We start from the raw sequence: 60,210 nt of genomic DNA, 5'->3' as shown, positions 1-60,210 counted from the left end.
AAATATTTACATATTCATCTGTGTGTGTGTATATATGTGTGTGTATATATATATGTGTGTGTGTGTTACGCAATTATAGTTTGACGAGGAATAATTTGGTCGGTTACCCTAAAATTTTGGATATATCCAGACCATCTCATCGTTTGTCATCGTTTATCAGTTTGCTGACCTATTTGAGCAGCCATAGTTGTAGAGTATGTTTGCCGATTTACAATGATCACGCATTGCACAATAATTTGGAGAATCAAAATTGACTGCTACAGACATCATCTCAATTACGTATGGGCTATAAATTGAACATTTTGAATATTGAGTTGCACTATCCTTAATAGCCCTAGAATTTGATGGCTGTGTTCTACCTTGGACGCTTAAACTGTAGACACACTTTCATTTTAGTCCTCAAATTTTAATTTTTGGCACTTTGCCCTTTAAAGTGTGAAATTTATCCCAATTTAGTTCATAAACTTCAATTTTGGATACTTTAATTACCCCCTAAAGAATAAAATTCGTCCTAAGAGATTGTCAAAATTAACGGAATGATAGGCAAGTGATACTCAAAGTTTAAACACTAAAGTGTGATGGATTTCATACTTTAGTGCTAAAGTGTTTAAAATGAAAGTTTAAGGATTAAAGTTTGATGGGTTTCATAATTTACGAGGTAAAATGTCCGAAACTGGAGATTAAGGATTGAAGTTGGAGTGTGTTTATAGTAAGGATCTAAAGTGGAATTTATCCTATTTTCAGTATTGATTAATGTTTATCTTATATACTATCATGAAAGATCTACTTGAACAGGTTAATAAAAAATGGCAGAACAATGATCACTCATGCTCAACCAAAGAAAGTAAAAAAAAAACAAAAAACAAAACAAAAAAAAAAAAAACAAAGCCGCGCCGTCAAATTTGAACCCACAAAATCGGCCTCACGCTTTTGCAAAGCCACGCCGTCATTCTTGCCAATGAGGACAGCCCAGCTCAGCTAAAATGATCAATATGCCTTTACCAAGACTACCAAGCATACAGCACCCACAAGGGCAAAAAGGTCATAAAGGGGCATTTCCAGCAGATGGATGATAAAAGTAGGATAAGGGGTCTCTCCAATTGAGATTTTGTCCTGTTCTGTTCTGTCCTGATATTTAAACTGACACAATTTTTGTGTAAATTAATATATTTTTTGTGTAATAGTTAGTTTTATACTAGTCTAGTTATAATTCACGTTTATACCAAAATTGTGCCTATTTACATCGAAATTATGTCATTTTATACAATTGGAAATTATGTCATTTCCATAAAAGTAGGTGTAAATCCCCATTCATATGTCCAGGATTTATAATTATTACGTCTTTGCGGTTAAGTGTTGTGCTATTATTAAATGCCTTAACAGATATCATTATCACTTTATCCCCTTAACTTCGATGTAACTATCAATTTTCCCCTTAACGTTATCTTTTAATCCAATGTTTTAAAAACCAGACCGTTAATTGAACCGATGAAGTGAAAGGGTTGAGGTTCAATTGGTCGGACCGGTTCAACCTCGATTCAATGAATTTTTTTAAAAAATAATTTATATAAATATATATATGCACAAAATAAGACATGAAATGAACTAATTTAATACTTTACATAATGAAAAGTTTACTATTTTTGAATAACTTGGATTTTTAAAATAAATTTTTTGAATTATAAGTTAAAACAAATAAATTTCATCTCAATTTCAATTATATCTACCAAAAAATCTTAAATCCAACCAAAAAATATCACAATATTTTGAAATTATACAAAATTCACGTCTATGAGAATTTAGACATTGTGGACTTAAATTTTAATTTACATTTTGGGATTTAGAGATTGCAATTCAAAAAGAAAGTTTGGAGTTCGAAAGAAGTCAAGAGAATCGAAAATAGAAATGCAAATTTGATAAGAAACAAAAAATGAGATAAAATTAAGTGGTTGTGACATTAAATAATTTGGGTTAATGGACAAAAATAAAATTTAAAGATGAAGAAAACATCAATAAATTAAATAAAATTTAAAGATGAAGAAAACATCAATAAATTAAAAATAAAGATGTTTGATTAAAAAGGGAGTGACAAAAGAAAAGAGGAGAGAGAGAGAGAGAGAGAGAGTTGAAGATTAAAAAGAAAGAGCCATGAGAGAACGAGATTTTGTAAGAAAAATGGGAAAAAAAAATATGAGTGTTTGTTTTATATAAATAAGTTATAAAAAAAACTAATAAGATGTGATTATGCAACGGTTACTATATTGATCTTCTATTACAAAGGTTATAAGTTTGAATTTTGAAAGCTACAATTTGTTAAAAAAAAAAAAAAGAGGAAAACTAGAAAACCGGAAAAAACCGATTCAATCCGGTTTCACGGTTGGACCGATTTTTGATCGATTTTCTAGCATGGTCAACTCTAACATAGAACCGGACCGGTGCCATGGCCGGTTCGCGGTTCAACAGGTCGAACCGGTTGATCCGGTTCGGTTTTCAAAACACTGTTTTAGTCACTTTACCCTCAAAACTAACGGTCAAACTTAACGGAATTTGTTAATTAAAGTAAAAAGGCAAGTTTAGCCCTTAAAATTATTATCACTTTATCCCCATAAACTATAGTCTCATTATCAATTTACCCCATAGAGTTATTTTTTAGACAATTTATCTCACCATTAAACCAATTTAGCAAGTTAAAAAACTTTAGAAGAAAGTACCCTCCACTTTGTATAATAAAAGCAATAAAAAAAATTTAGAGTGGCTCTTCTTCTCTTTAGTATAAAGAAAAAAAAAAGTCAAAGTATTAATCTCTTTCTTCTTGACAATCTTAATATTAAAAAAAATAAAAAGATTGGGAAGGGGAGGGAGAGGGGGGGAGAGATAGAGAGAGAACTCAATTCTTTTTTTAAAAAATACAAATAAGAAAGAATTAAATATTTTTATTATTTTAAAATTATTTTACTTTACTGTTTACCACCACGTTTCAATCCTAATTATAACAACCTTAAATTAACGATAGAATGATACATAAAAGGGTAAATATTTTATTTTTAATGATATATATATATAATGGTAAATATATTTAAAAAATTTTGACCATACTAGTTAGATTAACGATAAAGTAAAAATGCCTAGAAAATAATGTTAGGAATTAAAGCTACTATATCACTATAATTTAAAGGAATAAAGTAATAATAACAATAGAGTAATGCTATAGAATAAAAGGGTATTTTTGTCCAAAATTTTTTAATATGTTGAGTTGAATTACTTATGGGAGTGAGTGACTAAAAGATAACATTATGGGGTAAACTGATAGTAATGATATAGTTGAAGGGGGTAAAGTAATAATAACCCTTATCATTACAATGTTTATTTCATCTGTTGAGAGGAAAACTTGTGCACATGCTCGTTTACTTCGAACATTATTGTTTGTCCCAAATCACTCAAGAGAATTTAAAAGATTTTTTTGCATTTAAGAAGTAATTTTGCATTTAAGAAGTAATTATGGAACCTTCAACTTATCCATATTTACTCACAGGGCTGACTTTAACCAAATTCTTGTGCAAGAAGGACTTCCAAACATTCAGCTAGTTTTAGTAAGTTTTCAAAAATATATTTAATAAGATTTATTGTATAAAGTAAGCTGCAATTTCCATAGCTTTAATGAAAAAAAAAGAAAAAACTTAAACTTTCCTTTTAAGACGTGATAGCACCATCTTAATAGCTTAATAGAACAACTTCCATGCCTAGAAACCTTTGTTTGTTTCTTAGTCGAAAACAAAGCCTAAAACTCATGTGCGATGCAATTAATATCCTAGGGGCTAATTGATACAATTAGATAACATGTAAGTAACTTGAAAATGTCCTATTCCTTAAAATAAGCATCTTCCAATTACTCTTGTTTTCATATCATGGTTGGCTGGATTTCTCTTCCTTGTGCCCTTTATCATATTATGAATTTTGATTATCATAATAAAGTAATTAGAGGTCAAAAATTTCAAACCCTTTACAATTCAAAAGGATTTGATTTTAGGAGGGCTAAATCCACACCCATTCATATTAAATTCACACTCCATGTATTTATTAGACATTGATACCCTTAGCTTTTAAACATTAAATCAAGAATTTTTGCAGTAATATATTTTCTAAAGAAAAATAATTCACACCTCAATCTTTATGTAGGTTTTATATACAAATTTCCTTTTCTTGTTTATTTTGTTAAACCTTTTTTAACACTTACACTTAACCAAAAGGAGAACATTAGTATGAAGTCAATATGAATGTATATTCCACCTTGAAAAATGCTTCGACTTTGGTATTATGAAATTGAAATATGTAGATATTGCTACTTACATCATTATTAGTAACTGAAAAATTGAGGTGTCAACCTTCTGTTAAGAAAATTGAGGTGTCCGTGGTTAGTTCGGTCGGACCTAGATGCGTTAGAGGCAATCCAGGGATTGGAATGGACAGTGGGGCATTGTTATCGCGAGGCAAATCAGGTGGCGGATGCCTTAGCCAAGGTAGGGGCACAGTCCAAGGGTATTGTCTTGTATACATCACAGTCTGAGTTGCCAAGATTGGCAAGGGGAGCCTTGGATTTAGATAGGTCACAGACTCCCGTTATTCGTGTTCGACCTACTCGTTACTAAAGCCTTTGTAACTTTGTAATTTTGATTTCTTGCTTTTAATAAAAATTTTTATTTATAAAAAAATACTAATTATATTTATTGTTTAAAAAAATAGTAACTGAAAATTTTCAATTTCTAAATTAAAATTAAAATTAAAATTATGAATTAATATTGTTATGCACTTGTAAAATATTTGAAGATATTCTCTGTAACAATGCAAACATTAGTTTTTCCTCTTTTTTGCTATGTAAATATATGTTTCTTAAAACTATAAAAAGCATCAAATATACTTAAAAGGCAAAGCTATTTTTGTCCAGTAGATGCATAGGATGTGGATTTGGCCCCTTTGATTTTTTGTATGGGTTCTATGCTTTCTAAGAAAATGTGCACCCAATGTTGTTTTGTGCAAAAATGGATTTAAACCCCATCTCCTGGGCCCCCCACCCAAAGTTTTGTGTTCATCCTATTCTATTATGGGATAGAATACATTATATATATTTTTTAATATGCCAAGGATTTAAAATACCTACACAATGGAAAAGAAAAGCAAAATATTTGATTGCCTTGTTTAAAAAAATTAGCTTTTGCTCCCTTAGAAAATTGAAACTTTGAAACATGTTTTTATAAGGTTTAAACTATTGCTTGCGCAAAAATTTGAGAACATTTTAAATTATTTACTAAAGATTAGACATGTTAAAGTTTTTTTTTTCTTGAAAGGTAGATATTTTAAAGTTTGCTATCTTAGGGTCCGTTTGTTTCGGATGAAAATCTTTTTTCAGGAAAATATTTTCCTAATTTTTCATGTTTGGTTGCACAAATGTTACTGAAATATTTTACTATGTAAAAGATTTTTACTCATCCTATGAAAAACAACTTTCCTTCCAAACTTACTAAAGTTCATTTCCTAAACACACGTGTCTTGCCTGCTAAAGGTATTTGTCAAACTTTCAAAACTGGTAATATGTTCAAAATAAATAAATAAATAAAGGCCTCACCGTGCTCACTTCGATCTCTTTGACATCGATGAGTTTGCCTTTGATGCTGACGAATTGCTAGCGATGCCAACACTGCAAATTTGTTAATAATTTGGATTATTGTCAATTCTCACTGTCTTTCTTCAGTCATTTTAATTTTCTTTGCAGTATTTTCTTAATCAAAATTACGTATCTTTAGCTCAAATTTGCCTTGATTTTAGTGCCTTTGAGGTTGTGGTCTGATCGTTGGTATATGATCGCTAATCCAGATTTCATATACGAGTCAATAAAAGCACTAATCATATGAAAAAGAACAACAGAGCCTATTTCTTCAACTTGAGAAGATATTCATGTCTGCTCTTCCACTTTCATTGATTGACCTTAATCACGAGCCATTTCATGGTCTTGATATGTCTAACTTGGCAATGTCTTTTATGGCACCAATAGTTACGGGTCCAATAGTTACGAGTCAACAAATTGTCCGTATGACTGACCTGGATTCTTCTATTTTGATCGAGTGGATCTGCTATGTTTAGTGGTAGGAACTAGGCAGATCGGTTTCCGGTGATGGAAGAGAAAAGCGGATGGCAAAAGGAATTGAATTTTGATGATAAAAATGTAGTTAAAAATTTCAACCAAACATCAGAAAATATTGAAAATGGTGAATATTTTCTCGGAAAAGAACTTCCACGGAAAATATTTTCTCAAGGAAAATACTTTACATCCTACCAAACATCACTTTTGGTTGCTGGTGGTCACTGGTCATCAATGATGCTCATTGGTTAGGAATCACACCTTAATATGACGGCAGGGCAGTTGCGCAATAGTCATAACAGCATACGGCTAAACCACTAACAATCTACTATAACTGATGAAAGAGACGGTTACCAGTGTCGCAATCTAATTCTAATTTGTTATTTGCCCTTTTTAGTCTGGCCTCCGAAGATTAGTTATGGTTTAGACTTAAATGGTTATCATAAATGGCATGGACCGGACATTAATAGCCAGTTACCAAATTTGAAAAGGACATTTGCACCTTAGTGCCCTAAAGTAACCACACAAATTTCTTATGTTTAACACTTTTACATATAGTATATGGACTTTTAGAATCTTTCTGATTGTCAAGTTCAGATTACGAACCCTTAGTTAGGGGAGCAGAAGTGTGGGAATGAATGGGAGGATAAAAAAAAAAAAGCGTCTCATAAATTTCTATATTAAATTTCATACAATTTTTTTTTTGTTTATATTGCACGCATTCACATCTAATATCTCATAATTTTCATTTTTCTATTTATAGCGCAGACATTCACATTTAGACACTTTCTGGATTTAATTTCGTCTTTTTAAGAAATTAACACTTTGGACTCCACTTATCTAGTCTTTGAAGCCCTTGTTAGAGAAGCCAAATTTAAAGTAAGTGAACATGAAAAAAATATGAATACTTACTTAAAAAATTTTAGATAGTCAGTAAACATTGGATTTTAGGCATAGTTAAGATGAATGAAAGTTAGTCGAGCCACTTAATGTGAATACAAGTAATCATTGATAATAAATTGTTTATAAATTATTCTGCAACTGATATGTGTGTGGAACGAAAACTAAAGATTAAACTAAAATGATTGTTCCTTCCTGTTTACCAGTTTAAATTTTCTCATAAGTTTTTTTGGATAATCAATATAATCAACTTGCAAATTAAATACAATAAATCATTACATAAAGTATATTTAAGTACCGTGCTGCTAATTAACATAAAATTGATCGTATACTTGGACTACCTTTTTGTTTCGTGAATTGCACATAAGAAATTGATGATAGTGGAGAGAACTAGGTAGATATGATAAAAGTCCAAGCTAGTAAGAGAGAGGAAGGATTATTTGCTCCATGAATTATGCTTTCTACATTTTATTTCCATTCTGTTTGAGTTTAGCAATCTTTTTCAGCTTGGAAGAAATGCAATTTTATTCCTCAATGTTTGGCATGTGTGCTAAACCGGGAGGTTCCTAATGTTTTGATTAAAACAAATCTAATCCCAAAAGTTTTAAAATTTGGGTACATTTAGGATAATTGACGAACAAAATCAACAATAGTTGACGATCAAAATCAAATCAATAGCTTTGACTTTGCATTTTTTGTCCCAACGTTTCAAAGTTGGGTCATTATGGTTAGATTTTAAGTAGTGATATTGACGATTGTTTTAAGGACAAGAGATGCATCTCTAAATTGGAAATTCTGTTGAAAATGAGCAACAATTAAGTTCTTTCCCTTTTTATTTTTATTTCATTTATTCATCTTACTAATTTCACATGGATTTCTTCTCTTTTGCATAGCTAGTCTCGGATTTGGCATAATATATCTATGTATCGTTTTATACTATGAAGAATTCATTATCCTATAATTTTCACTTGTATTAATAGTTAAACACTCTATTATGTACCATATGTAAATTAAATTGTTCATCTTTGTTTTTTCAATTTCAATGACATACCAATTTAGTTTGAGATGAAATTGATATTTTGCAGAATTCTTTGAATCATTCAATTATTAAGGTAAACAAATAGCAATATAAATATTTTAAAACTTTGCTATTGAAATGTTGGATTTAACAAGTAGGAAAACAACAAAAATAAAGAAATTTTCTTTAACATCCTAAAAACACTTCATTTGGTACTGACGTTCAATCGTTTTATAATCATAGTCACTAACTACAAGTATTTGTAGCTTACGTTTAGTAGTCATGCAAGAATTTATGTAGTAATAAATATTAAAAATATATATTAAACTATAATCTTTTTCCTTTTTTTTATACTAATTTTTGTTTTGCATATCAAATGTGTAATGTTATCCAATTTCAACTTAACCAACTAGTCTGGCCACCATGAAAGTTTCAAAGCTCTACTTAGATATAGGTCAAGGGATCAAATTCCCTAATTTACATTCTAAAAATCCAGGGTTTCCTGGAAATGTTGTTAATGGGTACGTAGGCACCCGTTTGAGTCGGTGGTGGTTCAGTCCCTTCTGAGTTGTCCTTGGGATTCTTCAGGTCCCCCCATCTCCTTAGTATAGAGTAATGTAAGTCTATCGTGTCAAGTAAAAACAAAAAAAAAGTTATCCAATTTCAACTTATTTAATAGAGACGTGCTATTTTAGTTAAAGGATGATGCTATGCCTATTTAAGGCGCTCTATGAAGTTTCATAGAGAGTTAGCAACACATCTATTGCATATTTAATTATTTTCTCCATCCCAAATTATTTGTTGCATTTCATGATTCTAAATTTTTAAGATTAGTAACTTGATAGCGATGTTAGTGGATTTATTTCTAAAGTTGCCTTGAAAATTCAAAATTCAAATTTGATTTAGTATAAAATGTGGATCAAAGTGGGGATAATATTGAAAAAGAGATAAAAAGTAACTTTGACTTTGGTAAGATGACAAATATTTTAGAACATTTCAAAATAAAAAACACGACACTTTGAATGAAATGGAAGGAGTAATTCATATCTTGTTTCATCTTCAAATACTAACTAGTTTTGTACCCATTCATTGAACGGGAATCGTCGAAAAAAAATAAACTATTTAGTCAATTTTATAACAATGTCGATATAAAATACAAATTTAATGTAAAATCTATTATAACTTGTCTTAAGTATATTACTATGTGCGCATTGTAATATAAAGTATTCTTATAATATAAATTTGAACATCTAATTCAGTGAAAAATAATTCAAAAATGGAAAAAATAACATTCAACAATACCATAACATTCAAAAACTTGAAAATAAATAAAAACTACAGTAAATAGTATCAAATAATATTCTACTCTTCAGAAACTTTTTTTTGTTTTTCTTCTGTTTGAACATTCTCCTCGATTTGTCCGTGTAACTCAGCATTTATTGATTTTTCATTATCACTGCATGATAGCAAAGCAATATAACTAAGTATAAAAAAAAAATAAATGATTTATCGCATTCAAGGTTGTGTATAACAATATGTAAAGATTATAATTTAAGAAAGTAAAATAGTATATTAAACCTACCTTCTCATGCAAATCTTTTTATGAGGATTCTCTTCCTCTGTGGTTTTTGTTGAACCCTCTGATGAATGATTCATATTAAGTGTATTGAAATGCTGTTGATTAGAATCATCTGTTGTACTAATTGGGATCTCGGAAGAAGATGCTTCAGCTTGGTATTGGTTGTCGGTTCTACCAATCTGATAATGATTTATCAAAATTAAAGGCAAAAATATTATGTGAGATATAATATGTGAAACATAAGAGAAATTTATTGCACATTACTTGTGAAAGCATGAAATGCATTTCCCTCCCGAAATCACAGTGGAACCATCTAGTTACTGTAAATCTATGACTACCTTGTTCCAAATTGTAATTGTTCAACTTGATTTGGAACACAAAAGATTTCCACGTGATCTTATTTATAATTGTTGACACGATTTCATTGCTAAATCCTTCCTGGAAATGAAATGCGTAATAGATTTTTTTTTTTGTTAGAATATTCAATGGCTGAGATAAGTGTCGGATTGTCTACTATAATTAAAAATATTTTTAAAAATTAGATATAAGTTTACCTTGTTAAATTCTTCAAGAACAAAAGAAAGTTTGTGTTCTATTATTCTTTCAACCTCTCGATCAAATATAACAAACCAAGCACTACTGGTTGTATCACTTGCCAAGACTTTTAACGTATACCTGTATAAATACACATATTCTAAAAGTTATGTTTATGTACATATTGTAGCACTTAAAATGATAAAAAGGTTAATATCTACGACATACCTTGATAAGTGACTAATTTACGTAATAATTGAATGACATTTTATGTTATTTTTAGTCACTTTGGTTATATTATTGGAAGAAAATGAATCATTTTTGCTATAATTGATGAAAAATGCTTTTAAATGATTAAATGAGGTTTTTATCACTTTTTACTTGGATTTTGTGAATTTTGACAGCTTTGACACATCTTTGTATTTCGGCTCTAACTTGAGCTACAGTGATCGGATTGAGATAATTCTTGAACCAATTTGAAGGTAAGAGATAGATATATAACTTTGGTGAAGACATCGAAATCCAGTTTGAAGGTTTTCCAGGTCAAAAAGCCGAATTATAGTAGCTAATTTTCTATGGTCGAAGCTGAAACAAGGCAGTGAGCAATCAAGGGTATTTCTATCATTTCTCTGCCTACGCAAATTCAAATGAAATGATTTTTGATGCATTGGAAAGCTAACTCAAAGGAATACAAGTTTTATGTTTTAGTCAAGAGTTAATTCAGCTTCTATCATCAAGAAAAGTTCAGTTGAAATTAAGGCAAAATCAGAGCAGCATTGAAGATTGAACAAGAATTGCACAAAAAGTCAAGGTAGTAATCTGGCCGCAAATTGGCCGGATTTATGGCCGGATTTCGGTCAGAAAAGGCTGCTCTGTATGCAGACGACTTGATTTCACCTCCAACAAGTCACATATAATGCTAGACATATGACAAACATTACCAATTGTAAGGGGAAAGTGAAAAGCCTCATTCCTTGACCACATTTGTCTTGAAATAGCCAAAAACTTGCAAGATTGAAGGAGAGACATACGGGAGAAGCTTGGAGTCTGCAGAAATGTAATTCTTCCATTTACTCAGTGTAGGATAGTTTAGCTAGTTAGTTCATCCTTCTTGTATATTAGCTAGATTAAGAAGATGGAGATGAAGAAGGAGGAGTTGAAACTCAAGTGACATGGGTTATCTCTTCTCCAACTCTTTATCTTTTATACTTGATTCCAAGTTTAGTTAATATGCAAGTTCTGGATTTTGTGTTTATTATGTATCTTTAAAGTTTATGCCTTGGGTTTAGTTGAACTTTCTATGATTGTTAGTGTTTATTACTTGGCTATTTGATTGCTATTATTTGAGCAAGTTATTTAGCACTTTAGCTCTTTAAATCATGATTAATCTGGTACCACTGATTGTGATTATCTAAAGTGTTGTTTCTGCAATGAAAATTGAGATTTAACACTGGTTGCAATAAAAATTGAGATTTAACACTGGTTCAAGAAGTGCTAAACATAGGGAGTACACTCACGAGAGTAGAGATGCACCTATGTGATTTTAAGTGATTCATTTCATGTAATTTCATTGAAGAAATGAACTTGTAACTAATTTCATAACCATGAGAATAGGTATGGATTAGTTATGAGTATAATTGATTCACTACAAAAGTAGGATTCATATGCATAAGGAAATTACACCATAGCTAGCCAAGATAGTAGTTCTCAATAATCCAAAAATAACACTTGTATGAGTAGTTAGGGATATCATAACCTAAGGAGCTTTGATTTGTTATTTTGCATAAGTTCATTAGGTTTCATTTCTTATATTTCATTGATAATCTAAATAATAGAGAAGTTTTAGTAATACCGGTAATTGTTCATTCTTTCTCGTGGGATCGACCCGATACATGCCCTAAACTTGACCTATATACTTGTAATGAAACGGGTGTAAATCGAATTTTAACTTGTACGTATATTAAAAGCCCGTCATACCTCAATTTAGGATACTCAACATTTTGATTGCAAGCATTACACAGTTTAGGATACTCCATATTTTTCTTACAATACAGGGCCTTGGATGTCGACTACTGACAACATTTAAGAATACTCCTTGGATGTCGACTACTGACAGCATTGATAGTGGTAGCTAATATTCTAAATGTAGATAGAAATTGCTTCTAAACTTCTTGATTATGGGAGCAAGGAATTGATGTATTCTGCAAAGCACTTTCATGGCGCTATTTATGAAGCATAGACTATAAGTGTATATAGCCAATAGTTGCCGGAAGTTCATGTTGTTTAAGTGATCAGGTTCTTGACCTCTCTTCTATTTAAACTATGTTGGTAAGACATAAGGCTGGGTACTTTTTAAAAAACCTTGTGAAACCATTCTCAAGTGGATGAATATTCTCAAGTGGATTAATTAAGTAAACGGCCAAAGTCTTTTAATTAACTAATGAATTTGCAGATATATCTAATAGATATATTTAACTCTCTTGTACTTATATTGCATTACTTTCCAGTGCCTTTTGTTTTTGGTTGTTTTCCTAAAGGCAAATTAACAAACATCTTAGCATATGATCACAAAAATCAATTAACAAACATGTTAGCAAGAATTCTACAAAAATAATGATGAAAGTACTTGTTTAAATCCTATGTCTTCATACAAAACAAAAAAAAAAATTCAAGATATGTTACTAAACTCTTACAATTGAAGATCAACATGCCTTTTTAAAAAAAATGTATTAAAAGAAGATGTACCTGATAATCAAGAGGAGTGGAAACCAAAAATCGATGCTTTAATGTGCTAACCGCTTGCATTGAAAATACCTAACCATGAATTTGATGCTTGAAATCAATATATTAGAGGCTATATGTAGTGTAGGCATAAGAAATAAGAATTGATAAGGATATAAAGAGATATTGATAAGAACATTAAAAGTAGGTTTATCTTGATTTAAGTTGCTTAAAGTACATAACTTTGGATAGGAAATAAGAATCCTATAATATTAAGAATTTTTATAGGAAATAAGAATTGATATAAATCCAAACAAAAAGGAGCAAGCCATGTAGAAAACTACTTAACGTCTCGTTAAGCCACGTAGGAAAGAGAAAACATGAAGGGATAAGAATGAGGATACGACTTTATTATATATATATATATATATATATATGATTATAACTATTTGAAACCGAATGGATCATAACAATTCAAATTTGAAGCATGGGGAATTAAAAGTGCAAAATCAAAGTAGTTAACTAACGACAATTTAACTTTAACCATTAGTCATTGTTAATTTCCTATCAATTGTCCTAAATGTGCCTAAGATTTGAAATTTTGGGGACCATTTTTTTTTTGTCAAAACATTAGAGACTAGTTTGACATATAGAGGAGGAGCGGAGGGGCCACTGTCCCTCCAAGTTTTTGAAAATTAGAAGTTCCTCCTTCAAAAGATTAAAAATTGTTATACATTTTTTAGCAAATTTAAACACTTTCTTTGCCAAGCACTTAGAAATCATATAATTTCATACACTCAAATTTAGATATGTTAAAGTTTGCCCGCCTCCTCAAAGTAAATTTTTTAGTTTCATCAATTTATTGTATGTGAGATATGATAGTGATTAGAGAATGTGTTTGAAATTTTTAAATCATGTTTTGAAAAGCAACTCTATATATCCAACCTTGGCGCTGTTTAGATTGTAGTTTTTATGAGAAAACTTTTTACTTTTTCCATGAATGTTTCTTTTACACATTTTTTAATAACTTTTTTTATCTTACGTACATTATATTTTAACAAAGCACTACAATAATTGTTTTTCCAAAAACTCTTGAAAAATTGCAATCCAAATAATCTTGCTTATCTCTGTCATATATGTACCATATGCATTAATTTTGATGCATTTTAAATGAAATTAGAATAAGTAACGTATTTCTGCAGTGTTTTTATAATTTTTATAGCTATGCATTCTTCTATCAATATAATTTAACAAATAAACAGTGATCTTTGAAATGGAGAAGTCGCGATTTTGGTTAAAGTCGTTTTCAAGAGAAAAGGTGACCTTATATATTTTGTATAAAAAAAATTGGATTAGTTTGTAATGAAACATGTAAATGTACCATTGTGAGTCAAATGTAGAAATAAAACAAGAAATGTACAATGAGTCTTAAAGGTCCCCCTAGTTAGGGTATGGCGGCCAAAAGGTCCTGGCCAACCAGGTTCGAGTCCTGCATGCAAATGCTCGGAGTGGAGTGGGGCCTTCTCTCCCAGGCTGCAGGGAATTAGTCGGGTCATTAGATATTACCAGTCCGAAAATCCGGATACCGCTATGTGGAAAAAAAAAGTCTTAAAGAATGTACAAAAGGGACATGGAAATAAAGTGATAAAATAGACTCATAAACAATGAATCTGCGGATGGATTCGGCTTGAATAAAGCGGGATTCAAGCCGCGGATTGTGTCCGGAAACTTCTAAAGTTCAAGCCTGCTCTCAGCACTGGATCTGCAGATGGATCCGCGGCAGAGAACAGTGGATCCGTCCGTGAATCATGGCAACATTCAAAAACTTCTAAATTTTGTTTGGCATTTTTTTCATGTGTAATTTGGGTTACTTTGATCCAAAAAGATGCCTAAACTTTTGTGCAAGAATACGAACGTTTTTTTGCATCTGTTGGTAACATATAGTTTTCTATATGATAACACGTATCATAAAAAAAATTAAAAAAGCTAGAAAACTAACTTTCGCCATTGATCATTCTTATGAAGAAAACTTGACATTTGCAATCAAGTTTTAGTCTAAATCTTATTATATTCTAGAGGTAATTTGTCACAATCATGTAGCAAATATTTTGTGCAGTGAGGGCAAATAACATCTTAAGAACAGTGTCTAACACGCTTCAAGATCACCATTTTCATCCCCATTTTCTTTGTGAAATTTCTCTAACACAAATTTTTGCACTTTAGCGTGCTTGTGTACCCCCTACACCAATATCAGATTCCATGGTCAAGCTTCAAGTACAATATTTTCGTGCATCATAACACAACTTAGTTTTGTAGTTCAGGGATAGCTACCTTTTACTTGTTCTCATATTTTGACATAAGAGAAAAATGCAATTTTGGTACTCAAACTTTGACACATGAGCGGTTTTAGGCTCTAAATTTTGGATGAAAACAAATTTGGTACCCGAACTTTCAAATTTTGGGCACATTTAGTACCCTTGACGATTTTACCCAAATTGCTACCGGAAAAAAGTCATGTGACAGTCACATGTCCGGCTACTATTGTATAAAAAATGTCAAAAAATGTCAAATGTCATTCTAATACTATGTATTAAGTTTAACGACTAATAATGTAATAAAAAAAAACCTAAGGACTAAATAACATCACATGAGTTGTATTACAAATATATCTTTCAACTCATAATTTTATCTTCCTAACTACCTTTTCATTTCACATATGCATCACAACAATTACTATAATAATTATTCTAAATAATATTCAAATAATTTCCTATCCAAGCACATCTTGCTGCTCTTGTTTGATTTGAATTTTCCATGGTTTTGGAGCTATTCATCTTTTCTTGGAATTCGGGACTTTGACCTTGTAAAATTGTAAGTTATATGCCCCCATGGCTGCGAATTAAAACCTTAGAAATATGTGGTTGCGTACACTACAAGTTAGTGTGTTTGGATAGAGTATTATTTAAAATATTATAGAAATAATTATTGCATTATTTTCTGTAATGTAATAGATATATGAGATAAAAAAAGATTGGAGATATAAAAAATAAATTAAAAAATAAATTTATAATACAAGTGAAATATTATTTGAAAAAGAAGAGAACCCGAAGCTCGAAACGGCCGGCTGCGTACAATACAGGGAAGCTTGTAGCTGTCACGTCATGAACTTCATAAATCGCACTGTCGAAAATTGGACCAGAAAATGTAAAGTCTGACTTTGTAATTGGAAGAAAAAAAAAGCACTTAATTTAGATCACCAAACTATTAAGTAAATATGTATTTATGTAACCTCCCCCGTAACAAGTATGGTGGGTTACTAGACTATTTTAAATATGTTTAGCTCTTGATTTGGTGTTAAAAACAACTAATATGGTTGAAACATCTAAAAACACCTTAAAATGACTCAAAACATCCAAAAAGAAAACACATCATAAATACCATAAAGAAGGAAAAAAGCATCCAAAAAATATGTCAAAACAAACATTACTGTCCATTTAACTCTCTGCCACCGCCCTCACCTCAGCTTTATTGCACAGTAACAATCTTATGGAAAAAGTATCGACAGGGCATCACATGTGAGACTATTGTGCAAATATTTTAACTTTAACTTGTTTAAATATGTGCAAAAATAGTATTTAGATCCACAATAATGATATGGGCTTGTTTTTAATTGATTCAGAGTTTGTAGAATTGGTGCTCGAAATAATAATATTTAGATTAACTCACGTTTTCTCATTTACTATTAAAAAAGCTACTCTAATGAATTGGTATGTGTTCTTAAAAAAAAAAATGTTGAAAGCTGATTTTGATAAAATCGATGACAAATAGTTATTATGTGCTACATAACTGAAGTTTTTGCTAATCAAATAATTTTTTTAGTGTAAATAATTATTTTGTTATAAAGATTAAATATTGGATGAGGAACGAGGGGGACGTAGATGAATTTGGGAGTCGGATGAGAAATGAAAGAAAATGGAGAAAGGCTTGCAGTAAAAGAAGTTATCTAATCTTTAGTAATTATGTTAAAATTTGAAGAATATTTTTGTTTGCATGAAAAAGCAAAAAAGTATGTTGGAATTAGAATCCACAAGCAACTTAAGACCTGTTTCTGATATTCAACTTTTTGGAACCAATTAAAAAATTAAAATGAGGTTTTTAAAATCAATTGAAAACATATAACTAAAAAAATTTCTCTATCCCTAAATCTACATCATCCTCATTTTCTCTAACATATAACAATTCTTTATATAAAAAAATTCTCCTCTTGTTCTCTAGCTTTCTCTCGCAAACAAAACATCTTCCTCTTGGAAGGACAACAGTTAGTCTCCCTTCCTCCCATGATTTTCTTTCTTTTTGTCTTGCGTGCGTGTAATAAAGTGTCTTTTAGGATTTTCTAGTTAGAGTACCATCTCTCCGAAGGTTCTCTAGTGATAGTTTTCTCCTCTTCTAGCATTACATTTGTCGTCTCTTAAGAATTCCTAGCGTGAGTTTTTCAGTTTTTCTATTTATTTTATTAGACATAATTTTTTTTCAGATTTAGTTGTCAGGTTTAAAATTTTTTTAGGTCTATTTCCTTAGATCTTAACATAGAATATGAGTTTGAAACACTTAATTAGTAGGTTTGGGAGTTGAAAGTATGCATAAATGTTCTTGGTCTACTCGTATTTTAGTTGACTTTTGAGATTACAGTGTAATTTTTTATTAATTTTCTAGGTCTATAGTATCTATTCTTTAGATATATTATATATGTATACGTCTAAAATAAGTTTTACCATTAGGCAAATAGATGAAATTATAAAAAAACTGAAGAAATAATTTTGTATTCATAGCGTCTAATGCATCAATTTTTTAAGCACATCTATGAATATAATTCTAATTAGTAATGTATATGTAGATGATAAAATGTTATCCAATGCCATGGTTGAATGGAGGAACTTGTGGTGATTCAGGTTTTAAATCGTTAGCCAAACTCCGTTGGACCAATTGGGAGTTCTTTTCCAGTTGAGATTTCCATTTCTCTTCAGCTCCGTTTGGGGTTACAGTGTTTTTGGTAAAAAAGTATTTTTAGGTATTAAAAGTATAATTAAAGTGTTTAGTGAATCTCATCCCACAAAAATTAGGAGTGAAACTTGTGGTGTTAAAAGTACTTTTAGCAAAAGATCAAATTTGATGCTTTTAGAGTAACTTTTGTGATTTAAAAATTAAAACGTCAAATTTAATCATTTTATCATATATTATGAATCAAATAAAAAGATAAACGCTTCTAAAAATTTTTAATTACACATTATCCAATACAATAAATACTTATTGAACTATGTTTTCAAACAATATATTTAAAAGTAGTTAAGCAGTTAATAAGTATTTTTATTAAAAATCTTATTAGAAAATACTTTTCAATAAACTATCGCAACTCCAAACAGCTCTTAGTCTAGCATGGATAATTGCATCGACTGCCCAAAAAAACAAAAAGATAAAATAAAAGAAAGCAGCTAATAATTTTCTAAACAAGAAAGCCAAGACGAAATTCTCTTCGCACCCTCTATGGACATCTTAAAATTAAGGTAGAACAAATAAGAGTTAAAAAACAAGGAACTTCAGAAAGAGAGAATCACGACTTTGTGTGGCACCTCATATATTTGTGGCGTCCAAACAGTAGAGAGAATCCCGAGTTTGTGGGGCACCCATATCTTCCATTTCTGGTTTCCACAAATACAAAGAATCTGCACCATACTTAGCTCGCACCTTTCAATTCTCAATTTCATAGGATTACTATTTTGGTCCAATTTTCAAAGGTTCTCGTACAGTCCAATTATCAATCACCAGTTATAGGTGGCCACTAGTCCCTACTTGGGTTGCAAGTGGGGAGTTCAAACTCCACCTGCAGCAAAAAAAATTCAAATGAGGTGTTATAGTGAGGTGAGGGGATATTTAATAAGGGTTTATTTTACATATTTTTAAGTGCATTTTATTAGTTAATTTTAGCATAGTTATTAAACCCAACCCGGGAAGGAACCCGGCGAAGGGGATGGGTCAACGGGTTACTGGTTCGACCGGTGGGTGAGTGGTTGAACCGGTGGGTCACTAAATATATTTAAATATTATATTTCATAATTTTTTATATAAGATATATGATATAAATTGTAATAAATAATGCCATAGTAAAAGCTCATTTAATTTAATTTGCTATAAAATAATTAATTCATATAAGAATTAATTAAAAATAAAGTTATTTAGTAATACACCAAACTTCAAGTGTAAAATTTTATCTATATTTAGTGTAATAATGTAGCTTATTTATGAATTTTAAGTGTAAAAAATTATTAAATTAATATTTATCTTTGAAATGAATTATGTAATGTGTTATTTTTGAAATTCATTTTATAAATTATAGAGTTTGGAGGGTACTAATTTTTATTAAAAGATTTCAAATAAATTTATTTTAGAGAAAAGAAAGATAGAATTGAAAAAACATATATATATTATAATAAAGACCTTTTATTAACAAATTTCGGAGTAGCTTAGTGGTAAGCATGCATTGTTGATTGGTGGAGGTCCAAGGTTCGAGCTTTGACAAAGGCAATAAAATTTTTTCACAAAAAACGGGCCGGGAACGGTCCGTGGACAAACCCGGCCGGGTTTCCGGGTTAGCCCGGTCCGATCGCCGGGCCGTTGACTAGTCAACGGTTCCGTAGCCCAAACGATCTAATTTAAGACTCGGCCCGGCCCAATGACCGGTTGACCGGTTCGACCGCCGGGCCGGGCCGGGTTTAATAACTATGAATTTTAGTTTGATTATTTAGTTTTATAACTAAAATAACTAAGGTTTTGGTAAAAATCTACATTTTATGTTAAAGTGCCTAACATTGCATTTCCATTGATTTTAATGGTAAAAACTTCATTTTCATGCAGGATTAATGATTCAATTAATGATTCAATCACCAAAGGATGTCAATTGAGGAGAAAAGTGGATAATTGGTGATGAATTTAAGTGATAAAAGAAGAAATGAAGTGAATTGAAGAAATGCAAGTGAAAACAACTTTGACACATTTTTGTATTTTGACTATATCTGGAGCTACACATATTGGATTGAGGTGATATTTATGCTATTTTGAAACTAAGAGATAGATCTAAATTTGGTATGAAACATCAAAGTCCAATTTAGTCGTTTTCTCAGTAAAAAAAAAACGAAATACTAAAGTTCAACACTGCTGTCCAAAGTTGAAAATAGAGCTATGACCAGGCTTTGGTATTTTAGTCATATCTTGGTCCACGGAGTTCCAAATGGGATGATTCTTAAACATTGTAAAGCTAATTCAAAGGGTTACAACTTTTGTATTTTGCAGAAAAGCTAGTTCGGCCTCCATCATAGAGAAAATTGTAGTTGAAGTGAGGCAAAAAACACAGAGTTGAAAACGCGAGTCAACAAAACGTGGCATGAAGCCGCGTTTTGTCAAGTCGCGTTTTGTAGCCGAAATTCTGCAATTTGCTTTAGCCATTTCTCTTATGTTCACACCACTTTCCAGCTATTCTTGGTAAGGGAATTTGGCTGCACATACTTTAGAAGACATAAGGAAGAGGTATAGCCAAAGTTCCAAGTCAAAAAGCCATTGTATTTTACTATCTTTACAAAAGGAGATTTGAAGAGTCATAGCAGAAAATTTGGACTGGTGAGGAGAGGAGCTTTTCATGAGTTTATATGCAGAGACATTGGGAGGTTTGATTATTATCATACGGGAGAAAGTTGAGGAGTGCAGAAATATAGTTCTTCCATTTCCTTAGTGTACAATAATTTTAGCTAGTTAGTTCATCTTTCTTGTATGTTAGCTACATGAAGAAGAAGATGGAGGATGAAGAAGGCAAGGAGATGAACTCATGTGACAGGGGTTACATTCCTTCCAAATTCTTTATCTTTTGTACTTGATTCTATTGTTGGTTAATATACAAGTCTAGATTTTATGTTATTTATGTGTTTCTAAAGTTTATGCCTAGAGTATGGATGAACTTTTTATATTTTGTTAGTGATGTTTATTTCGTTATTTGGTGATATTATTTTGAGAAAATTATTTATTACTTTTGAAATTCTAATCATAATTAACTGGTCATTAATTGTGATTATCGAGGGTGTTAAATTTGCAATGAAAATTGAAATTTAACACTAGTTCAAGGAAGTGATAAACATCGGAAGTTCACTCACGAAAGTAGAGGTGCACCTATGTGGCTTAAGTGACTTGTTTCATGTAATTTCATAAAAGGATTGAACTTGTAGTTAATTCATAACCACGAGAGTAGGTATGATTTAGTTACAAGTATAGTTGATTCACTACGAGAGTAGGTTTTACATACATGAGGAAATTACGCCATAACTAACCAAGATAATAGCATTCACTTAACCAGTTACTTCACTTGCAAGTGTAGTAAGGGATTCCATATCTCTAAGAGATTTCTAGTGTTATTTTCATTAATTTTATATTTCTATTAGTCTAGATAATAAAGGAGCTCAAAAAACAACGGTAATTGCAATCTTCTCTGTGGGATCGATCTTTAATACCCTATACTCACTCATGATTCGTATACTTGCGATAAATCGCGTGTGGGGTATTTAGGAGTTTATAAATATAAAACTTGATTGGGATGAGCTTAATATTATATGTATACACTGCTCATGTCAAGTTTTTGGCACTGTTGCCGGGGAATATTTGGCAATATCGGTGTGAAGAGCGACTTTATTAGTCTACACATTTTATTAGTTATAGTGTGAATGTTATTCTCTGTTATTTTAGTGTTTTATGTGTGTTTGTATTTTATCACCTATTCTTCTTACTAATTTTGCTCTTAAATTGTTTAAAAGTAATTTTAGCTAATGAGGAGGATAGGTCAATTTGGAGGACAATGCTTGAGAAGTGAAAGATTGACAATTGATGGTTATCAAGTGCAAAACTCCTTCAATAGAGGTAACGAAGAAATTACTGAAGGTATGTCTTTTGAAAATGGTTTAAAGTGCTTAAAGGCAAAATTTGATGCTATCATGTTACAAGTTCAAATGGACACAATTATGCATGAAATTGGGCAAAGGAGGAATACTAATGCTTTTAACTCTTATCAAGTGATTTGTGACTTGTGTGGAGGTTATCATGTTACTAATATATGTATACAAACACAAAATGTGGATTATTTTGATGAATTAGGGCATTACAATCCTTATTTTAATCAATATGGTGCTAATTTAAGCAATTCTTATGCTTATGGTTGGAATAATCAATGTACTTATAGTGATTCTCCATGTTTTTATGATTACCAACCCGAATGTGTTCACTATGATTCAAAACCATTTTGGAAATTGGCAATAGAAAAGTTAGCTAATGCACCTCTACCTTGGGAATTAGGAAGTGAATCATTAGCTAATGATTCTAATGTATCTTGGAAGCTAGCTATAGAACATTCTTCTAATCAATTTGATTTATCATAGAAAAGTTAGCTAATGCAACTTCCGACTATTTTGATAGGGTTGAGAAAAGAATGGATGAATTAACTTCTCACTTTGGTAGAATACATGAGCAATTGAATGCATTGTGTGAAGTTATTTCTTCTAATAATTTGCAAAATAATCCTAGCATGAATGGTGGGAATGTTGAATGTGAAAATGGATTGCATTTTGATGAAAATGATGAATCTCAATTGTGTTTCAATGAGCAAATGTCCAATTCACATGATAATATCTTTAGACTTAACCCTGAATCTCAAGAGGTGAGTTTTAGTGACCCATTTTTCACCCCTCTTGAGAAGTGTACTGAAGGTTTAGGTTCTAAGAGTAATGCTGCCCAAAATACTCTCATGGCATTCCTTTTGGTGAGTTCTCAAGTGGTGCATATTAAAGGTAATATCTATGAAACACTTGGAATAGGTAAATTACTTCCGTTTCTCATATCATTAGATCATGTGGGTTTTGCTATAAAGTCACTTTTTAATGATCCACCACGACCTAAAACAATGGATTATTCTTTAACCAAACCTCCTTGAAAAATGAGGTTCAATAGTCGAGCCAACGACTATAAACAAAAGCGCTTGTTAAGAGGCATCCCAATGTTTTAGTACTTTGCGTTATTTTGGTGTGATTTTATGTTTAAATTATATGTTTGAGTTATTTCGTTATTTTTCATTTATAGGTATTGGAAATAAAAGCAAAAGTGACCAAATGAGGTGAAAAAGGCGAAATTTGATCAAGGAACTCAACCCCTTGATTTGAGTAATTATTATTTTTGATTCGTTTGAAGGGGTTAAAATGCATGTTTTGATCATTTTACATGTGCATGCATTGAGTATTTTAGCAAACAAATGATCTATGATGCATTTTGAGAAATTGGGGTATCATTTGTAATTATTCAAAAGTTGAGTTTCTGCTAAAATTCGCACCAGAAAATGCGTTTTTCAATGAAACGCGCCACTGAATCGCATTTTCATAGAAACGTGTTTTCAATTCTGTGCCCATACTGAAGAAAACGCGACTGGAAGTCGCGTTTTCTACCAAGTCGCATTTTACAGCCTAATCAGAAACCGAAAATGCGCTTTCCGAAAATGCGTTTTGAAGCATAGCCGCGTTTTACATCTGGCAAGATATGTGAAGAAACGCGACTTCACAAAACGCGGCTTGGTGGCGTGTTTTGATGAGTCGCATTTTTCTGAGCACTTTTTTTTAGAAAAATTCAGGTTCCTTGATTCTCTTTTTCTTCTTTTCCTCATATATTTTCTGGTATCTTGAGTTGCTTATTGTGTATTTTCTATAGGTACATCACCACCACAAAGGTTTAGGAGTTACGGATCGCCGTTATATGTTTATTAATGTCTTTGTTATCACCTTTGTTTCTCATTTTTCATTTTTAGGTTTATATAACTAATGGTTATCTAATGGAACTCATGAAACATTGAAGATACACGGACAACGGATCTTGAAGCTTTATATTCAATCACAACAATAGGGGAGTATTACTTTCTTTATCTTGGTTTCCCTTTTTACACATTGAGGACAATGTGCATGTTAAGTGTAAGGGGAAGAACTGAGATTATATACATTGTATGTGATTGACTTCTTTGTTGCAAATATTGGACTTGTGTTTAAATTCAAAATTTTTTCGAAATCTTGTCCAAATTTGTGAATTTGCCCCAAAAATTTTCAAAATTTTTCAATTTTATCCAAAGTGGTAACAAGTTTCATACCATTAGTAGTTCAAATTCCTTGTACATTTAAGATAAATATATGTGATTTGGAAACTTCTTTTCTTATTTAACAAGGAAATGACTATTATGTGATTTATAATTTATGTGTTTATAGGAAAGTATATCTTTTAAAGTGGAGAAAATTATGCTTAGTTTTTTTTTTTTGCATATTTAATGAGATTTCTTCTTTTTATTTGATTTTATAAGTTAAGTGATGATTATGGTCAATCAGTGCAATATTCTTCTCATGATTATTCTTTTGAGAAAATTATTATTATCTTTGTTGTTACAATAAAACAAGAAAAAAAAAGTGGAAAGAAAAAAACAGAAAAAAATGAAAAAAAAGAAGAAAAAAGAAAGTAAGATTTGTTCTACTCCAATGATTCTTGTACTTAGTAACTGGGAGTCTTCATCTACAAATGTCGACTTTCATGTAAAACGGTACTTGAATTAAGAGTCTGCAAAGCAACTTGAGTATGTGAAGTGTTGAGTAACTAGTGATCTTCATTTAAAAATATCAATTCTCGCATTAAAAGGCATTCTCACGTCTTAAGTAATATTTATATATGTTATATGAATAAATATCTTTTTAAGTAGAATAAAAAACTGATCATGAGTTTAGGAAGCATTATTATTGACCAAATAAGTTACTTGCTTGTAAAATTGGGTAAGAATGAGAAATTGACTTGAATTTGTTATAATGGCGGTATAATTGGCTTTCCTTCACTTGATATTATGAGTACTTGAATTTCATGGAGTGATAACATAATGGTTGTTTACCTTGTTTTTGAGGAAATGAAGTTGATTGTGCACATATATTTATTTTCAATCTTTGGATCATTGTTGGTTGGTATTTTTTATTGCTTGAGGAAAAGCAATGGTTCAAGTGTGGGGATATTTAATAAGGGTTTATTTTACATATTTTTAAGTGCATTTTATTAGTTAATTTTAGTTTGATTATTTAGTTTTATAACTAAAATAACTAAGGTTTTGGTAAAAATCTACATTTTATGTTAAAGTGGCTAACATTGCATTTCTGTTGATTTTAATGGCAAAAACTTCATTTTCATGCAGGATTAATGATTCAATTAACAATTCAATCACCAAAGGATGTCAATTGAGAATAAAAGTGGATAATTGGATATGAATTTAAATGATAAAGAAGAAATGAAATGAATTGAAGAAATACAAGTGAAAATAACTTTGACACATTTTCGTATTTCGACTATATCTGGAGTTACACATATTGGATTGAAGTGATATTTATATTATTTTGAAGCTAAGAGATAGATCTAAATTTGGGATGAAAACATCAAAATCCAATTTAGCCATTTTCTCAGTCAAAAAGTTGAAATACCAAAGTTCAACACTGCTGTCCAAAGTTGAAAATAGAGCTCTGACCAGGCTTTGGTATTTTGGTCATATCTCGGTCCACAGAGCTCCAAATGGGATGATTCTTAAGCATTGTAAAGCTAATTCAAAAGGCTATAACTTTTGTGTTTTGCACAAAAGCTAGTTCGACCTCTATCATAGAGAAAATCGCAGTTGAAACGAGGCAAAAAACACAGAGTTGAAAACGGGAGTCAACAAAACGCGGTTTCAAGCCGCATTTTGTCAAGTCGCGTTTTGTAGCCGAAATTCTGCAATTTGCTCAGCTGTTTTTCTTATGTTCACACCAATTTTCAACTGTTTTTGGTAAGGGAATTCGACTGCACATGCTTTAGAAGACATAAAGAAGAGTTGTAGCCAAAGTTTCAAGTCCAAAAACCATTGTTTTTTACTATCTTTACAAAAGAAGATTTGAAGAACCATTGCAGAAAATTTGGACTAGTGAGGAGAGGAGCTTTTTATGAGTTTATATGCAGAGACATTGGGAGGTCTGATTATTATCATACGGGAGAAAGCTGAGGAGTGCAGAAATGTAGTTCTTCCATTTCCTTAATATAGGATAGTTTTAGCTAGTTACTTCATCTTTCTTGTATGTTAGCTACATGAAGAAGAAGATGGAGGATGAAGAAGGCAAGGAGATGAATGGATAAATTAACTTCTCACTTTGATAGAATACATGAGCAATTGAATGCATTGTGTGAAGTTATTTCCTCTAATAATTTGCAAAATAATCCTAGCATGAATGGTGGGAATGTTGAATGTGAAAATGGATTGCATTTTGATGAAAATGATGAATCTCAATTGTGTTTCAATGAGAAAATGTCCATTTCACATGATAATATCTTTAGACTTAACCCTGAATCTCAAGAGGTGAGTTTTAGTGATCCATTTTTCACCCCTCTTGAGAAGTGTATTGAAGGTTTAGGTTCTAAGAGTAATGCTGCCCAAGATACTCTCATGGCATTCCTTTTGGTGAGTTCTCAAGTGGTGCATATTAAAGGTAATATCTATGAAACACTTGGAATAGGTAAATTACTTCCATTTCTCATATCATTAGATCATGTTGCTTTTACTATAAAGTCACTTTTTAATGATCCAGCACGACCTAAAACGATGGATTATTCTTTAACCAAACCTCCTTGAAAAATGAGGTTCGATAGTCGATATAAACAAAAGCACTTGTTAAGAGGCAATCCAATGTTTTAGTACTTTACGCTATTTTGTTGTGATTTTATGTTTAAATTATATGTTTGAGTTATTTCGTTAATTTTCATTTATAGGTATTGGAAATGAAAGCAAAAGTGACCAAATGAGGTGAAAAAGGCGAAATTTGATCAAGGAACTCAACCCTTGATTTGAGTAATTGTTATTTTTGATTCGTTAGAAGGGGTTAAAATGCATGTTTTGATCATTTTACATGTGCATGCATTGAGTATTTTAGCAAACAAATTATTTATGATGCATTTTGAGAAATTGAGGTATCATTTGTAATTATTCAAAAGTTGAATTTCTGCTAAATTTCGCAGCAGAAAATACGTTTTTCAATGAAACGCGCTACTGAATCGCATTTTCATAGAAACGTGTTTTCAATTCTGCGCCCATACTGAAGAAAACGTGACAGGTAGTCGCGTTTTCTACCAAGTCGCGTTTTACAGCCTAATCAGAAACCGAAAATGCGCTTTCCGAAAATGCGTTTTGAAGCATAGCTGCGTTCTCGATCCAGCAAGATATATGAAGAAACGCGACTTCACAAAACGCGGCTTGGTGGCGTGTTTTGATGAGTCGCGTTTTTCTGAACACTTTTTTTTTTTTTTAGAAAAATGCAGGTTCCTTGATTCTCTTTTTCTTCTTTTCCTCATATATTTTCTGGTATCTTGAGTTGCTTATTGTGTATTTTCTATAGGTACATCACCACCACAAAGGCTTAGGAGTTACGGATCGCCGTTATATATTTATTAATGTCTTTGTTATCACCTTTGTTTCTCATTTTCCATTTTTAGGTTTATATAACTAATGGTTATCTAATGGAACTCATGAAACATTGAAGATACACGGACAACGGATCTTGAAGCTTTATATTCAAACACAACAATAGGGGAGTATTACTTTCTTTATCTTGGTTTCCCTTTTTACACATTGAGGACAATGTGCATGTTAAGTGTGAGGGGAAGAACTGAGATTATATACATTGTATGTGATTGACTTCTTGGTTGCAAATATTGGACTTGTGTTTAAATTCAAAATTTTTTCCAAATTTGTGAATTTGCCCCAAAAATTTTCAAATTTTTTCAATTTTATCCAAAGTGGTAACAAGTTTCATACCATTAGTAGTTCAAATTCCTTCTACATTTAAAATAAATATGTGTGATTTGGAAACTTCTTTTCTTATTTAACATGGAAATGACTATTATGTGATTATAATTTGTGTGTTTATAGGAAAGTATATCTTTTAAAGTGGAGAAAATTATGCTTAGTTTTTTTTTTTGCATATTTAATGAAATTTCTTCTTTTTATTTGATTTTATAGGTTAAGTGATGATTATGGTCAATAAGTGCAATATTCTTCTCATGATTATTCTTTTGAGAAAATTATTATTATCTTTGTTGTTACAATAAAACAAGAAAAAAAGTGGAAAGAAAAAAATAGAAAAAAATGAAAAAAAAGAAAATAAGATTTGTTCTACTCTAATGATTCTTGTACTTAGTAACTAGGAGTTTTCATCTACAAATGTCGACTTTCGCGTAAAACGGTACTTGAATTAATAGTCTGCAAAGCAACTTGAGTATGTGAAGTGTTGAGTAACTGGTGATTTTCATCTACAAATGTCGATTCTCGCGTTGAAAGGCATTCTCACGTCTTAAGTAATATTTAGATATGTTATATGAATAAATATCTTTTTAAGTAGAATAAAAAAATGATCATGAGTTTAGGAATCATTATTATTGACCATATAAGTTACTTGCTTGTAAAATTGGGTAAGAATGAGAAATTGACTTGAATTTGTTATAATGGCGGTATAATTGGCTTTCTTCACTTGATATTATGAGTACTTGAATTTCATGAAGTGATAGTATAATGGTTGTTTACCTTGTTTTTGAGGAAATGAAGTTGATTGTGTACATATATTTATTTTCAATCTTTGGATCATTGTTGGTTGGTATTTTTTATTGCTTGAGGACAAGCAATGGTTCAAGTGTGGGGATATTTAATAAGGGTTTATTTTACATATTTTTAAGTGCATTTTATTAGTTAATTTTAGTTTGATTATTTAGTTTTATAACTAAAATAACTAAGGTTTTGATAAAAATCTACATTTTACGTTAAAGAGGCTAACATTGCATTTCTGTTGATTTTAATGGCAAAAACTTCATTTTCATGCAGGATTAATGATTCAATTAACGATTCAATCACCAAAGGATGTCAATCGAGGAGAAAAGTGGATAATTGGTGATGAATTTAAATGATAAAGAAGAAATGAAGTGAATTGAAGAAATGCAAGTGAAAATAACTTTGACACATTTTCGTATTTCGACTATATCTGGAGTTACACATATTGGATTGAAGTGATATTTATACTATTTTGAAGCTAAGAGATAGATCTAAATTTGGGATGAAGACATCAAAGTCCAATTTAGCCATTTTCTCAGTCAAAAATTCGAAATACCAAAGTTCAACACTGCTGCCCAAAGTTGAAAATAGAGCTATGACCAGGCTTTGGTATTTTGGTCATATCTCGATCCACAGAGAGCTCCAAATGGGATGATTCTTAAGCATTGTAAACCTAATTCGATGGGCTATAACTTTTGTGTTTTGGACAAAAGCTAGTTCGACCTCTATCATAGAGAAAATCGCAGTTGAAACAAGGCAAAAAAACACAGAGTTGAAAACGCGAGTCAACAAAATGCGACTTCAAGTTGCATTTTGTCAAGTCGCATTTTGTAGCCGAAATTTTGCAATTTGCTCAGCCGTTTCTCTTATGTTCACACCACTTTCCAACTGTTTTTGATAAGGGAATTCGGCTGCACATGCTTTAGAAGACATAAAGAAGAGGTATAGCGAAAGTTTCAAGTCAAAAAACCATTGTTTTTTGGGTTAAATACCAAAAACCCCCCCATGGTTTGCCTAATGTTCACTTTACCTCCCTATGATTTGGAAACCTACAATTTGACTCCCTGTCATTTCAACTAAAGTAAAAGTCTAACATAAAACATCTAAACTAACGTCTGAAAGAAAAATGTCAAAATTGCCCCTCTATAAGGGTTTTGGGTTAAGTACCAAAAACCCCTCTGTGGTTTGTCAAATGTACACTTTACCTCCCTATGGTTTGAAAACATACAATTTAACTCCCTATCGTTCCACCTAAAGTGAAAATCTAACAGAAATTCCGTTAAATACACTTTAGTTGAAATGACAGGGAGTCAAATTGTAGGTTTCCAAATCATAAGGAGGTAAAGTGAACATTAGGCAAACCACAGGAGGGTTTTTGGTATTTAACCCTTGTTTTTTACTATCTTTACAAAAGGAGATTTGAAGAATCATAACAAAAAATTTGGACTGGTGAGGAGAAGAGCTTTTCATCAGTTTATATGCAGAGACATTGGGAGGTCTGATTATTATCATACGGCAGAAAGCTGAGGAGTGCAGAAATGTAGTTCTTCCATTTCCTTAATATAGGATAGTTTTAGCTAGTTAGTTCATATTTCTTGTATGTTAGCTACATGAAGAAAAAGATGGAGGATGAAGAAGGCAAGGAGCTGAACTCATGTGACAAGGGTTACATTCCTTCCAAACTCTTTATCCTTTGTACTTGATTCTATTGTTGGTTAATATACAAGTTTGGATTTTATGTTATTTATGTGTTTCTAAAGTTTATGCCTAGAGTATGGATGAACTTTTTATATTTTGTTAGTGATGTTTATTTGGTTATTTGGTGATATTATTTTAAGAAATTTATTTATTACTTTTGATATTCTAGTCATAATTAACTGGCCTTTAATTGTGATTATCTAAGGTATTAAATTTGCAATGAGAATTGGAATTTAACACTAGTTCAAGAAAATGATAAACATAGGGAGTTCACTCACGAAAGTAGATGTGCACCTATGTGGCTTAAGTGACTTGTTTCATGTAATTTCATAGAAGGAATGAACTTGTAGTTCATTCATAACCACGAGAGTAGGTACGATTTAGCTAGAAGTATAATTGATTCACTAGAAGAATATGTTTCACATACACGAGGAAATTACGCCATAACTAGCGAAGATAATAGCATTCACTTAACCAGTAACTTCACTTACAAGAGTAGTAAGGAATTCCATATCTCTAGGAGTTTTCTAGTGTTATTTTTATTAATTTTATATTTCTGGTAGTCTAGATAATAAAGGAGTTCGAAAAACTCCAGTAATTGCAATTTTTTCTGTGGGATCGATCCTTAATACCGTATACTCGCTCACGATTCGTATACTTGCGATAAATCGCGTGTGGGGTATTTAGGAGTTTATAAATGTAAAACTTGATTGGAATGAACTTAATATTGTATGTATACCCCGCGCACGTCATATAGCACTTTCTTGATTTAGTCAGGTCTGCATACCATCTAACTCCTGATACATAAGCCTCCTTAGTCTCTCCCTCCCTGTAGATTAGGATAGAATATGTTAAACAACTGTTATTGTTGCCCAAAAAAAAAAAAATACCAGCTATAATTTAGTCCACACAGATAAAGAATCTGCATGAGACTTAGCTCATACTTTTCAATTCTCAATTTCAAAGGATTACTATTTTGAAGCCGCGAATTTCTCAGAATATTGCTAAAATAAAAAATTGTCATAAAATTGGTGCAGTTTGGGAAGTGTTGCTGATTTAGGGGTTGCCGCATTTCTGATACGAGACTTCCAATAAAAATGCTTTTAATTTTCATTTTATTTTGATGGCTTTAATTTTCTTTTTTTTTTTTATTATTTTTTGCAAAAGCTTCGCCGCTCATCAATTCATTTTGCTTGGCTATATTGGCTGGCTGTAGTTTCTCTTTTTTTTTTTGGCAAGCTTTCGCCGCTCATTAGATGAGCAGCAAAGCATTTACTATAGCCTTTTTTTTGCAGTGTTAGTTTTTTTTTCCATGGACCGTGATTGCAGATTGTGGCCAAAATAATATTTTTTTAAGTGAAATCACAATTTTTTAAAAAGTGATTATATTTTTTTATTTAAAGTAAAACCGCAAATTTCAATTGCCATAATAGTTTTCCCACCGTTGATCACATAACCAATGGTCGTAGTTCCGCAACTTATTAGTTTTTTATTTTTTATAAAAAAATGACGGCAAGCCCCTAATTTTTTTAAAAAAAAAACTAACGCCGCAATTTGAATTTGCTACTTTAGTTTTCCACCAAATCTACAAAATCAAAGGTACTAATTTAGTCCAAAAACAATTTCCAATCAAAGTAACACTACTCCAATTTGGACGAAATCTACCACACGGAAGGATTTATTGGAAATGTGGCTGTTCAACCACTTCGTTTGATAAGGGGAAGAGGTGCGTTGATGGGTGATATTTAGATTTTTCAGATTTTTTTTATCGAACCTCTCGTTTTATTATCATTTAAGTTCATATGCTAATTATTACATCCTATAAATATTGTTCAATTCTGTATTATTTATCATTATTTAAATTAACATTAACATTAAAAGATTTCAAAAACATGACTTAGGCAAATTTTATTAGTATTTTAATAGCATACTTGATTATTTACTAAATTTATAAAATTAACATAATATCATATATTAAATTTTCGTATACTAAAGTTGCAAATTCAAATTGCGGCATTAGTTTTTTAAAAAAATTAGGGCCTTGCCGTCACTTTTTTTTATAAAAAATAAAAAAATTAATAAGTTACGGAACTACGACCATTGGTTATGTGATCGACGGTGGGAAAACTATCGTAGCAATTGAGATTTGCGGTTTTACTTTAAAAAAAAAGCATAATCCCTTTTAAAAAAAATTGTGATTTCACTTAAAAAAATATTATTTTGGGCACAATCTGCAATCATGGTCCATGGAAAAAAAAAAACTAATGCCGCAAATCAGCAATAAAAAAAAAGGCTATGGTAAATGCTTCGCCGCTCATCTGCTTGCAAAAAAAAAAAAAGAAAGAAAGAAACTACAGCCAGCCAATATAGCCGGGGAAAATGAATGCAAAAGCTAAATGAGCGGCAAAGCTTTTGCAAAAAAGAAAAAGAAAAAAAAAATAAAACTAAAGCTATCAAAATAAAATGAAAATTAAAAGCATTTTTATTGGAAGCCTCGTATCGGAAATGCGGCGACCCCTAAATCAGCAATGCCTACCAAACTGCACCAATTTTATGACAATTTTTTATTTTAGCAATATTTTGAGAAATTCGCCATTTTGAAGCCCCCTCCTCCCCCCCTCCCAAAAGGATTACTATTTTGGTCAAATTTTCAAGGTTCTGCCTAGTATATTCCAATTATCAATCACCACCTATAATATAGTCCAATTTTAATCCATAACCAAAGAAGAGAAGGATGCTTGCATAGCATACCTAGGAAAAGAACTCGGCCGTCCAGAAACTCCACTGTGGTTGGAATTCAGGGGCACTTGGTTCGGCTTTTAGAATTGGTACTGTAATTTGTATCATTTACGAAATGGCTCCGTTTGAATTAGTTATTTTTTGAGAATATTTTTGAAATATTTTACTGTAGTAATTTATATGAAAAATTTTTGCTTTAAATGATTTGGTGATGTTTTTGGGATATATTTTGGGATATTTTTAAAATTTAAAAATTTTTAGAATATTTTTTAAAATTTACACTACTACCCATCACCACCACCAACCCCTCCCTCCTCCTCTCTAAATTTCCTCCATCCTCCTCCCTCTCTCCCCTCCTTTCCTTCCCTTATCCTCCTCTCCTCCCCTCTCCTTTCCGGCCACACCCCACCTCTCCCCTTCTCTAATACATGGCCTCGATGGGTGTGGCAAGAAAAGGGAAGGGAATGGGAAGGGGAAGTGAGGAGGGAAGGAGGAAGAAGGGAGGAGGAAAGGGGAGGAAGGGAAAGAGAAGGAGGAGGAAGAGAGAGGGAGAAAAAAGAGAAGGAAGGAGGAGATGGTGGCGATAGATGAAAGAAGAAGATGGTGTAAATTTTTTGTATAGTTCTTAATTTTTTTGTATATTGGAAGTTCTTTTTGATATATTTTATAGATATAGTGTTTTTAGAATTATTTTTATTTATGTATTATTGTAGTATTATATATGAAAAACTTGTTTTTCAAAAAATAGAAAATTCAAACAGAGCCTAGTCTGGGTATGAGCTTATGGCATCATTACAATATCTATTGCTTGGTAAGAACTTTTCAGTTTTGGGTATCATTATACAATTTTGTATTTTTTTTTTTTGAGAATTTTTTCATTTCTTTCCTTTCTTCCGTCTTAGACCCCTTTTGGCCATCGGTAATGGGTTCTTTCTTTAGCCACCACCCATCAACTTCAAAAATGAAGGAAAAAATTCACAACTAATGCTACTAATTTCAAGCTGCTAAGGTTTGTTGATTTCAAGATTATTGAGATTTGCCAATCAAAGATCGAAACTATTACTAGAAATCCAAGATGTAGAATGGTCACCTTCCTATGCTTCCAAGATGCAGAATGGTCATCCTCCTATGCAATTTAAGCATGGGTAAAGTTCATACATTCTGGCATTGGAAATCATCCCTCAACCTCATCACCACACAAGGCTTGTAAATTGTTGTGTTTAAATGGAAAACTTTCCAAATTTTTGAGAATAATTTGCTATTACGTTGACTTGATCATAGGAAAAATTGATTGGAGGAAAAGAAGATGAACAAAGAAGGAGGTCAGAGGCTATCAGCAAGCAAGAGGGTAGAGAAAGAAGGTTTGGTTGTTAAGGTGGCATGGTCGTGGAGATACTTGGGAATGGGAGAGAGAAGTACAGGAAGGGAAGAGAGGTAGAAAAGATGGGAACTACTATTTTTTTTGAATTTTTATTGTCCATTTAGGAATCAATTTTGGTAATCAACCAAAACGGGATTGAGAGTCATCAAATTTTTAGAATTCATTCCAATTTTTCAATGCCCATACCTATTTATCAAGCAACAAGTATGGTAGTTATTCCAATTCCTGAAACCCAAACCCTCTTATCAAGCGGCCCTCTAGCTGAAAAGAAAGAAACTAGTTAGTTTGGGAGTCTAGAATAAAAAAGGAAAGAAGAGAAAGAATAAGGATGCGTTTGATTTGATAAAACGGATGAAGTTTGAAATCTGAAATATGTACAAGTGTTTTTGATATTATCCCAAAAATATATGTACAAGTGTTTGATGTTCTTTTGAATTGTTAGTATATTCTTCTTTCTCTTTTTCCCCCTCTTTTTTCATAGTTTACATATTTAATATACATAATTAATATCTATTACATAATTATTACATCACAAGTCAGTAACGGTTGGTCCAAAGATTGAACCAATGAGTCTTGGGCCGCGAATAATTAGTCTGAGTCAGTGAATGGGCTGGCTTTCAAAACCTTAATCCCAAAAAAGAGTGGCCTAGCTACTAAAGTCTACAAATGCTGCGAGCTAGATCCAAAAGATTTTAGCAGCTGAGAGCCAAGTCTCCAATTGGCTATCTCCATGAGATGGAAACGGCAAAGAAGATAGACCCAAAAGATGGGTACAAGTCTTCAGTGGTTGCTGTAGAATGAACAAATTAGGAGGAATTGTCAGAATAAGCCAAGTAATACGGAGTACAGACAACCTAAATGGGCTCCCACTCCCACTCCCACGTACGCAGGTTAGGTGGTGATCATGCCTTTCATATGTTATAAATTTATATTACTCTTTTTTTTTTCGAAAACGATAGAAATTTTATCATAATAAGGAAGTAAAACTACATTATTTGAGCAAGAGCTCAAATTTGACTTTACAAAAGTGGACTAAGCCACTGATGAACTTAAAGTTCATCATCAAAGTATAAACATAGCTAATCTACTCAGTTTTAGCACTGAGTCTATCCATATCAACAGGCAATCTATCAAATAAGCATTTCCTAAACATTGAGCAAAGATCTTTTATATCCTCCAAGTGAGTTGCCAGCCTTAAGTTGCTAGAAACTTGATACCGTATGATATTTAGAACATGACTGCATGGTGTTCGGATATTAATATGCTGCATCCTGTGTCCTTGAGCTTATGAAGTGTCAGTTTGATGGCCAAGAGATGGTCCAGCACTGCTGAACCAGTGCTTCTCTCGTTCAGTATCCAAGCTTCACATTTTTGGCTCAAATTATTTTCTGCTGTAACTCCAATTCCCATATTTTGGCGTTCGACATGTTGACCCACTTCAACACTAATGTTCAGCAGGTACTCCTCCTCCCCCATCCGTTCCTCCTCATCTTGTGCCGTTTCTGTTTCGAGAATGCTCAACTGATGTTGTTTCTGTTGTGATTGGTGATACTTCTCCCAATCCTTAATGGCTTTCCTAATGACTTGCATAGGGTGTCTATCCTTCCCTTCCAATTCAGCTTCATTCCTGGCTTTCCAGATCTGCCAAAGTATTTCAACTGTTAAGTTTATGTGCTCCCTTCCCTCCTTTCGCGTCTGCACTTCCATTAACATGCTCCACCATTTCCTGAAATCAGCTGTGTGCTCCTTAAGTCCATCCCACTGGAGGGGTGCCATTCGCCAGAGAAATTTCTAATATGGTGATGGTTTTTAAAAAAATTCTACGAAGGGGGCGTTTAGGGTGTCATGTTCTGTAAGAGCGATGTTCGCATTTGTCAAATGCGAGTTCATTGAGATCGCATTTGTTAAATGCGAATTGTCCCCCATTTTCCAGCCACCGAGATCCAAAAAAAAAAAAGAAAAAGAAAACATGACTTCGCATTTCTTAAATGCGAGGTCATGTATCTCGCATTTCTTCAATGCGAGGTCATGTACCTCGCATTTGCATTTAACAAATGCGAGGTATATACCTCAGTTTCCCACCATTGTTTCGTATGATGCTTCCATATTTTGGCATGATTTTTCTTTTTGCTTCAGCTGTAATGCCATGTACTCAATAAAAATGATTTAGCTGCAAATTATAAAATGATTTATAATTTGCAATGAAAGCGTCTACAAATTTTAGCAGTTAAGGCTCTAAATTCATTAGAACTGGAAGAAAAATTCCATAATATTGCCATCAATAGTTGATAATAATTTGGGGCAATAAATCTTAACCAAACTAGCGAGCTTTTTGGTTGGACTGTATCTTGCATCCGATAAATACGAATTCTTAGAAAATTGCATCAAAAAATTTTAATATTTTTTAAATTACTTTTTTAATTTGTTTATTTGTTAAATTCATTCTTAATAATTTGTCGTAAACTCTTTGTTATTAAAAAATATCTGTAGCTGATGTTGTAAAGTGTATTAATCTAGTAAGTCAAAACTCTTTGTCTAAAACTTTACTTTAACTTACTGTAGAAATTTTTTTAAAAAAATTTGAAGTGTGTTTTTTTTTTAATATTTTGAAGTGTATAATTTAAAAACTTTGAGAAATTTTTTGAGGTTATGTAGCTAAAGTTTTTAAAAAATTTGTAGCAAACAAACTTGGCAAAAAACTTGTCTGCCAAACAAGGCAATACTCATAATTATTTTTGAACCAATAAAAAAGTTTTTTTAAGTCAACATATAAGGGTCTTATTTGATTCCATTTAATATGTCAAGTGAATTTCACTTAATATGTTAATTAGTAGGTCTGTCCTTGTATATCTACGTAAAACATTTCTATAAGTATGCCAATGCCCAATAGTTGTTCCCCATTCAACCACAAAGCCTTTTTCCCCCCTTGTCGAATCAGGTTATCGAACAAAAATCATGGTGCATCCATTGTGCCACAAAGCCTTTTTTCATTAGAGTTTAATGAAGGTTGCCTGACCTCGCATTTGCCAAATGCGAGGTCTGAAGCAAAAAATTTTTTTTTTTTAGATTTTTGCAAAATCAGAAATTCAATAATAAATCGCATTTGCTGAATGTGAGCTCACTGAGCTCGCATTCGGCAAATGCGAACTACCTATTCTTAGAAACCTGAACATAAACAACCCCTCAAATAGAAAACTTTTTTTTTTTCATAATAGTTTTAGAATTTTCTCCCATTCGCCATATCATTTGTGCTTGTTTGCACTGAAAGAAAATGTGTTCCACTGTTTCAGTATTTTCTCCACATAGCTTGCAGATTATATCACCTTTGCCCGTTCGTTTATGTACTGCCTCCCTACTTGGCAAAGCTCAGTTCAAGATTTTCCATACAAACAGCTTTTGTTTGTGCTTTATCTTCATCTTCCAGAGCTGTTTCCAGACTTTCCCACTTCCTCCTTCCCAGCTTGTCTGTCCCTTAGCTTTGCCGTTGAGTTCCAACAGGTTTTTCCTTCTTGTTATTGCTTCATATGCTGAACTCACTGTGTACTATCCATTTTCACTATGGCTCCAAAAGTAGGAGTCTGGTCTACCAGTTAGGCTAATAGGGATTTATAGTACTCAACTTCAGCGAAGTTGTGATTCAGGAAAAGACAAGACAATACCTTAACACGCGTTGTCATGGAATCATATGCCGCGTTATTTTATTCAAAAATAAAAAGATTAATCTTTTGATAATGTATACATTCTTAGTTTAGTTTTGAATAAATGATAACTATATTGATAGTGTATGCTATTAGTTTTGTATGAATAATGGTGATGCAAAATTTTGAATTTAAAAGCAATTTTTACACATGTATGATAGATCCAGTGTTGTACGTGTGTCATAAATCCAACGATAATAGCATATACATTATATATATATATATATATATATATATATATATATATATATATATATATATATATAATTTGCTCAATAAAAAATGGAATCATATGTTATCATTTCTATTACTTCATTTTCACCAAAGTTGTCATTTCCATGTTTAAGGCAATTCGATTAGCAGTTTGTTGTTGGAAAAATATTATGAACGTAGTAGTTGGGTAATTGTGATGTAGTTTGTACAGATCGTGGGTTTTTTAGGGGTCAAATTTTGTTGTATGCAAATACAGCAGTTTTTTTTTTTTGGCAATGGATAGGGTTCCTTCCATGTAATAACAAGGCATGGCCTCTTTGCAAGATCTTTCTCTCTTATAATTAAAAAAAAATTGTGAATTGTGTATATAAAATTGCTTTTTAGCCCACAACTCATTAGAAACTCCTATATGTCCAAACTGTTTTTCTCATTAATTTTTCTAGATATTCAAGTTTTAAGTAATTAGTATCAAATTTACTCACCAAAAATAAAAAGAGGCAATTAGTAGGATTCGCGTTTTGATGCCTTTAAATATCAAATGTGAGAGTCCACATGGTTTTTGTAGAACTTAAGACTCCAATTTGTGAAATAATTTGTATATACTAAGTACGAAACCGTATGCATGTTCAATTTCGTAGTATAAATCAAACCTGCATATATCCCATTTTAATACATTTGTAACTTTGTCTTTTTTTTTCTTTTCTAATGTACACCGTAACTCTGTATGTGTACGACATCACTTTGAATATGTAAATTTAAAGTCCGTACTTACACAACTCAAATTGTTCCAGAATTTCAAAAATCAAATCAAGCAGCCCCTTGTTAATTACATGTATCCTCTATATTAAAAAAGGATAAATTACCTTTTACCCCTTGTAGTTTGGTACTTTATCATGTAATCTCCCTATGGTTTAAAAATCTATATATAGTCCCTCATGTTTTGGATTAAAGTATCTCGGTTAGTTTTCCGTTAAAACTAATAGTCAGTAGTAAAAAGTTAAAATCAAACTAATAAATTAACAAAATTATCCTTTCACTAATTTTTTTTCTTTTTCCTTCTCTCTCTCTCGGAAAGAAAAGAGATGATTTTGAAAACCTATACTTTGGCCTAAAAAATCTTAATTTTCTCCAAATACAAAAGAGATGGAAGGAAAAACAAAAGACAAATAAATAAGATAAAGATGGAAGGAAAATATAAAACAAAAAAATAACAAACCAAAAATACTCAATTTTTTTTACTACAAATATCATTATAGGTTTTTAAACCAAATCTTTAATGGAATTTTCTAATTCTTGTTTATCTATTTTTATTTCAATTTCTTTTTTTAATGTTTGGAGGAAAAACAAGTGATGAAAGGGTAAATTTATCAATTTATTAGGTGATTTTGACTTTTTACTATTGACTGTTAATTTCAATAGAACAACTAACGGTGACACATTAAGAGTTATACATAGATTTTTAAACCATAAGGGGTCATGTAATAAAGTACCAAACCACAAAGAGAGAAAGGTAATTTATCCTAAAGAATTGCTAAGAGTTCCTTTTTTTTTCTTCTTTTTTACTTTTTCAGTGTAAGTGAGAGGAGTGAGAGGATTCGAATCGTGAGATTTCTTATTGACACTTTCTCCCCCAGTCCACGCAACCCATCCTTTCCACTGATCGGTTACAATTTTATTATTTATTTTATTATTAATTTTCCCTGTTACCCGACCTGATATGGATTAATTATTAGATTCTATTCACTTTTCGTAATTTACATTTATTTCAGGGAGTAGAACAAAAATATCACAATCAATGCCAATTTGACAGTCATTGGGAAAGAATTCAAATGGAAGGTTTTCATGGGTATTTTTGGAACAAGGAGACACAAGTCCTTTTTGGTAATTTGCGGAAGACAACATTCAAAAAAGAAGCACAAAATGCCGGAGTCGTTTTTCACCTGATGGGCCGCCGCACATGAGAGCCAAGCATTAGAATAGATTAGTAATTCAGTAGGTACGGGGAGTAGCAGAATACTTCTCTTGGGCTTTGGACAATTTCGTCCTTTAGTGATTTTGAATCCACGTATGTTACACTTAGGGTAGAAATAAGGGGTCATCATCTTTTTGACCGAGTAGTCTTTTTTTGGTAGAAATAAGGGGTCATCATCTTTTTGACCGAGTAGTCTTTTTTTCCATTATTCGGTTTTCCACCGTTTCTTCCTCCCTATTAGGGAGAATGTATGTCGCAACTATTTATGCAGTTTTATATGGGATTTTTCATCAATAATGAGCTAAACCCATTTTTCTAGTCAAGGAGCAATGGATGCTTTGGCTCGCCTAAAATTGTGAGATTGATTTAATTTTACCTTTTTCTTTTATTTATTGATATTCGCATATTCCCTGGTTACAGTGCTTATAATTGTTTAATTAATTGATTATCTTGGATCCGGATAATTAGTTAATTTGATAATCTATTGTCAATTGGAACGTTAAATCCGTAATTGTTTAATTGTTTCAAAATAGTGATAACTGGCATGATTGGATTTGTGTCAGGGGAATACGCGGGCTAACCTAAAATAACCCTGGTAGTGTATTTTTTGATTAGAATAGGGCTCCTCTAATACGTAAGGCAATTGGGGAATTAAATATTACGCGCATACCTAAAATTATTTCTCAATTAGAGTAGTGATTAACGGGCGTACCTTAATCACCGACACAGTAAGGAGGGGTTGACTGTCATCGCTTGTTTGGCAGTTATAACCTATTTATTAGTAAATAATTGGAATTGCCTTTGTTTCAATGATCAATTAGGTGAACCATTACTGAAGTTATTCCTTGGTTAGATCCTTAATTATCACTCATTTGATTTTAGTAAATTGTTATTTAATTTCTAGTTGGCTATTTTATTTTTATTATTTTACTTTTAGTTGAATTGCTTAAATTGTCACCCCTGATATAAAAATACCCCCTTGTCACTGTGAATTTGAAAAGAAACAATTACTTCTAGTTCCTGTGGATTCGATCCTGCTCACCACTATCTACAGAAATTACTTTTAGTTTGAGCAGGTTTTATTATTGCACATGCCGGCAACCTGTCATCCACCAATTGTGTTTGTGTCTTCTTTTATTCACAAAATTTTAAAGGGAAAAATGGCCAAATTTGCCCGTAAACTTTTTATTAGTGTCAATTTAATCCCTAATTTTTGTTTTCGGATTTGATCCCTAAACTTATGTTATGGTTTCAATTAAGGAATTTTATGGCAGCGCTATTAGGAAAAATCGATCAAACTCCTCGTTGATCAATTAAATAGGGATATTTTAGAAATTTTAGATATCTTCTCCCTCCATCATCAATCCCAACACTTGCCACCCATCTCTTTCTTCTTCTCTCACCCCACCTCTCTTTCCCCTCCCTCCATCATGTCAGTAACCATGTTGTTATTTTTCCCCCACCTGCCATTCCCAATGTTTTAAAAATCGGACCGTTAATTGAACCGGTGAAATAAAAGGGTCGAGATTCAATCGGTCGGACCGGTTCAACCCCGGTTCAATGAATTTTTTTAAAAATAATTTATATAAATATATATATGCACAAAATAAGACATATAATGGATAATTTAATACTTTATATGATGAAAAGTTTACTATTTTCAAATAACTTGGATTTTTAAAAATAAATTTTTTAAATTATAAGTTAAAACAAATAAATTTCATCTCAATTTCAATTATATCTACCCAAAAAATCTTAAATCCAATCCAAAAATATCACAATATTTTAAAATTATACAAAATTCACGTCTATGAGAATTTAGACATTGTAAACTTAAATTTTAATTTACATTTTGGAATTTAGAGATTGTAATTTAAAAAAGGAAGTTTTGAGTTCAAAGGAAGTCAAGAGAATCGAAAATAAAAATGCAAATTTGATAAGAAACAAAAAATGAGATAAAAGTGAGTGGTTGTGGCATTAAATAATTTGGGTTAAAGAAAAATAATTCTTTTTTAACTTTTTTTTAATTTAATGAACAAAAACAAAATTAAAAGATGGAAGAAAACATCAATAAATTTAAAATAAAGAGGTTTGATTAAAAAAGGAGTGACAAAAGAAAAGATGATACAGAGAGAGACAGAGAGAGTTGAAGGTTAAAAAGAAAGAGCCATGGGAGGATGAGATTTTGCAAAAAAAATGGAACAAAAAAAATATGAGTATTTGTTTTATATAAATAAGTTATCAAAAAAAACTAATAAGATGTAATGGTGCAACTGTTACTACATTGGTCTTCTATTACAAAGGTCTTGAGTTCGAATCTTGATAGCTGCATTTTGCAAAACTAAAAAAAAAAAAAAAAACTTGAAAACCGGAAACGACTGGTTCAAATCCGGTTCGACGATTTCGCGGTTCAACTGATTTTTGACCGGTTCTCTAGCTAAGTCAACCCTAGCATTGAACCGGACCGGTGCCATGGCCGGTTTGCGGTTCAACCGGTCGAACCGGTCGGTCCGGTCGGATTTTCAAAACACTGGCCATTCCTAGTGTTTGCCTAGTCTTAGCGAACAATTTGCCTGGTTCATATTCAATCCATTGCGGCATGACTTCTTCAAGCTTGATTCATCACCGAACAATTAAATTTACCGACCTTCTCTTTGGGGGATTGTGGGAAGTGGGAACTATTTGCCATCAAGTTAGCTTAAGTCGTTGGTTAAGCAGCAAAATTCCATCTTGAAGGAATCCAGTCACAATAACTAGTTCTTCTCATCGCAAAATGATCAAATAGGGAAACAAATGATGATTAAGGAAAAGAATGGATAAATGTAATCCAACCATGTGTCCATAGAGATCATAGGATTTGAAGGAGACATCTAATGGACAAGTTAACTGGAAACACAGAACTCAAATAAGAGTTTCGTTTGCTTTTTTTTTTAAAATATATATATTTTGGCAAACAAACAAATTGCCACAAAACACTTGCATACAGTTTTGGGACAGAGTGCGCTTGCCCGAACAAACTACAAGCTAAGTCCCCTGGACCTCTCCCACCCCAAAAAAAAAAAAAAAACTCCCAATTCCAATTATTCCTTAGAAAATATTACCTACCAAAAGAAAAAACGGGGGAAAAAAAGTAAAGCAGCAGCTGCTGCTGCACGTACCAGTAGAAAAAGGGCCTGAAAAATCAGCTAAGCATCAAATCCAAGCGAGTGATACTGGCGCCTTTCTTATCACAAGATTTTTTGAAATTAATTGCCTAGCCCGCTTTTTAGCGATCGGATGCAGCCAAGAAGCTGACTTGCTTCTCTTTGTTTTTTTTTTTTTTTTTTTTTGTCTTTTTCCCTCGTTGAGACTAGGCAAACACTAGGAATGATATTTTCCCCTCGCCTACCACCCGTCTCCTCCTTCTCTCACCCCACCTCTGTTTCTCTATCTAAAGTTTTTAAAATGCTCTTGTTTAATTGATTAATGAGGAGTTTGATCAATTTTTCCTGGTGATGTCGTCGTAAAAATCCTTAATTGGAACTATAATAAAAGTTTATGGATCAAATTGGCCTAATATAAAAATTAAGGATTAAATTAATATTAATAAAAAGTTCAGGGATGAGTTTGACCATTTTTCCAATTTTAAATTTCCCATGTTGTCGTTGATCTTGTCCTTTCAAGCTTACTTTTGTGGGAAGATATTATAATTGTAGACGGTAGGTGTGGCTTGTCGCTTGTGAAGACTAATGCTAAATGTTGCACGTCACATGTCAACAAAAACCACCAATGCATCATATACGCCTAAATTTTGCTAATTATTATTGTCCCACATGTATGACACGAATTGTTACACACTAGCGCTTTATAAGCTTGCAACTTGGAGCTATATATATATATATATTGGTAGAGATTTACACAAGCCACAACCATGGAATCCGGTATGATAAGGTTGGGAGGCTCTCTAAAGGTACCCTATGTTCAGGAGTTGGCTAAGCAGAAATTTGCATCAGTCCCACCCCGATACATACGACCTGATCCAACCAAACTTCATGGGGTCTCCACAGAGGAAATCCCAGTAATTGACATGCAAAGGTTGCTTTCTGATGAATCACTGAATCCAGAGCTTGAAAAGTTGCATTGTGCCTGCAAAGAATGGGGCTTCTTCCAGGTTTGTCTGTTTGTATTTGGATATGCATATATTAGGTATTGTTGTTGGCCTAATAAGGGAGTCTGATTGTAGTAGTATTTGCTCAAAATCTACTAGTGATTTCAATTTGGTTTTTACCACAACTTTTAACTTACTTTCAAGGGAATAAAATAATTCTGAAATATTTATTATGTTAATAACTATGACTTTTCAGGACTTGTAGGAAACTGATATATCTTGCCACAAGTATTTGTTTTCATATTGAAATATTTTTTTCTTGTAGTTATCCAGGAATTTTATGCCAAAAGCAAGCATGCCTACCCTAATATATGAACTCATTTGGTTTTCTCTAGTAGTAGTGCATAATGCATGACTAGAATGTAATAGGAGTGATCTCCTTTTCTTTCCTTTTTTTCCTAGGATCTTCTTTGAATTGTTATACGAGGACAATCATCTAATTTAAATGGATATACATGCCTGCTGTTAAAATGGAGAAGTGTTATAATAGTCAGCATCAAATAATTAGTGACCGTACAATTTGTCACCAGCTGATTAATCATGGAGTGAGCTCTTCATTGGTGGACAAGCTGGAACTAGAGATACAAAAGTTTTTCAATTTGACGATTGAAGAGAAGATGAGATTTGCCCAAGAACCGGGCGATGTAGAAGGATATGGACAGGCCTTTGTTGTATCTGAGGAACAAAAACTTGACTGGGGTGGCATGTTTTACATGGTCGCTCTGCCAACTCACTTGAGAAAACCTCATTTACTTCCCAACCTTCCTCTTCCATTCAGGTACAAGAAAATTTGCACACACATTCATATCATTGTTTTTAGGTTGAGTCTGATAAAACCGAAATTTGAAAACTAAAATCTGAAATTTAAAATCTAAAGTTATTGAATTGTTAAGTATTAAATTAAATACATTTGAGTGTATATTACATTTAGTGATAAGTGAATAGTTTATCACTTACTTTTTAGACCAAGTTTTGCCTAGAAAATTCAATGATACTTAATTAATTCAGATGTTTAATTTTTAGTCATCAAACGTGTCTAAATTAATTAATTCAGATGTTCAAGTTTTGCATATATTAAGTTTAAGTGCTAAATTGAGTTGGCAAATACATGAGAACTATAGTAACATCACACACAGTATAACTTTTGAAAGTCATAAATGCCTAAAATTCTCTACACTTATGTAAAATTTTAAAATTTTGTGAGTGAAAATACTTAAAAGCTAGGGATAAGATGATCATAGACTAGTCATAGGTTAAGAAAATAAGTGGTTAGTAGCAGTCTGTAACTTTACAAATCATAGTACCTGTAATCTTTCCATTTTCCTTTACATAAATTGTCTACATCTTGATATATAAAGAAACTGAAAGTCTTGAATTGAAATTGTAAAGAGATATAATGATGGTTTTTATGATTTTTAAACTGGACTTACAATAAGAGACATTATTTAAGTGTGGCGGCTTGATTCTTTCTTGTATTTTAATTGATGGAAAAATGAACATTTTGGCCCTTTATTATAGCAGTAGTGGTTAACTTGGTTCTTTATATATTACCGCTTGCTAATTTAACCCTTATTTCGTCTGCTCCTTTATTTCTACAGTGGCAATGTCTATAATTTTTTTTTTGATAAAACAGAAGTCAGTATTAATGTCTATAATCTTTGTAATACCAACATGCATGGAAGTTTATGAATTAAGAGTTGTAATCACTGAAATAGAGGACTTGAACTATATAATTCCCTTCTAATAAGCAAAGTAATAAAGGACTTGATGAGGCAATTAAGTACTTGGTCTTAAATCTTAAAGAACAATAAATAAAGAAAAATGCAGATAATGGTTATGCAGCATCTTCGTCACTGTTTGTGAATTTTGTTTTGTCGAAGGAAAAAAAAAAGTCTCATTCAGTTAATAAACACGATAACCACTCAACTATTCTTTATTCTAGGTCACAATTTGTTTATAAAAAGTATTCCATTGATGATTAAGATGCTTTATTCAGAAAAAAAAATTGATAATGCTGGCAGGTAGCCCGCCAGAACTAAACATATAATTGGTTTACAGAAAAAAAGCTTTTACATATAATTGAAACCGAGGAGACAATAACAAAGCCAAATGCTGTTACATGAAAAATTGTAGCAGAGAACATCCGGGTGTACATAATATATTTTTTTATTATGTAGATGCATTTATTTAGAAGTCGTACTGCATTAGGAGCCGACATATGACATGAAACATCAAATGTCATCCCTTCAATCCATGTGTAATGATCAAGACAGCTTATCAGCCACAAAGTGTCCTAAGGATTGAATAATTTGTTCATTGTCTCTCTTAAAGTTTCCACATGATAGGCCTTTTTCTTCTGCTTATTTTTTTTCCCTTGGACTCATTTAATGGTTTTCCAAACATTTCTTTTTTTTTTTTTTAACCATATGGCTATTGGCCACCACCAATGACTTAAAGTCTTGATTGGGTGGGAGAGATTAAAGGTTCAAATTTTTCCCATCACTTTGCTATTATATGTGGTTTTTTCAAATCCATATGAGTGTGTACGTCTGGTCCGATGTTGATTAAATCCCTATCGGTTTTCGAATAGATTCCCCCTAGAGTAGGATAGAGTAGAAGTAGAGTAGATGGTGACGATTGACCAAAAGAAATTTATATCATCTCTCTCTCTAGGAGTAGAGTAGATGGTGACGATTGATCAAAAGAAATTTATAGCATCTCTAAAGAAATTTATATCATCTCTCTCTCTCTCTCTCGTATAGGAAAATATATCCTCTTTTGCTTTTCTTAAAGGGAAAATTTTAGAAACCTCCTCGAAGGTTTCTGATAATTTCATTGAGTTTCCTTGAGGTTATAAAAATAACACTTACTTCCTTTGCCAACATAAAATGACAATATTAGTCTTAACATTTTAATAAAACTCTCTTGTTAGATATACTTTTACAAAGAATGGTATTAATAATTATTTTTCTTTTCTTTTTTCTATTCTTATTCCTCCTTTTTATATTTTTGCCAATAAAACCATAAAATATAAACATTGACCCCATAAATGTTGTACTAGTGACATTTTTTTATGACTTTGAATGTGATTTAATTTTTACTTGTTGATTTTTTTTGGTATCAAAAGCAACATTAACTAAAAAAAAAAAGCCCAAAATTGCTACCAAGCTATGATAGTTCCACCAATCCAAAAGTCTACAAACATTAAAAGAATTATGATGGTTTTTTTTTTCAAAATAAAAAATATGTACCTTGGTAAATCACCATTAAAAGTAGTTTATCATAGTGATAGAACTATTGTCATCATTACTTATCAAATAATAAATATGTTGTTAAAAACTTGACACTCTTTTTGTATATTTGTGTTAAATATATTACAATTGTTCTGGAAAGTAATTCAAACTTTAAAAGTTGAGGGTATTTTAAGATATTCATTAAAAATTTTGACCAATTCTAAGGTTTGGTTACCAAAAGTGTCAAATCAGGGGAGGTAAGTGTAATTTTTGAATCCTTAAGGGAGCTCAGTGAAATTGCTAAAAATCTTAGGAGAGGTTTATGAAATTATCCTTTTCTTAAATCTTACATTCTTAATTGTCTTTATGAGGAAAATTAATGAGCCACGTCACCGTGAGATGATGATAAAACACCCATCCTTGCATGCATCAACAATTAGTTAACATCTAAAGAATTAGGCATTGCTATTATATCTTGGATATTCTTTACTTTTTATTTACATTTTTTTAAAACATTGTAGAGAAACTCTAGATCAGTACTCAAGGGAAATGGAAATCCTTGCCATCAAGGTCCTTGAGCAAATGACAAAAGCATTAGGAATGAAGCTTGAAGATATGACAATGCTTTTTCAAGAAGGGATGCAATCAATGAGGATGTACTATTATCCTCCATCTCCCCAACCTGAGCTAGTGATGGGCCTTTGCCCCCACTCTGATGCTGCTGGCCTTACCATATTACTTCAAGTCAATGAAGTGGAAGGCCTCCAAATCAAAAAGGCAGGAGGATGGGTTCCTGTTGTACCACTCCCTAATGCATTCATAACCAATGTTGGAGACATTTTAGAGGTAATCATGCTCAAAATCCTTTCTCCAAAGATATAATGTGAATATAAACAATCTCTTCAAATTGCTTTTCTGTTTATATAATTACAACATCTATCTAATTTTTGGCCTCCCTTATGAGATATTTTCAAATTGGTTTCTACAATTTTGAACATATATGGCAATTGGATTGTCCTTCCCATATTTTAATAGGATTCAAGAGATAATCTTTCTGATTATGATTAGTATGCCTACACTAGGATGATGTAAGACTAATTATCAACTTGCGCCACCTAGAAAATTAGGCCAGGTCAAAGCGTAGCTTTCATCTCAAAATTTAACTTTTGACAAATTTGTGCCTAAACTTCTAACTTTGGCAACTTTGTCAGAGATAACGGAATGTTGTTTATTGATAAAATATTGACTACTTTAATAGAACACGTATCTTTATAAAGTCAAAAAAGCATAAAATATGTGGATGATAAGGTCTTTATATTGAAAAAGTAGTTTTATTCATATTAGTAACCAATTTAATTGATTAATTACTTCATTATTCTAGTAATATTTCCCAAGAATGTAAAACTTGGGCCTAATAACTTAAAAAATTAGTATTGTACATGCCCTTACACCCCACCTCCAAATCATTGCTTACCTATGATGTATGAGTGGTGAAATTCAAACTACTTTCCTTTCATTGTTTTGAAAAAAGTACTTACTCTTTTTCCCAACAAATTTGTTTTGATTTGCAGAAAGAAATTTACTTTTAGTCTTGATTTCAATGCTAATTACACAAGTTACTTACAAATCATGTCCTGGAATTATCAGGGTATAGCTTCTGAATTCTATCTCGAATTTTTTTAGGCATAATAGTAATTATAGGTGGACTCACAAGATTACCCTGTTAACCATATCCTATTATTGAGCCTAATTAAACTTTTATAAGAATGTATGCTACATAGTACACAGTTGGCAATAATGTGACGTTTTTGAACTGAGATGCAGATTGTGACAAATGGGATTTACAAGAGTGTTGAGCATCGGGCAACTGTGAATTTGCACAACGAAAGGCTTTCCATTGCAACATTTCTTGTCCCAAAACTGGATGGTGATATGGGTCCTGCGCCAAGTCTTATCACCCCTGAAAATCCAGCAATTTTCAGAAGAATTAGTATGATTGACTATTTAAAAGCGTTATTTTCCCGTGAACTAGATGGGAAATCATTCATTGACGCAATGAGGACCCAAATCGAAGACTTTTAGGCTCTTAGTCCCTTTATGATTTTTCTCTTTGAAATTTATGTACACTGTTGATGTGGTGTCCCCTCTTATCGCCTCCCCCAACTTTCATTCACCACAATATGTATAATTGTTTAAGAATTAATCCTGTATACACTGTATATGCTATTAGATTCGAATGCATGACAATTAATATTAATTTAAATTTAAAATTCAAAATTTGAAACAAATAGTATGCATTCAGATTTAATACTGTATACATTATTAATGTATAGAAAATTAATCTATTTTTAAATTTGAAAGAGAATGATGAGTAATTGTATGTGCTATCAACGACGTATTAGAAGTCACTCTTTATGCCAAATCTTGATAAGGGGAACCAAAAAAAAAAAAAAACTCTTTTGCTATTTTACCTTTTTCCTCTAGTACTTATTTTAGGGACAATTATAAATCTTTGAATATATTGCTATTCCATAAGCACTCTTTGTATTAAATTCAAATTTTGGGTTTTTCTATTATGTCCTTAAAAGTATAGCACAGAATAAGCATATAAAATAGAAAGGATGGACTCGCTATAAATTTCAATTATTATTATTTATTTTTGAATTATAAAATCTTGTTCAAATAAGTGGAAAATAGATCCATCTTCTATCGTGTGTCCTGAATAGAACAATTTTTAAAGTTTTAAACCTTGTTACTTGACTACATCTCAACCATCAATGATTTGCAAAGATTTGCTGATTAGACAATTATATACCAAGTACCACTCCGTTGCGTGATCCATCATCGAGGTGATTGACTGAGGCACGATAATTCGTCCTTGAGACTTCATCTTCATGGTTTCATTATTCAAAGCTAGAAATGAAACCATTCAATGCTATGGGTCACCTAACCATAGGGCAGCATAGATGCCAACTTTATTCACTTTCATTCTAAATTGGCCCTTCTAATGGCACGGGAATTAAGAGACGGAGAGGGGTCACGATCGGTAAGTATGCCCGCCCCGTATGTATAGAAATGGGGCGGAGTGGGAGTAGGGGTTGCGGGAATTTTTCTCAGAACTATCCCCACCTATAAATTAAATAAATTAATTAATACGTAAATATTTGTCAATATCTATGTACATATTATACAGTAGGGGTGGTGGGGATTTGTATCGGTACTATCCCCACCTCTATATATATATAGACACACACACACATACACATACAGACATATACATTATAATTTGAAAACTCATGATATCATGATTTGTGTGGTAAAATGATGATTTTGTTATTTTTAGTTTATTGAATTTTTTTTGTGTATTGCATGTTTGCAATAAGATAATAATAGTAGCAGATATTACTTTAGTTATGCTAATAAATACGGAGAAATATTTTTAAAAGATTAAAGTATATTTTAAACTTAATTTCATGTTGAATTTTAGTTATGAAAAAGAGAAGTTTATTTTGAACCACCCATTGGGGCACCCTTATTGGGTAGTGGGGTGGGGCAGGGGGGATAGCTTAGGGCAAGGGGAAGTTTTTAAAGCATAGGAGGGGAGACGGGAGAGGTTCTTTTATTCCAAATCCATCTCGTTGTTATTCCTAGTCACCAACTCTTTAAAACCTAGAAATTTTAGTTTTCCCTCACATAAGGTTTGAAGTAAATGTTAACTTCTACCTCCAAAAAAAATTCTATAAAATATTATTATAAAATTAAATGTTATTTGTATATACTATTTTTTGATCAAAGTAATTGTTATGCTTCCTTCTACATAGGTAACATAGCAAGGTCAGTATAATTTCAATAAAAAATTTAAGGATAATCTAAAATTTGGATAAACATCATGAAGTGAAGGTGATGAACCATTTTGAAGGACAATAGCTAATAGACTCTTAAAAGTCAATTTTGAAGTTTGGAATGACAAAACTTGCTTTCTTCATGTGCCCAAGATGAGTTTTTTTAGATTTTGATTAACCGATTTGGAATTTTTTGGATCTATTCGATAGAGCTCACCATATTATCCTGTTTTTTTTTGATATATGTGTATGTTTAATGATGTAATTTCTATCATTAATGCAAATTTTAATAAAATTATGATATTTTATATAAAAAAAGATGGAGGTAATTATCCAGGGGTTTACCAAGTCAACATAATTTGTGGGCCCAAGGGATTTGACAAGGTTTAATTTATATTGTATAGTATAGGTATTTTATAGGTATCTTAATGAATACGGTTTGATTTAGATCCCTTTGATCTACATTCATACTCTTATTCATACCTAAACCCATACCCAATCCCTTATGGGTTTGAAAAAGTAAACTCAAACTCGAACTCTCATAGGTTTAGGTATTCAACGGGTATTCGTGAATACTTTTTTGATCATACAATGAAGAACCAAAGTAAAAATATTTTGAAAATATATAGAGTTAAAAAATAACATAAATATCATCCAATTTTTATTTTCAAATAATAAAATCAACATTCATGATGTTGAACACAATATTATGAACTCAAAAAAAGGATTATTATCAACTAAAACTATTTGTTTTCAAAGTTTCATCTGTGTCTATATTCAATCTTTTATTTATTTGCTTTCATTTTTCTTTTTTTCTTGAAAATGTTTGTACTAATTATAATGACATAGAATATTAGGTTAATTTCCGAATTTACTGATACATACACACACATAGAATATTGCATGGGTATTGGTAGGGTCTAATTTGGATTTGAATTTGGATCTAAATCATAGAAAACCATACTCCACCCAAATTCATGATTCTCTTACGGGATCTAGATTTGGTTAGGGTCTGGGTTAATAAATTAAACCTAAACCCTACTCAGATATATTGGGTTTGGATTTGATTTAGATAAAATCGACCCATTGACATACTTAGTTCGGTACCATAGGCTACCCTTAAAATAGTGCGTTTAGGTGAAATATGGATGAAATTAATTGGAATAGCACCTTTTTAATTCGATAAGACATCATTGTCAGCCTATAATCTAGTTCCGTATACAACTTCTTTTATAATCCAAATCTAGAACGTTGCATTCGATTAATAATAAACAATAATGTTGATTAATGAAACATACGGTGGCATGAATAATTGAAGAGTGCACCTATCTTTTATTATGTTCCGTGAATAGAAGAATATGAAAAGTTTTAAACCTCTTGTTACTTGACTTTCATCTCAACCATCAATGATGTTTTCAAAATTTGCTAATTGGACAATAACATACCAAGAATCACGCCGTTGCATGATCCATCTTCGAGTTCATTGATTGAGACACGACAATTTGTCTAGAATTTTCATCTTCCTGGTTTCATCACTCAAAGCTGGAAATGGCATGAGAATTAAGAGGTCACCTCCTTTCCATAACGACTTAAACCATAGGGCAGATAGATGCCAACTTTATTCACTTTCCCTCTAAATTGGCCCATCCAATGGCATGAGAATTAAGAGGTGGGGAGGGGTCATGATAGGAATGGATGCCCGTCCTTTGGGGAGAGAAATGGAGTGAAGAGAGCTGTGGGGGAAGAAGTGGGGTGGTGGGGATTTCCCCCCCCCCCCGCGCCATCCTTGCCTATAAATTAAATAAATTAATTAATATGCAGCTATATTTGCCAATATCTATGTACATATTATATTATTTATAATTTTGTAACAATAATAGTAACAGCTGTTAGTTTAGATTTGCTAACAAATACGGAGAAATGTTTTTAAAAGATTAAAGTAGATTTTAAACATAATGTAATGTTGAATATTAGTTAAAAGTCCAAAAGATTGATTTATAAAGTTATTTGTTAATATTATATATGAAAACATAAGATCAAAATAAAAAATAAAATTTTATTTTGAACCACCCATCAGGGCACCCTGGTTAGGTAGACGGATGGGGGTAGGGGTAAGAGAAGTGGGGGGATAGCACTAAAGCCAGGAGAAGTTTTTAAAGCACAAGGAGGGAGATGGGTGAGGGTTTTCTAGCCTCATATCCACCTCATTGCCATTCCTCTAGTCACCGACTCTCAAAAGCCTAGAAATTTTAGTTTTCCCTCTTTAACGGTTTGAAAGCATAAATGTTAACTTTTGCCTCCAAAAAAATTTATAAAATTTAATGATTAAAAGTTATATACATATATATATATATACAGTTTTTTTTAATCAAAGTAATTATTATGCTTCCGTTTAAGTAGCAAGGCCAGTATAATTTCAATAAATATTTGAGGATAATCTAAAATTTGGATAACATCATGCAGTGCAGGTGATGAACCATTTTTGCAAAGACAGTAGCTGATAGACCCTTAATCATAAGTCAATTTTAAAATTTCAAAGCTATAAAAAATTTTTTTAATGTGACCAAGGAGAAGGTAATTATCAATGGGTCTACCAAATCAACGTAATTTGTAGGCCTAAGAGATTTGACAAGGTTTAATTTGTAGTATATGGTTCCATGGGTTACCTTTGAAACACTGCATTTAGGTGGAATATGGATGAAATTAATTATAATAGCAGCTCTTTAGGTGAGACATCATTGTCAAGCCTAGAACTAGTTCCGTATAGAACTTCTTATATTATCCAAACCTAGCACCTTGCATTTCGACTAATAATAAACTGTGACGCCCCCACTTCTCCCAAGGGCGAACCCAAGGGTATTAGCGGGACGCCTGCCTAGTTCTTGCCAGGACTCACTACAAGATGAACTCAAACTTATGGATAACAATCAACAATAAGAGTCGAAACTACAAAGAAAAGGTCACTTCCTTAATAAGTATTCAATTCCTACATTACAAGATACCAAATACATCACTTTCCCCAAATATACAACTTTCAAAAGTCATCTAATCAATTACATTCAAAACCCTAATCAAAAGTGCATCAAGTTGGCTTCTCCATATTTCTTTCCATTTCGGCTCCTGTTAAGGAAAACAAATCTAATGGGATGAGCTAATGTTCAGTGAGGCCAAGAAAAATATGCAAAACACATAGTTCAAATAATGATAGCACTTATATGAGAATTAAAACTATAACATTCAAGTAGTTCACAACTAACAATAAAACACACTTGATAAGGATACGGAAGCTTTCAGGAGTTATATTCTACTTGCTCTGCCAATGATCGATCCAGTACCTCCACGAGTTGACACTCCATCAACTGGGTAGATTATAGATCTGTAGAACCCCACTTACTTCACACTCCCGATCACCGTTACACCTCCTGCTCCGAGCCCGCACTTCTTTTATATAAAGCGATACTACTCGAGTATGTCAAGCGAGATCTCTCAAATAGATCAAGCTTATACAATTTTTTCTCATGGCTCACCAAGCTTCACGACCAAGCCCATGCCGGCTCGAGTCGCAAGATCGGCCGATGAGTTTGAGCGTCCCCCACTATTATCAATATAAGTCGATGAGAATCACTTCAATCGACATTGATTCAAACATAGTATAATTCACTATTGCAACACTTCGCTTTATTCACTTAGCAAATTCACTTCATACAATTCAATATATAATTCACTTAAAAGAGAACGAGTGCGGTAAAGTACACACTCAACTCGGCACTTTCACAATACTCAATTAATGAGAACATTTAAGCACATAACAACACTCCACACACTTGACACTCACCAAATCAAAAAGTCAGTAAGTGAGCAACTAAGCCTTTAGTGGTCGGCTCCGAGATTCTCTTCAAGATCCTCTTGAGCGCCTGAAGAAATAACAATTATCTATCACTCACAAATGCTTACAAACCCCTTGCCAAACAAGGAAGGATGTACACTTGCGCAATATTAAGACAATGTCTTAAAAGAACTTTAATATCTCAAAAATCGAGATTCAAAAGTGAGGATTTAAATTCACAAGAGAAACTTGCATCCTCCATGAAGATGAGTTAAAAACAGATGATCCATATCGAAAGACAATGAAAAGTTCTCAAAAACTCATTTTCCAAGAAATCATGAATTTTCAGTTTTGCGCGATAAATTTGGTAAAATTAGATTTTGAGTTCGGTACGTCCCAATATGCAAAAACTTTATACCGTTGGAAACTAGATCCAAAGTGCTAAAAGTTTCTAGAAGACACTTTTCCAAGATTCTAAACGGAAAGCACTCATTTTTCAACTCAAAGTTTCAGTTCCAAGAGGACAAGTTTGAACCAGTCTTTGTTTTTTGGCCATTTTTGGAAATTCGGCAAAATTCACTGAAAACGAATCAGTCTTTGAAATTTGTAACACAAAAAGCGTTCTAAACAAGGTTTCAAACACAATAAATGGAACTAAATTTGAAGTTTCGAGCTTCAAGATATAATAGCCTAAAGTCGGTTAATTTTCGCTACTTGAACAGTGAATTTCCAGATTTGAAGAGCAATGTTTGAGGCATCATTTGGATATCGAAATGGTATTAAATTTATACCAAATTTGGTACACTTAAACTTCCATATGTACACTTCCACCCTATGAAATTATAGGCAAAAACTCAAATGGAAAGCTAGTTAACAAAACAACTAAAGTTCATGAAATTTTCAAAGCAAATCTGCCAACCCACTCTTTCTTTTTTTCCAAAGGTTTTTGTCCAACGAAATCAATCCCAATTCACTCCATTTTTGAAACCAAGGTTCCAGAAACATTTGATAAGCAATTGACACAAAATTTTCGACGCAAAACATCCCAAAACAGATTTGACCATTCGGCCAACAAGAAAGGGAAAAGCTTCCAGTTTCCAGCTTTGTTGTACTTTCGAAATAAGACCACATCTCACTTAATACAAACTCAAATTGGGAATGGTTGGTGGCGTTGGAAACTAGGTTCAAAATTCTACATTTCATTAGAAAGAGTCATTCCGAAAATCAGTTCACAAGTAATAAAAAATTAAGCCACAAGATGCAGCTTCTCCATTCCTCTCATACAGAGAGTCACAACAAGACAGTCAATTTTGTTAAATCACTATGGTTCACTTAGTTCGAACTAACAGGTGATTTTTTTACCGTTAGAAATTTATAAATGTCTAGTTTCAAATGCAGCAAACGGCACTCGATTTTGACTTTTGTACAACAAGTTATGTTCGAACAAAGAGCTACTGTCTGGACCTCCTGATCACAAATTCCAGATTTCTTCCATTTTCGAAAACTCTAGTTTTGTGCAACCAAATCAAATAATTTTCGCAAGGCACTTTATACACCCAATATACAACACATATCCATCCATTTCATAGTCAAATAACCAACAAAAATTCAAAATGCAAGCAAGATAACCATAGGATAGTTTCGGCTAGCTCACATCTCACACCTCTTCCAACTTTCTCTCCATATTCTAACCATAAATCTCTTATATAACACATAAACACAACAATCAAGCATTTTAGTCCTCAAGTCAGCTATCGATAATCCACCTCAAGATCGCTAGCCTTAAAAATTAAAACAAGAATTGAAATTCCTCAAGTCCTCTAACTTATTTCTTGCTTAGGGTTGTAAACCCATGCAAACTAAGCTTCATTCTTGAAGAAATTAGAAAGATAGAAGAAGGTAAAGGGTTACCTCTTGAACCCTAGATGATACCAGAACTTTTTTCACCACAAAACCTCCAAGAAATTCCACAAGATGACGCCTTTCTCCAAGCTAGAACTAATCTCCAAGTAGTATCTGATTCGGGTGAAGATTTGTGAGGGAAATGGAACAAGATTTGGAGCAAGATGAAGAAGCTTTCTTCCTACCTTTTCCTGTTGCTGTTTCGGCCGACCAAAGAGAGGAGAGAGAGAGAGAGAGTAGTTTGAGTTGTGTGAATCTTGTCTTGGAAGCTTGAAGAAATTGAAATTGTGGCCAAAAGCTTTGCAAAAGTCAACTTTGAATAGGGTTTGAATAGTGTTCCGTACTACCACTTTTCTCTCTTATTTGTTTCACTTGTACACTAATCCTCAACTGTAATTCCTTTAACACTGTATTTACTCACTCTTATGAGTCTAGTATAACTTTCTCAAATCTCCACTTAATTGTTCCTACGCGCAATACACGAACTTTTTACTTGCATGTAATAGTGCGAAATTCTTGAACTCACTCACCTCTAATCTCTCAATTAACTTTTCTTAGTTTACTGTTGATTGTGATGCCCCAGCTTCTCCCAAGGGCAAACTCAAGGGTATCCGCGGGACGCCTGCCCAGTTCTCGCCAGGACTCGAGACAAAACCAATTCAAACCTAGTTTAACACTAACAATGAAAGTCGGAATAAAGGTACGAAATCATTTCCATACATAACTATCCGGTCTTACATCACAAATTCAATTTTACAATCACTTCCCCAAAATATACAACATCCAAAAGTGTCTAGTCGGTTATAATTAAAACACTAATACAAAAGTGCCTCAAGTTGGCATTTGCTCAACTCCTTCCAATCGGGTTCCTGTTAAGGAAAACAAACTAATGGGATGAGCCAATACTCAATGAGGCCAAGAAAACACACATGCAAACACATAATCCAAGTAGCTACAACAATTACATTGTAGGTAAAGCTATCAAGTTTGAATAATTCACACTTCGAATAGGAAAATAAACAGAAACAATTCAAGGATACTGTAGCTCTCAAGAGCTAAATTCCACGTAGTCGAGTCAAAGTCTTGATCACAGCTCATGTTGACACTCCGTCAACCACGTAAGTATCAAATCTATAGATACACCATTTTTCTTCGAATCCCGTCATTGTTACACCCCCTTACTGGGCCCGCTCATCAAAGTTTTGATAATACTCGAGTATATCATGGCAATACTACACGAGTAATGCCGAGCAAGATCTCTCCAATAGATCATGCTCTACGAATATCTCATGGTTGGCTAAGCTTATCGACCAAACCCATATTGCCTCGATTCGTAAAGTTAACCAATGAGTTTGGGCGTCTCCCGAATACGAATACAAATACGAATACGAATATAAGTCAATGAGCAACACTCAAATCGACGATTCCAAAAAGAAATCACAAATACGAATCACATCCACATTACTATGTACAAGTCGAATATGCATTCACGTAGCAAAATACGAATATAATTTCATTTGAAAGAGAACGAGTGCGGTAAAGTACAGCCTCGTCACAAAATTTCAAATTCACATAATGGAAAAGAAACAATTAACCACTTAGCAACAAATTCATGCACTTGACACTCACCAATCAAAACAAGGGAGTAAGTGCATAAACGAGCCTTTAGGTGTTCCCCTCGAGATCCTCTTGAAGGTCTCCTTGAGCACCTGAGCAAATAGTAATTGTCTATTACACACTATCACTTAAAACCCCTAATTATCGAGGAAGATTGCACACTTGTACAATCTAAGAAAATTTCATGAAAATGAGTCTTAATTACTTGTAAATCGAGACTCAAAAACGGGGTTTTAAAACACAAGCGAAATCTGATTTTCATCTTTGAAATCAAGTGTAAAACGGTTTAGCAATATCGAAGGAAAATAGAGAGTTCGCAACCCTCAATTTCCTTTAAGTTCGGAAATTTCAGATTTGTCACCCATACTTTGAAAAATCGTATCTCATTCTCTACAAGTTCAAAATTGGAAAACTTGGTGCCATTGGAAACTAATTCCAAAGTACTAAAAGTTCCTAGAAAACGCTTTTTCATGATTCTAATTGGAAAATATTCAAAATTTAGCCCAAAGTTGCTGTTTTAGAAAGTCAAGACAGATTTGGGTTGATTTTCGACAAAGTTTGAAAACTCGGCAAAATTCATACAATTCTAGCTAGCCTCTGAAATTTGGAAGCCTATTAGAGTTGTAATCCAGATTTAAAACAAAACAACCAGAATGAGAATTGAAGTTTCGAGCACCAAGATATGGTAGCTCAAAGTTTCCCAAATTTCCTTGTTAAACAAGGGTTTTCCAAAATCAAGTCACGAACTTTGGAAGTTTAGTTGAGCAATGAAATGGCCTCGGAATAACACCAAAATTAGCAGTATAATACTACCATATAAGGGTTGTTCCTACACCAAATTTCATGGAGAAATAAGCACAGACAGTGGGTTAACAAAATCATTGAAATCACAAGAAATTCTAAGGCTAAGCTGCCTTTGAACTTCCGTTTTGCCGTTTCCAAACATTTGGTCAAGGAACATCTCAAACATGGTTCATTCTAGTAGGAAATGTCCAAAATATGTTCAAGATACATTCGATAGATGATTTACAATAAGAAACTTTGGATAACAAGTCCCAAACCGTAGTTAGTTTCAAATTTGTCCAAAACACTGTTTTCGTTCACAAAGTCAGTTTTGAATTTCAATCATAAATCACTCAATTCAACTCGGAATTGAACGTGATTGGTGGTGTTAGAAAATTGACTCATAAGGCTATATTTTCTCAGAAGAAACCATTTTCAAAATCTGTCCATAACCAACTCATTCGTGAGCATCAAGTTGCAACTCATGTGCTGCCTTCCAGGAAGCAATGAAACAGGACAGTGGATTTCAAACGAATGGTTTGGCTTGCTCAAGTAGAACCAGAAT

The 60,210-nt window shown here is 32.3% G+C and overlaps 1 protein-coding gene across 1 annotated transcript; it reads left to right on the top strand.

Annotated features, from left to right (window-relative positions):
* Positions 1-44,191: 44,191 nt before the first annotated feature.
* LOC113708078 (oxoglutarate-dependent flavonoid 7-O-demethylase 1-like) lies at positions 44,192-49,963 on the top strand. The gene is made up of 4 exons (XM_027230539.2): positions 44,192-44,445; positions 44,973-45,220; positions 48,197-48,521; positions 49,500-49,963. The coding sequence occupies exons 1-4, from the start codon at positions 44,206-44,208 to the stop codon at positions 49,755-49,757; spliced, it is 1,071 nt and encodes a 356-aa protein (XP_027086340.2). The 5' UTR covers positions 44,192-44,205; the 3' UTR covers positions 49,758-49,963.
* Positions 49,964-60,210: the final 10,247 nt, after the last annotated feature.

The sequence above is a fragment of the Coffea arabica genome, chromosome 9c (genome assembly GCF_036785885.1).
Source record: "Coffea arabica cultivar ET-39 chromosome 9c, Coffea Arabica ET-39 HiFi, whole genome shotgun sequence".
Lineage (NCBI taxonomy): Eukaryota > Viridiplantae > Streptophyta > Magnoliopsida > Gentianales > Rubiaceae > Coffea > Coffea arabica.
The sequence above is the reverse complement of the archived record's forward strand: the minus strand, read 5'-3'. Positions and strand labels throughout refer to the sequence as shown.

Bases quoted from the DNA above. Each gene is read 5' to 3' on its own strand.
- LOC113708078 (XM_027230539.2), top strand. From the start codon at position 44,206: ATGGAATCCGGTATGATAAGGTTGGGAGGCTCTCTAAAGGTACCCTAT. The intron at 44,446-44,972 runs GTTTGTCTGTTT...ATTTGTCACCAG, and splicing joins AAGAATGGGGCTTCTTCCAG to CTGATTAATCATGGAGTGAG. The intron at 45,221-48,196 runs GTACAAGAAAAT...AAAACATTGTAG, and splicing joins AACCTTCCTCTTCCATTCAG to AGAAACTCTAGATCAGTACT.